At 57.9% G+C, this 57122-nt stretch overlaps 2 protein-coding genes across 2 annotated transcripts; one reads left to right on the plus strand and one right to left on the minus strand.

The window, feature by feature from the left end:
- Positions 1–357: 357 nt before the first annotated feature.
- Positions 358–28265, plus strand: ADGRD2 (adhesion G protein-coupled receptor D2). Its single transcript, XM_075170992.1, has 25 exons — positions 358–405; positions 492–555; positions 1282–1512; positions 2255–2908; positions 3534–3632; positions 4121–4206; positions 4607–4888; positions 6203–6314; positions 6674–6808; positions 7119–7239; positions 8058–8163; positions 8431–8486; positions 9611–9737; positions 9862–9965; positions 10616–10718; positions 11340–11493; positions 12281–12414; positions 13065–13180; positions 14907–15027; positions 19962–20003; positions 20213–20266; positions 20587–20731; positions 21282–21340; positions 23755–23785; positions 27402–28265. Exons 1-25 carry the CDS (start codon positions 358–360, stop codon positions 27407–27409), a joined length of 3192 nt encoding a protein of 1063 aa, XP_075027093.1. The 3' UTR covers positions 27410–28265.
- Positions 28266–30354: 2089 nt separating this feature from the next.
- Positions 30355–52910, minus strand: NR5A1 (nuclear receptor subfamily 5 group A member 1). The gene is made up of 7 exons (XM_075170863.1): positions 52822–52910; positions 50283–50401; positions 49679–49820; positions 45251–45891; positions 36800–36919; positions 36054–36201; positions 30355–31469 (listed from the first exon to the last, which is right to left on the minus strand). Exons 2-7 carry the CDS (start codon positions 50382–50384, stop codon positions 31222–31224), a joined length of 1401 nt encoding a protein of 466 aa, XP_075026964.1. The 5' UTR covers positions 50385–50401; positions 52822–52910; the 3' UTR covers positions 30355–31221.
- Positions 52911–57122: the final 4212 nt, after the last annotated feature.

The following is a 57122-nucleotide window of genomic DNA, read 5'->3' on the forward strand; positions in this document are numbered from 1 at the left end:
CAATTTATAATGGCTTTTTTATTTAGTTAATGCAGATAAAGAGGCTCTGCTAACTTGCCTGTCTATTAATATCGCACATCTGTATATGTTTTATGATTAATCATTCTGTATCCTGGAAACAAATGTTAAACTGAGACCTTGAGTTCTTTAAGAAGAACTGAGAATTATTTTGATAGGATACTACCCAGGACAGGTATTTCAGAGAGAGTCATTTTCTCTTTTTTGATTCAAGACTTTCTGAGGAAAGCAGCCTTGCCTGAGAACTAGCTTTCTGCAGAATGCCTCTGTCTCTGCAATGCATTTCTAGTAATATTTTGTTTATTTTAGCAAAGGGTGAAAGCTTTCCAGCTGGTCAGCATGTTTAGGAGAGACTTGAGACCTGATTCTTGGTTCTTCAGCTTTCTGGTGAGTTTTACAGTAATTTTTATAATTTGATATTTGAGATAATATTAATGGTTTATATGAATGTTACCAAACATCCTCTCCAACAGGTCGGTAGTCTCTCCAGGAGCCTCTTTGCCTTTGCAGCCCTTGCCAAGAATCAGACTTCTAAAGGTTAGTGTTTTTATCAGCATTTCTGTATGTGTTTACAAGCAATATTCAGCACAGAGAAACCACACATAAAAAGGTGTTCAGTGGCAGAAACAAAGGTAAAGAAACTTTTTCTGATACCCTGTTTTGTGCCTGAAATTATATCTGCATAGCTAAGTATTTGCTTGACTAATTATGAAATTACTGTCTAAAATCAGGTAAGTACTGCTCAGCTGCTAGGCTTTGTGCCACTGTAACTGCAAACAAACCAGATTATTTTGTGCTTGCAAATAGCTTCTGCAAATGCAGAAGCTGGTAGGAGCTGGGAAGTGGGGATAAAATGAGAAAATTTGCTTGTACATAACTGCTTTGGACAAGCTACCCTGAGGGCAATCCCTGGGCGTACCACAGTGAGCTTTTTCTTTGGACAGAGCTCAGCATGGTTTTGCGTGTCCCCCAGAAGTGTGCCCAGCTCCAGCCCTAGGCCAGCGATTCAGTTTGTGAGCAGACTCACAGATGTCCCTCATTTTCGGTGCAATATAATCTGGACTTTCTGTCACACTGTGCCCACTGAACATCCCGAGGGCTGGATACGGAAACGAGCTCCTGCCTTCAGCTCTGCTGGGGTGCACCGGGCAGTATTTGTAAATGCTTGGAGATGCTGCAAGAGACTGACCCCGTAGTGTATGAGGCACGAAAGTGGCTTGGAGAGGCTTTCTGTTTCTCTACATTGTGTGTGTCTTTCTCCAGGTTTTACTCCTGTCACGATTGAGACCTCAAGACACATGTACGAATATGTGGCCACTGCTTTGGACTGGTGGCACGCGGACAGATACTGTGAACAACATTTTGCTCAGTTGCTTTTTGAACCCCAAGACAGTGAGCAAGCTTCCTTTAGCAAACTGCTGCAGTCCCACCACATCAGAGGTTCTGTCTGGCTAAATGAAAGGGATGGTATCCTGCACAAACCAAAATGGAGACGTGAGTATAAGTGGGCTTGGACTATTTGGAGACATGTTCATTGCTGGATCTTTTTCATTCTGGGAAATTAATCTGACTGGAAAAGTTGCCACTCGTTTTTTGTTGTCACTGCGGTAACACCTAGGACCTCTAGTCTCAAGCTGGAACGGGCAGCATGAACAACAGTGCCCCCAGCACATCGGCTGCTCACTGTCAAGATTCTTTAATGCTGGCAGGGGAGGGGGGTTGCAGAGGGGCTCCTCTGCTCTGGCCTCCTGTGCCACCTCGCTGTAAAGCAGGTCTGGCTTTGCGCAGCCTCGCCATTTGTGACCTGCAGGTCCTGCAGAGCAATGATGAGACAGGACCAGGAGAACGGGCATTCCCCAGCAGCAAGGCACGGCATGGCAGATGCCTCAAAGGTCTTATTTGACTATGCTCTTGGTTGCTATAGCATGGGATGCTTGGGAACACGCTGTTCCTTCCATATTCATTGTTTGCAGTCCTACTTGCTAGAAAACTAAGTTTCTGGAAATTATGCTTGCTGAAATGATGCAATCTCAGCTTGCCTGCCTTCCTGATCCCCTCCAGGCACAGGGGAAGCAGAAGCCTTGCTGCATGCTCACAGGATATCTTTGCCTGCAGGGTCCATGAGTTCTTAACTGAGTAGGAGGCAAATGAAAATGATGGTTTCATCCCAGTAGAAGATGAGCGGGCTTCTGGCCCATGCTTCTTCCTTTATGCTGGCTGAAATTTCTCCTTCTAGGGGACCACATTGTACCAGTCCTGGTATTCGGAGACAAAACAGACACAAAATACGTGAAGGTGCTCTCTGACTTCCCAGCACTGCCTGCTGTCACAGCCTGCGCCCACCTCCAGTGGGACACCAGGACCCAGGAGATTGCTACCATCTTCTCCTATGCTGTGCCGGCTTTTATTAACGAGTTCCAGCTCCGTGGCTTTGTCGATGAGGAAGGCTTTGTTCGATTTGCTCTCATAGTCCATGGGCACCATTCCCCATACCTGCCCGTGTTCCGTGCTGATGGACAGTGGCATCACTTCTGTGTGACCTGGCAGCAGGAAAACGGGACCTGGGCCATCTATGCCGATGGTAAAAGGAGGGCGTCTGCCAGCGGTTTGTGTGCTGTGGGGGTGTCTGCCCCCCAGGCCATCTATGGCCAGGGGACTTTCATAATTGGGCAGGATCAAGATTCCCTGGGGGGCACCTTCAGGGAGAAAGAGTCCTTCAGTGGGAACATCACTGACTTGCACATCTGGCAGAAAGTCCTCGGCGTGGAGCAGATTGAGAAAGTTCGGTCGTGCTGGGTGGTCGAGCAAGACCTGGTATTTGGGTGGAGCTCAAACGCTCTGGAGGTTGAAAGCACCGTTCAGGAGGTGACAGCACAGTTTCTTTGCCCAGGTAAGACTCCTTCCCCTCGCTGCTTCAGCTCCCTTCTGCAGTGGGGGGTCCGAGAGGCAAGTCCCATCCTTAGAGAGGGAATTTGGTGCAGTTTGTGGAATGGTGCTTCTCACATGCACGATGCACAAGCACGTTCAGAGCTGGGCTGGGCAGCTTCCAAATTGTACTTAAGGGCACAGTCATCACTAAACCCTTGGTCGTTGAAGACCCCTGCAGTGACCCTAGCAAAGACAGCTGCTCAGATGTCCTGGGCTAATTACAGGCTTTCTCTCCTACTGAGAGAAATGGCTTGCTTGTCAGTGGTGCTGGTTCCTGGGGTTTGCACACCCGGTGCTTCGGTGCTCTGCTGGGAGGAGGGATCTGTCTGTCAGCCAGCCTGGTGTGACATTACTAATAAATCGGGAACTCGGGACCTGGCACTGCCACCTCCTTTGAGTTCCTTCTGGAGGGTGTTTACCAGGCGCATCGGAAGCAGTTTCTGAGCCCAGTCCCTGCTCCTTAAGGAGCAGTTTGCAGCTTTTGTCTTCAACAGGGTTTGTGGGTTGCTTGAAGGGAACGTGGTACCTGCTTGGGGATGGCATGTCTCTGGGGAACGTGGGCCTTCTGTTTGTGTGTGTTTCCACAGGGCCTGTTGAGGAATGCCGAGTTTTTGAAGTTGGCAGCAGTGGATTCAGTTACGCGTCTTGTTTGCAGTCTTTGCCTTTTATCTGTTGCTACAGAAAGGGTACAGCATCTGTTATGTATTTATTCATTACTTCCACGGGATTCACTCCTGGAGGTCCTCTAGGATGATGGCCAGTGGTGGGGAGGCCTAGTGTCTGCTCTGAAGATACAGTGTGCAAAACCTGCTGTAGCTGTGTCTTTGCTCCACTTGCATGCACTCTGACAGGTTATTTTGCTGTTCTTCAGTTAAGCAGTGCTTGTGCACATTACATGACTTCTGGATGCGATGCTGTGGAGTGCCTCCCAACCCAGGCACCTCCAGACTCTTTGGCCAGGGGGACATGGGGAGGAGGCAGAAGAAATGTTAGACTGTCTCTCCAGGTGGAATCTTGTATTAGAAATAAAATACAGCTGTGAAGTTTCCTTATCCTGACTGATCTACAAACTTACCCAGCATCTGAGGACCACTCCCCAGGCTTTGAACACGGCATGTGTTAACCACGCTGCTAAGACACCACAGCAATGGTTACGCTTTTCTTTTATTCTCAGATGCATACTGGCAACTGAAAAAAGCTCAGCTGGAATCCAGCCGTTGGCTTATCGGCCGCGTGAACAAGCTTGCAGAGAGGACTGTGGTGAGTCCTGCAGCCCCAGCAGAGGCAGCTGACACCGGGAGCAGGCAGGAGCTGTGGGGGTGGACTTGCTGGCACCTGCTGGTGTTTGAGGCCACTTTGGCAGAAGTTATCCTGTGGCCTCTTCTGCGCTGCTGTCGGAGAGTGCGACCGATACAGCTGTAACTTGTGCTGTGATCAAACAAGCAGAGTGTTGCCTCAGGCTGACTCCTCTCACTGAGGTTGAGGGGCTGGACAAGAGAGTTCAAAATGTCAGGGCAGATCTCCTTCCCCTAAGATATGTCTGGTTGGCCGTGCAGGTGTCCTCACACCAGCGAGGGCATGCAGGACATTGCCAAGGCATAGCTGATGATCAGGCAGAATGAGGGCCCTGCACTGAACTAAAACATCTTTTCCGTGGCAGATTCCTGAGAACGTCTTCACAAGTGATGTCCAAGACATGAACCTCTCTGTTGCTCTTGGTTCTCTTGACGTTTTGGCAACAGTTCTGAGGGAAGGAGAGACACCCGTGCTGGAGTCGTCTGACCTCCTTGCAGTGCTTCAATTACTAAAGCAAGTCTCTGATGTGGAAGTCCAGGAGGGAGAGGAGCTGGAGATGTTGGAGCAGTTGGGCCAGTATTACGTGGAAGTGACTGAGTTAATCTTGGAAGAGCAGAATATTGAAACGTGGTCATCAGTCAGCCAGGTAATGGTGTCACCAGCAGTCTGGCCGCTGTGGGCCGCATTTGTTCATCTTGTGTGTGCAGCTCCTTGGCCTGCTCTATGACCACAGGCTGAGGACCTGTCCTTGCATTGTCACGTGTAGCTTTTCTGGCCGTATTCTGGAGCTTGTGAAAGTGCTGCAAGCATGGGCATGGAGCCTCTTTGCTAGCTCAGATAAAGGCCTTACTGTTGCCTCATTTGTTGGAGGTGCAAACAGGTTCTTCTGCAAACTAGTGCAGTCAAGTGGTGCCTTCCTTGCAAACCCCTCCAGTGGTTGTCTCAGCTCTCTTCAAGTTTCTCCACTTTGTCAGCCTGGATTTACAGGATTACACACAATTTGCAGATTCCCGGTGCTTTGTAGATTCCTTGCTCCCACATCCTGCTGTCTCTGGCAGGGCAATGCCCTTCACTTTATAGTTTGTTGTATTTTCCGTGGGTGGGCTGCCAAGGAGCTATCTGTCATCAGCCCCCACACTGTTCAAAACACCGTCAGGCTTTGTGCGAGGGATTTCCATCATCCCACCCCCATCAGGATTTTCTCTTTTGGCTTCTTCCCTTCTCACGCGGGTCTTTTGTGTCTGTTGTATGGCCTGCACTCCCCACCTGTCCCTGGGAAATGTGGGACAGCGTCTGGCCTGGCCAGCGTTCCAGGAACCAAGCCAGGGACCTCCAGGGACGAAAGGATGATGAATAGTTCAAGTTTACCTCATCACTTAGAGTTGCTTAGGTCTCCGTGGACACAATTACTCACAACTTCTCGATAGTGGCATAAAACCAGCTCTGGCCCAGTTTAGCTGGTGCAGCAGATGTATCTGCTGAGGGGAAGGGCTCTGAGTTTGTGTACTACAGGGGTGACACTTGTGCTGCCAGCACACACAGCACCTTGAGCAATGGGGCCACTCACCTGCTGCCCTTCCAGCAGTGGAGTCTATTTGTGGGTGAAACCTTTTCCAGGAAGAGAGAATGGTGGTTCTACGGCTTTGCAAAAATCAGGAGTCAGGTCTAAAGTATCAGTACTTTCTTTACAGAAGCTTATTTAGTTGTTTATTTCCATGCTGGTTTAATGGCTTTTTATAAAGACTAGCAAGTTTCCCTCATTGCCAGTCTTGTCTCCATTGCTGAAGGAACTGGGAACATCCTTTGTTGAAGAAATCAAAGAAAAGCAAAGCAAAAGCCTTGAGTCCCAACTTCGCTTTTTCTGCAAAGGACCAAGCATTTAAGAAAACTCTTGTGAGCTGTGGGAAGTGTGAGCTGGTGATGGAGGTGCTGATTTCCATTGCTCTCTCTGTGTTTGCAGGTTATCAGAGGGCCCATGGCTGTTGTTGAGCTCTGCGACAGAATGGTGTCACACTTAGCCCCACTGCTGACTACAGGGAGGACAAAGATCACGATCCAGCACGGGAATATCGGTGAGTGGCACTGGCAGAGCTCAGGGAGGGTCTCACTGGGACCCAGCCTAGTCATCCCATCTGGTTTCCAGTCCAAGTCCACTCCTGGTACCTCTCCTCCTCTGGCTCATCTCTTGCTAATCCTACTGCTTTCTCCCCATTTCCTTCGTGCGGAGGCATCACAGTGTGGGAGGCACCTCTCACACTGTGGATTGTAAGAGGATTGCAAGAAACCCATGGGCGCAGGGGACAAACTGAGCCCAGGTGCACATGGTTTGCACTGAAAGGGATCTGTCTGCTGCTGCTGTGAGTCTTGGTTGGGGTTATAATGTCCTTGTGGCTGAACCCTGGTTCAGTACCTGATTTTACCCCTGCCACAGGGATGGAGGTCAGGAAGCTGGAACTGAGCAGGCAGGAGCTGAGCGGTGAGGCGTACCTCGTCCAGAGCCCTGCGAAAGGCAGGCACGACCTCATTGAAGTTCCCGCAGAAGAAATGCAAAGACTGAAAGCCAGAGGTAGGTTATGATGCCTGTGCTTCCCTGGGTCTCCCCATGGCACTTCTGCAGCATCTTCCTTAATGGCAGGAACTCTTTACCCTGCACACATGCAGTCTGGAAAAGTGTGGGGAGGAGATGCCCTTGGTGAAAGGGAGATGAGCTGTGGGGGAGAGATTATCCATAGCTTCTCTACAGACACAGCTTGGAGCTGTGGGTGCCGTGGACCCCCGGTATCACATCCTCAGATTAGAGCAGCGGTGCTGAGGCACGGGCTGCTCAGAGCTGCCCTGTGTGCTTGCACCCGTCCTGCAATGCTCTATCCCTGCAGGTCTCCACAGGGTCACGGTGAAAAACATGTGGTTCGGCTACGGCTCCCTGCAGCGCTGCCTGTCCGGCGCTGGCAGCAGTGCGGTCTTCCAGGACGTGGCTGCCTCTGACGGAGGACAGAAGTGAGTGAAACAGAACCCCCCTGCACTCCAGGGCTGCCCCCTTAGCACCAGAGGAGAATTCATTTCCAAGTCCACGTTGAATCTCTCAGTGCCTCTGTTTTGGGGTCACCTCCACCCTGCTCCATCCCATCCCATTGTCCTTGTCCCGGCTTTCTCCAATACGCATGTGGTGACCGGACAACGGAAAGGGGCTCCGGAGTCACCCTTTGTGGGGGCAGAGGCCCTTGGCACGCCTCGGCCTGAGCTGTGCGGTGGGGCTGCCGGTGTGCCGTGATGCACCGCGGTGTCTCTTCGGCGTGCCTCTGCTTCCCCTGCGGTTATCTGCTCTGGGGGGATATCTGTCTGGGGTGGGCTAGGGACAGAGCCCGCGGGGCTGCTGCGGAGTCCCCTCCGGCTGGGGCAGGAGCTGCTGGGCCGGGCTGCCTCTGCGGAGCGCGGGGGGGCAGAGCCCCGCTGCTCTCCGGGGAGCTCTCTGAACACTAGGTGGGGATGGCAGCCCGCGCATCCCGGCGCACACACCGCTCCCTCACGGGACCTTTGCCTCCGCCGTTGCGCTGCTCGGCTGCCAGCCGCCCGGCATGCTCCAGTGCCTCCTCTGTGGGGTCGCCTCCTGCAGCTACGGGGGGAGTGGTGGTGTTTTCTGCTTGCCAGGTAATAGGAGGTGCTTTCTGCCCTGTGCCCAGGCTCTTTGCTGGTGGCACTGAAGCACTCCAGAAGTGGCTCCGGATCTCTCCAGCTGTCCTGTGTAACGGGAGATCCTGTTTTCTGAGCGCGTCTTGCGGTCCCTGTGCCTGTGAGCAGCGTGCTTTCCCTGGCAGGTACCTGAGCACCGTGGTGGGCACTGCTGTGATCTCCTCCGCTCTGCTCAGCGACTACCAGGAGATTGGCACCTCTGTACGCTACCGCCTGCAGCACCGCGTCCAGGTACCCTGTGGAGGGGCCGGGCTTCCCCGCCAGCGGCATCGCGCAGCCTGACCCGGCAGGCTGTGCCCAGCCTTGGCTCAAGGCCCCCAGAGCTCTTGGACTTAGGGGTGTCCCATGCCCAGGTCTCTCACCTTGACTCCTGTTTCCCTGGGGAGGTGTTTGTCCTGTGCTGACAGACCTTGTTGCAGCCTAGTGAGTGAAGTACATCGGGCTGCATACAGTACGTGCATGGCTGTGTAATCTCTTCTTCTCCCTCTCTGCCTGCAGGACCTGCCCCATAAGCTGGTGGGGCCCATCTGTGCCTTCTGGAACTTCAGCCTCAGGTGCCTTGTTTCAGTTTGGGTCCCCAGATTTATGAGCTTTTATTTCCACTGGAAAACTGAACATAACAATATAAATGTAATGGTAAGAGTAGGGATCTGTAATTCTTTGCCTGCTTTGTGTGCTGGCATCCTCTATCTGCTGGAGTAGAGCGCTCTCCTGGGAAGGCTTCCTTGGAAAAGTCACTCACAAGCAAGTGACCTTTAATGAGGTATATACAACTAAAATGGAAAGCCCTAGTTAATTATGATTGTTGCCTGCAACAAAGAAGGGTTGGGCGAAGATATATAGCCCAACAGACATGCAGGACTCCCAGCCTCATAAATACTGCTTGGCACTGAGATGTGTTTTTGCTGAATGTCACCACCGTAAGAGCATTGAGACTGTGATATATTATGGATTGGTAATTAAGTCATTCAAGTGCAAAAAAACTCCTTAGGGTCCCTGTTTTGTAACAGGCATGGATCAGTTTGGGGAAGGTGGGAAGAGGGTGTTTTTGGAAGCGGATGGTTGCTGCACAAACAGTTCCACTAACCCTGCTCTGAATTTGATCTTCCCTTGGCACTGAGGCAGGCTCAGAGGGGCAGTGCTGCCAGTGAGGACAGACCTGACCCGGTGCAGCCTTCGGCCCTGCCCAGGGAATTCAGATCCGGGGCAGGGAATTCTGCCCGGGCAGCGGAGAGCAGCTGGCTGGCTGGAGACAGGCTGGCGTGTCCTGAAAATCAAGAGTCTGTGGAACTGCAGCGGGTACACGGCAGGCCACGCTGATGCAGAGGATTAGACATGTCTGGTCCAGTGATGCTCTCGGTGAACCTGCTGTAAAAGGAGCGCTTCCCAGAGCCGTGCGATTACTGAGTTCTGTTTGAAGCGGTGATGGCTGAACTGTGCTTTTTAATACACACGTTGACACTAGATTTGTTTTCTTGTGCATGCCTGACGGATAAGGCAAATCTGCTGAGACTCAGGATGAGCCAAAGGGAAGTCCATATGGGGACCTGTCTCTGATATCCTTTTCTTCATTTCAACTCTGCTTCTTCTGAGAGAATGAAATTCCCTTAACACCTTGGCTTTCTGTTGAAGTGGGTGGTGATTTCTATGTGTTTTCTCTGTTTTTGCTGCATGTTAGCCCAGATGCTGGCGGGATGTGGTCCACAGCCGGCTGCTCCGTGGTAAGATCTCTCCCGGACTCCACTGCCTGTTTTTGCAACCACACCACGAATTTTGCTGTGCTGCTGCAGGTGTACGAGATGCAGGTAAGCGAGGAGCCTTTCTCTGCTGGTCTGTGGGGGGGGGGGTGCCAGACCTGCGAGCAGTCCGTGGTTAATTTGTGGGGTTTTTGTGTCTTCTGTTGTTTTGTGTCTTCTGTGGTTGGAGCAGAGGACCGCCAAGGAGGAGCTCACACTACAGACCTTGACTTTTATTGGATGTGGAGTTTCCTTCTGTGCCTTGATAGTTACCTTCATTTTATTTTTGGCAGTTGGGTAAGAAAAGTCCAGACACTTGTAGCCTTCTCTGTACTTTTTGTTTGCTGTTTTGCTTCAGAACAAGTATACAAACAAGGTGTTCTTCGTGAGGGAGGTATGCGGGGCGAGGCTGGGGAGCTGCACTGGTGGTCGGTAGCAGAGGGGAGGGAGGGGAGCGGTTGTCGTTGGCTAGGGAGGGGGTGCAGTGCTGGTTGTTTCTGTGGAGATGCTTATATGAGCTGTGCACACCCCTGAGTGCCCGTGGAAAGATTTTTATCAATGACATTGTTTACCATAAAAGCTGCTCTGCTAGAGTTAATTTTTATAAAATAAATGGAGCAAAGACTATTTCTTCAGTTGTAAACCTTTCTGTGTCACTTGGCAAGCAGAGAGATCTGCCTTGTGAGCACAGCAGTAGCTCCCTCCGCCTCCTCCTCGCTGCGTGTTCCTTGGAGCCAAGGAACAGGCAGGTCTGGGCAGCCATACCCAAGCGCGTCCCCAGCACCAAGTGCTTGCACACGAGGGCAGTCCCTTGCCTCTTTGGACTGTCATCTTTGCCGTGAGTAGCAGGTCACCCAGGCAGGTCTGCACAGCCCAGCAAGGACTAGTGAGAACACGTGCACCCTTCCATTTGACTGCAGCTGAGGGTTTCCTCTCTGCTTCCTCAGTGTCCCCAAGAGTGAACGAACAACTGTGCACAAGAACCTGATCTTTGCATTAGCTGCAGCAGAAGCTCTGCTCATGTTCAGTGAATTGGCCAAGACCAACCAGGTGAGCTCGCTAGAAAGTGTCCTGCTTGGCCAGCAGCGCCAGGCCTGCTCAAGCATTGTTGTCAGAACAAACAGAACAGAGATGTAATCCCTTTTATTAATGTTTCATTAATTACCTGTAACTTGCATCCAGGAAAGAGTTGTGTCTCTGTGTTTGGAGATACGTATATATACATTGTGCAATCTGTTGGGAAAATTAATCCCTTTCTTCTGACAGTTTGTTTCTGACAAAAAATCCTTCAGGAAATTTAAGTAGTTATAAAACAGCAGCATACAGTTCTGTCCCTTTCTGTGTCCTCTTGCACATCCCGGGGCTGGATCACGCAGCTCTGAGATGAGAGACCTGCAAGGAAAATCCAAGAACTGCAGGAAAAGACGCTATTAGTTCCTCTTTCTGTGGTTTGAGATGGTGACACAGATGAAATGAGTGTGAGCTGCAGCAATTGGACTATTCATGTGTTGCAATTTTAAAAACTATTCTTGGTGCTTGTGGATGTTTAAATACATTTCTGCACATTCTATAGCATAATTTGCAGGTTGCTCTCTTCCTCCTGACCACACACACTCAGAAGCTCCCAGAGGACTCCCTCCTGAAACGGCGCATGATTTCTCTTCTCTGCAGGTGGTGTGTTTCATGATCACTGCCTTCCTTCATCTCTTCTTCATGGCAGCCTTTTCATGGATGCTGGTAGAAGGGCTTCTCCTGTGGAGCAAAGTGGTAGCAGTCAACATGAGCGAAGACAGGAGGATGAAGTTCTACTATGTGACAGGCTGGGGTATCTACAGACTCCTTTGCGTTGGGCGCTCAGAAAAATGTGTCAATTTTTTGTCTAGTGAAAATTTCAATACGAGAGAATTCCCAAATGTTTGGTTTGATTCAGTGAGAAAGCTGGGTGCTACTGCTCTGCAGAGGCTTTCTTACCTTTATGTGTCAAATTGCCAGTCTTAGAATATAAGTTAAAAAGCATTTCTGTTATTTTTCTAAATCCAAGAGTTCAATACAAAAAAAATGGAGGAGGAAGTTTATGGTAAGTTCTTGTTCTTGGAGAGCATTGCTACTGTCTGATAGTAATTAAAATACAAATATGTTTCTGACTAAGCACTCTTTATTCTGAGTGAGCCCTTTAGAGACATAGAATTAATTTGAATAAGCTGAGTTTCCTATCAGAGAGGAGCCCCTTTAGGTCAATGCTCCTTGCAAGACACACACCTAGTTGGACATTGGGCAACGGGTTCAAATATTTTGGATTGTTTTATGTCTTTGATTGTCCATTTTGTTAAAAAAGCAATCTGAGGAGTAAATTGCTTTGATCAGGACTCAGGACGTGGAATGCTTTATACCTAGGAGAATGATGCTGACAGCATATAAATCTGGTCTTGTAGAGCCGGGACAGATTTCAGCTGCAGTAAATTGATGTTGCTCATGGGGTTTCAGAGGCTAAGCCGGCTCACGCTGGAGTCTGTCTGGTCATGGGGGTTTTGGAGCAATTGTCTAGAGCACAGCTGACCTGAATGGGTCATCTCTGCTTTTTCTGGGGTTTAATTTGTGCTTTTTTTTTGCAGGCCTTCCAGTCGTTATCGTGGGTGTGACCCTTGCAACTTCCTTTAACAAGTATGTGGCAGACAACCATTGCTGGCTGAACGTTCAGACCAACGTCATCTGGGCCTTTGTTGGGCCTGTTCTCTTCATCCTGGCCGTAAGTGCCAAAACCTGCCGGGAAGGTGTGATTCCTTCGTGTCTGGTTTTAGGAAAGCGTTGCAGAGTCAGGGGTGTCCGCGCTTCTCTAGCTAAGGTGCTTGCTCGCAGGGCTCATAGTGCCTGCTGCTTTTGTAGGAGAATTTTTGTTGTGCTCTATATATACTTTCACAACACAAATAAATCTCTTTAACCAAAGCAGCTTTTTGGTAGAAAAAAGTGCTTTAAGAAAATTTTGCTGACCAGTTCTTTTATTGCCTGTTAAATTAGGAATGTAGATAAATGTGTAGGTTGACTGTGACACTGCCTTAACTAAAGGTCTGATTTTAATATGGGAACATCTACGTCCTTGAAGCAGTATCAGTATCGTCATACACAACATAGTAGCAGAAAAAGGTGCAATGTTTAAGGGGTCCAGAGTAGACACTTAACAGGGAAGACGTTCTGTGGGAGAAGTTTTGAGATAAGTTTCATAGATTTCAGACTTGTGTGGATAGCTTCCTGAAGTATTTTATTCACTGCTTTCTCAGGAGCGATACGTTTCTCCCCAAGTTCTGACACTTAGTTATTGAGTTCCCAGCAGAAAAGAGTCACCCCGCTGGAGCTGAGATTACAGAAGGTTACCTACAGAAGACGGCTCTTCTCTGACAGGTGAACACCTTCGTGCTGTTCCGGGTGGTGATGGTGACTGTGTCCAGTGCTCGCAGGAGGTCAAAGATGCTGACGCCCAACAGCAGCCTGGAGAACCAGATTGGCACACAGATATGGTGAGCAGGGAAGGGGCTGGTTTTCCCCGCCGTGGCTGCTCTGAGTGTGAAGTGGTGGAGTTACTGTTAAGCTGAGAGTCTTTGCCTTGGCGAAGTGAAAGACCGTGAGCTGGGGGAGTCAGGGCAGAAAGGATTTTCTCCTCCCTTTTCTCCTCCCCAAGGTAGTCTGTCTGCTCTAGTGTCTATGCCACTGAGAAGCCCAGCCACCACTTTCAGCCTGGGGAACCCAGTGCTGGACTCCGTCTGCACTCGCACTCCGAAATCTCAACACTTTGGGACGGGAGGCTCTGGGCAGTGCCTGCTGAAATCAAAGCTACCCTGGGTCCGTTGGCATCACCAGGAGCAGCACTCTGGGTCTGGGAATGGCTGCGGTCTCCGTCGTCTGCAGTGGTGTTAGTGTGTGTGGGAACGCGGGTGACGCTGCCGAACCCGCTGCGAGCTGTCTGCCCCTTCGCTGTCATTAGCCCGCCGTGCTGCTGCGCAGCTTGCTGGCAGGCGTGCAGACGTCCTGTAAAACCTCACCGTAGGGAGGTGAGGTGGGAGCTTGGGGTGTTTCAGGGAACCCAGGGCCGCAATTGGGTGCTCAATTTCCATGCGATTTTATAGAGCTCTGAGCCGCAGTAGCAGCTCCTCTCCGCTTCGCAGAACATTGCAGTGTGAAGGGGTCGTAACTGAATTTGTCTCAGACCTGTCCCATCCTCAGCACTTGTGTGTGCCCCTCAGCAGTGTGCCAGCTGTAGAGAGTGCAGGGGTTTGGCTATTTGCCATTACAAAAAGCATTTCCTATATGAGTTTGGGACTTGGTGGATTGAAAGTAACTCTGGTGGGGATTACATACACGGGGAAAGAGGCGGTGTGGACTTCTGTAATCAGTCAATATAGAGAGACCTCTAAAAAACTGCTGCTTGAGTCATTACTTTATCATCCTCTGTGAATCTTTATTGTTGTTAGCTGGCGCCGGATACCCCTGCTAGACACGCATTGTTCCCCTGTATCATAAATAGATTTTCCCAAATTTACAGAAGCACAAAGATAGGGCATTGCTGGAGGGCAGGGTGACATCCATATGCTAATAAAACAAATACAAAAGCCCTCCTTGTAGCAGCAACTGGGGGGAGAATAGCTGTTTTCTCATGGCTAATGACGTCAAAGAGCTCCCTTCTTGCTAACTCTCAGTGATAAATAAAGAGCAGAGCTGGCACGCTGGGGGCCGGGAGGTGAAATGTTTGGTTTTTCCCTTCTGAACTAATTTTGTTTGCAAAGGAATTTGTTCCATAGCTACCATCTTGGGTGCCTCTTGGCGGACACATCATCTGAAAGGCACTTGCTGCGGGAGGAGAGCTGTCTCCAGCATGGAGACAAGGAAAATTTCTTCTAAACTGCGAGATTGGACGATTGGACTCGATGATCTTAGAGGTCTTTTCCAACCTTAATGATTCTATGATTCTAAGATACAGGCCAGGGTGCTCCTAAACCCGTGGAGCTCTTTCAGGGCAGATCCACTCAGTGCTCTGTAACCTCGTGCAGATGCCCCAGGCAGATCATGGCGAGACCCTGGGCAGGGTTTGCAGAGCCCGGAAGGACATTTGGCAGGCTGGGGCTCTTTGCCAGGTGTGGGGCACGACAGAGACCCCGTGGAGAGCTGGTGGCTGGGAGGTGGGTGCCAGTGCACAACGTTTTAGCTTTGAAATGTGCCCAGGTAACCCTGAGCTCTTCTTCCTGACAGGGCCACAGCCAAGCCCGTCCTGGTGCTGCTGCCCGTGCTGGGGCTGACCTGGGTGTGTGGGGTCCTTGTCCACCTCAGCATCGTTTGGGCCTATGTCTTCATCGTGCTGAACTCCCTCCAGGTGAGTCCTGTACCAGGTGGATCCTCACATCGCAGCCGAGCAGGTATCTGCGGTTTCTTGTGCTTCAGTGCACTCTACCTGCCCTAATAGCTGGGGACATCTTTCAGCTCTGAAGCCCAGCTCGGCTTTCCCAAGCTGCTGTGCTATTTGTCTGTCATGCTCCCAAGATACGAAATACGGCTCTGGAGGCCTTATTCATCTAATGGCCCTTCAGCACCAGTCTCTGGGGTGTCCTACTGGTGCCACAGCTTTCCAGTTCAAGTCGCGTTTCTCACGTTAGATTTTCTAACATTAGCATGGTTTCAAAATGACACTTACAAACTGACATGCTTGTAGGGAACTTCATTGGAGTTTTGATTTGGTCATTTAATGGATAATTAAAATGGTAACTGTCCAGTTCAATGGGGCAGACATCCTGCCTGCTATTTGCATCAGTGAAATGCGCCTCATTCCTACAGGGTAGGGATGGGCTGTGCCAGCATCGCTGTTAGAATCGGGCTGTTCATGGAGAGTGACACAAAGGTCCTGTCCAGCCATAGTGTGTTTGATGGCTGCTTAGGTGGTGTGTGTTCTAGGATGAGTGTTTTCCATCTGGTTCATGTTCAGACATACTTAGAGGTTGTGGGCCAAGAACCGTGCAGGCAGAACCACCTTCCCTTTGCCTGGAGGTCAGCTTTATTCAGGGAGACAAGCGAAGCCATGGGATGCTCGCAGTGCCCAGTGAGAGCTGCGCTGCAATGTGATGGGATGCAGGAGTGTTAGGTGGAACAGACTGCAGTGTGGGCTGGTGATCAGAGCCTTGCACGGGGAGGCTGGAAGCGTGTGCGCTGTTCCTAGCTCTGACTTCCGAGACCTTGGGTGAGTCAGGTCACCTCCTTCAGCCTCTTCAATCCTCTTTAGGTAGCATCATCTGGCTACATTTTTAAGGCTATTTGCTTGTCTTCCAGGGCCATGGCTGTGACTACCATACTTCAGAGTCATGCTGTTAATATGTTTGTATTAATAGGAATCTCTATAGGGCAGAAAGTAAAGCAATACTTAATATTTGCTTCTAAGTTTACGGATTTCATCAGAAGAGTTTAAAGCTTTAACCAGCCTGTATGTGGTTAAGAGAGCAAAGCAAATTGTATTAGTCATAGCAGCCAGGAGCTCTCAGTTCTGCGATGAGCGAGGACTGTTCCCAGGACCTCAGGATATCTGAAACTCAGGGACACACGGTGACAAAAAGTCCCAGAACATGTGCTTGCCACCTGCAATTCAAAGCATCAGCCCCCTTGTTGGCAGAAGCTTTCCAAACCTCTAGAGAAAGCAGCTGTAGATGGAGCTAGAGAAGCACTGAACACCCCTGCTCCGGACATGTGCAGGAGAGAATGTCCCAAGGCGGACAGTGGAGCTCTCTGCAGGGAGCCAGCCAGGGGAACAGGCAGGGGCTCAGTCCAGCCCCTGGGGCTAAGACTGTGCCAGCAGAAGTAGCGCCTGGGGGTACCCACGCAGTCAGTCCTGTCCCTTTGCCCTGGGTACTCACAGCTACGTTTTTCAGAGTCCCTTGCCCAGTGCTGGAGGACAAATCCTACTCCAGGGGATCCAAGTCAAGAGAGCAACTGGATACTACCCTCCAAGCCATTGGGATCCACAGAGTTCTCCACCCGTCTCCCTTTTTTTGAATGCAAGAGAAAATGGCCCCCACTGTAGCTTTCACGTATGGAGCAGCAGAGTCGGCAGTGCTTCCCTCTGGCATACTTGGCCAGCACTGGCCCAGCTCTCCAAGGGTGAAATGCAGGCGTTATCACCACGTGCACAAGATGGTTGGTTGCTCCAGGGATGTTCTGCCTGTGGCTGGCGCTGGTCCAGCAGCCGGGTTGCTGCTCACGCACATCCGTCAGCTCTCAGATGGGATGTTCCGAGGCCAGACAAGGACCGCCTCTCCATATCTCCGCTATTAAGGATACCAAAAGGCTGGCAGGAGGCCTGTCCTAAGTGTAATTAAATACAGCACCAGTTCTCCTTGCCTCCTCATGCCATGCTTAAGTTATTGAGCAGAAGAGGATTCCAGGCTCAGTGCTGTGCTGAGGTGAACAGAGCTGAGAACAGCACCAGCGTCTTTTCATTCACAGGAAAAAAAAACATTTCTCAGCTTGGGTGAACTCCATCAACATCAGCAGAGAGGCAGAACAGAGCACAGCGTCCCAGCACCATCCTGGCAGTCTTCCTCTGCCTTGCTTCAGTGTTTGTGCTGTAGAAACATGAGCACGTATATCACACCAGAGGGGTCCTGCTGAGGATCTCGGGCTTGGATAACCTTCAGGAGAGCTGCTTCCCAGTAGCACTCAGGGCTGCTCTTTCCTCTGCAACCCGGCACTGGCAAGGGAAATCCTGTGACAAGTTCCCTGGTTCGGTGGCTGCTAATTCCCCTTGGCTGTGGCCTGACAATGTCAGTGCCCAGGCTACATCCCCCTGGGCTCAGTCAGCCTTTGATTCATCACTGGTGCCAGCAGAGAGGCTGTGGGACGCTGGCTGTCGTAACGTGAGTGCTGGGCATATGGTTTTTTTCCTGAAATGAGTAAGTGTGTCCCCTGGGTGATACATCTCCTGAGACTCTCTCTCACAAGCCATGACACCTACCTTGGGTGAGGTAGGAGCTGAGGCGTTTGCTGGATCAGGATTTGTTTTCTTCCCTTGCTTTCTAAGTTATTGCTGCTTTTGTTTTTCTTCTTTCTCCTAAAGCTCAGTAGGAGCCGTGGCTGTTGTGTGGACAGACAGCCGAGGGTCTGTCCGTGGATATGCTGCGCTTGTTCGCCTTCTGTCCCTTGATTACCAAGGTCAGGTCAATTTGCGGATTACCCCAGAAGAGAAATTGTGGTGCTGGTGAGAAGCTGTGGAGTTGAGAGAAAACAAGGTTAAACCCATCCCATTTCAGCCCCTTTGCTGGCTGTCTTATGGATCGCCTTGGAATTTCCTTTAAGGCCAGCGTGCTTCTTCATGCACTAGTGTTGTGCAGGAAAGTTTTGCTGCTGTGGTTGTTTGTTTGTTTGACTGCTTGCTGTTTATCTGCGGAAACCAAAGCCTGTCTTCAAGGTTACTCTGTGCGTTGACACCAAACATGACAACTCCTTCTCCAGCCAGGCAGCACAGGAATTCAGCCGAGTGACTGAAAAGCAACACGGAGCGGTGCTGTGCTGGAGGTGGCTGCGGTGGCTGCCCCGCAGGTTGGCGAGCAGGCGGCAGCGCCTTCCCTCCAGCCCACGACTTCGGAGGTAGCAGCACCAACACCCTGCCAAGCGCCGAACGCTGGGTTTGGAGGCGCCCGCTGTTAAGAAACAGCGTAGGTAAAAACCTGCTGGCTTCATTTGAAGTTGTAGAGCTGGAAGGACGGTCCCGAGGCTGGCTCAGGCAGGGACTCACAGAGCCACTCACCCGTCTCTGGTGAGAGGGGGGCAGGAGACGGCGTTGCTCCCAGGTGGGGCGTGCGGAGCACAGCAGGACAGACGGACACCAGGCAGGAGCACCCATCCCACTCTGCGGGTCCCGGCACGTGCCGCGCTCTTGCCTGTGGCCGCCCGGCGCCTGCCCTGCCACGAGCAGGGAGCTGCAGGGGCCGGGGCATTGCAGGCCCGGCCGGGAGAAGATGGCGCGCAGGCAGGAGCGCGGGCAGGAGCCGGCACCGCCCGAGCAGCAGCTCCGCTTCCGCCCGCCGCTGCAGCTGGGCCTCCTCTCCTTCCTTGCTCTCCTCCCCGCCAGCCTCGCCGCTCCCCCCTCTCCCCGCGCTCATCCAGAATGATTATTTCAAGGAAGACCTGCCTTGGCAGCCGGACCAGAAATCTGGTCTGGGGGAGTGACCAGCATTGCTGGCTGAAGGACAGGTCATGGCATGGCGCCAGGGTACTGCTACCATTACGCCTGCCAAGAGCTCGCAGATGAAGAGCAAGGCTCATTGAAGACAAGATGGATTACTTTTCTTGCTGCAGCTGATTTATCTAGCTGCGATAACAAACACCCCACAGATATAACATAAATCTGGTGGGCCAGATAGGGCTGCCTTAAGGCCAAAATCGTTGGTCTGGAGCTGTAATTAGCCCCAGGCTGTGGCCTCCAGGCGATGCTCGCTCCGGCCCTGCCCCGGGCACTTTCCCGGAGCACATCCCGCACCGGCCCCGGGCACGTAGCTGCGTTTGGGTGTGGCAGAGCGTGTCATTGCTTGCTGGTCCTCGGTGTGTGCACACAACAGCGGCGGTTCGGCGGGTAGGGAGAGGGTGGCCGAGACTGTGCTGCCAGAGCCCCGGCGTGCCGGCAGGACGGAGAAGGCTCTGTCCAGATTGGCGCTGAGCAAAGCCTCTGGATCCGTAGCCCACTGAATGTGGGTCACAGGGTCCTGTTCACACTGTGGTCTGTCGCTGCGTGGGACAGGGAACTGTCCCCAGCATCACGCTGCATCATGCTGTGGGAGGCCAGCGAAAGCCCCCCGTCCCCGGGGTCTGCACTTGGCGGGAAGGGAGGTCTGCTTCCCAGATTTCAGTTCCCCTCACAATTAACTCCTGGTGGTTTCTGCTTCTGAGATCTGAAGGAGGTGTTTCCTGGGGGATTTTGCATGCATGAGGGAATGGGAGTGTGGGAGAGCTCGGGCTCGGGGAGCCGAGTGCTCAGTGAGAGATGCCCGCTCCCCCCAAATGAAATGGGGGGAGAGGAGAAGGAGGAGGGACTGGGGCAGGGACCGTCTCTCCTTTGGACTCTCTGTGAAGAGCCTGGTCTCAAGTGGGATTTTAAGAAGGGTCCTTCCTGCCCAGCTGTCCCTGGCTGTGCCGTGCCCATCGTCTGTGCCTCTTCCCCTTAGCCTGGTCCTCACCCATTCTAGTGCTCATCAAACTCATTTCCTCCCATGCAAAGTAGCACAGATCAGCTGCACATCTCTAACCCTTCCTGTGCTCTCTCCTTTTCAGGGCCTGTACATATTCCTGGTCTATGCAATCTATAACAGCGAGGTAAGAGGTGCCCCTGGCTGGGGCTCAGTCACTCTTCAGAGCGACAGTTTGTTAGCAGCTGAGGGGGTAGCTGGGATTGTAGTAGGTGCGACAGGCAGCCCCGACTGTGCTTCTGGGACAGCGGTTGCTTTTTCTCCATGACTTGCTGGAGGATCTCTTGGTCTGCTAGAGCTGCTGTGGCTCTCTCTAATGCCCTTGCTCTGCTCCAGGTGAGGAATGCCATCCAGAGGATGAAGGACAAGAAGAAAGCACTCTCGTTCACAGTAAGTTGCAATGAAGCCCCGCTACCCCGCTTCGTTCATCAGCACCCACCAGAGCAGGGCCCTAGATGTACGTTTGGCCTGCTTTGGGGAGATGATGTCAGAAAAAAGTCTTTTTTTTTAAATTTTTGTCTCCCTTCTTTGCAGTCCTGTTGGACAATGCAGACCCAAAGATAATCTACCCTGATTAGGCAGCAGCCTGCTGTACCAGGGTGGGATGGGGCCGCAGTGTAGGTGAAATCGATCTTTAAAGTTGGACCTGGATCTAGCAGTTTTCACTGTTGCAGTTTTCACTGTCCTGTATCTCTTCCCTGTCATTACAGAACTGCTCTCATCCCATCCACTACTTATCCAGTCCAAGAAACACGACCTCCTGGGAGACAGGGAAACCGAGTCCTTCTGCAGCTGAGAGTGCCTTGTCGAGCCCTGTGCAGAAAGACCCACCAGTGAAGAACATCACCAACAAAGGTAAAGAGGGGTGTCGTTGCTATTGGCCCAGGCTGTGTGATGAGACCTCAGTAAAATTGTTACTCCCAAGGCTCGAATTTTAGTGCACGTTCACTCACATTTGCACCCTGTGCCTATGTGAGCACTAGGGGTCTGGTGCTGCCAGTGCAGCACGGGATGAAGGATTCCCAGGGAAGGCAGGGATCGTGTGCGCGTGGATCTCAGAGGGATCAGGTTCACGCCTGCAGGCTGGCTGGGAGTGGGCAGGGGGTCTCATCACTGTGTTATGCAGCATTGCATTCTCTTGAGGCAAGAATCCATATTTGTGTCTTAAAATGAATTTTCTGGAGAAGGCTGGGCAAAGGTGGCAGTAGGAAATAGGGTTTTTAGCTTTGGTGAAAAAAGGTGCTGCATGCTCCAACCAGTTTGTGGGTGCAATTATGAAGGTAACCTGTTTGGTCCCTTTGCTTCAGTGGGAGGTACTTGGGCTACATAAAGCACTGAGTTCTTGGTAAAGCGTGAATATTTCTGCTCTCTAGTCTCCAAACTCATTGTGTTGCTTCACCCCTAGGAAATTTTGGAGCCAAAATTCCCATGGGGATTTCATCAATTATGTCACCTGAGAGACCGGTATGTAATGTCTTCTGTTATTCTTCCACATTCATCCATCCACAGAGCGCAGTAGTTACGTAGGAATGGTGTCTAACGGTTCCAGCGAGGGGCTGGGACTCAGGACACTGGAAGCGTTACCAGCTCTGGCACAAATTCAATGTTTTATGTTGAGCAAGTCCCAGAAGCTGCCTGACTCATCCACGCTGTGTGCAGACTGAGGGTAACGCCGATCCCCTCTGTCCCAGGGTGTTACAGAAGTTGCTGAGTGTTGGTGAGGGACCAGGCAGCGTGCTAGCACAGCGTGCTGCTCTCCTCCCGAGGGCCAGGAGGTTTTGATACACATCCTGAAGCCTTTGGTTTTTTAAATTACGTACTCGTTATTAGCAGTGTATTGATTTAAGTCATTTAAATCATCTGAGATGCGTGTTTTCGTGCCCATAGTGGCCACTCCGGGTAGTCAAGCCAGATGCAATGGAGTTTGCTGTCTTCTGCAGGAGCGCAAGGTGGAGAGCAAGGCGGGCTGGCAGGCAGGAGCTCCTGGCCAGTGGCCTGCCTTGGCTGTGCTGTGAGGGCAGGGCTTGCCTCAGGAGGCGATTGCCTGAGCTGGGGCTGGCGGCAGAGGGCAACAGGGAGAGCGCCTGTTCTGGGGGCAGAGGGCAGGAGGCCCCAGAACGGCCGATTGCCAAGGTGAGAGCTCACGCCTGAGCCGATGGGGAACGGCCCCGCTGCGGGGCCGGGAGGGTGATTGTAGCGGGGGCATACATGAACAGGAGCCAGTGAATTGGATTCAGTGAAGCACCAAGCGGAGGACGGTACGGATCAAGGCAGGAGACTTCCCCAGGGACAGCGGGGCTCCCCGCGTCCGTCCAGGGAGGGCGGGCTGGGTTGTGCTGCCGACAGGAGTGTGATGTAGAGCTCAGCAAGGTATGGGCTCAAGCAGGGAACAACTTAAATTTGACTCCTCTGATACCGCTTCCATCTCCCACTATTGAAATGATCATCAGTCCTCGTGCACTTGACACACAAGTGCTGTAATTTCCTCGGAATAAAATCCAACACTACTTTCATATGAGTCTCTCACTGAAGGATCTCTCTCTCCCTCTCTAATATTTATCCTTTGAAAACCTGTGTCACATAGACAGCTCTTATTTATCCAATAGATAATACTTCTATAGCTGGCATATCGTTTTGAAGCCACTCAATAAAATCCATATTTTCATCTCTCATGATTTATATTGTGGTTAATGCCATTCCTCCCTCGTGCTGAACGCCGACCGGGATTCATTTGCAGGTGATGCTTTTCTCAGCCAGCCAGGTGCTGGCCGTGTAAACTGGGACCAGGGCTAAGCTTCTGGCACCAGATACGAGACGTGGGCCAAAGGGATTAGCCCAGGGGCCCGAGTTTCCTAAGGCAGGGAGCGTTAGGAGGCAGCAGTTCTCCTAAATGCCAAGGCCGTGGCATTTCCTAGCAGGCAAAGGCAGAAAGCGCTTTCATCCGTGTGAGGGTCACCGAGGATTTCGCAGTATCTTTGCTGCTGAAACATTGCATTTTTCATGTACTTGTTTCCTTCCTAACTAACATGGATGCAGCAGCCTTCAAAAGGTGAGGCTGCTGCCGGTGCCTGCCTGGGAGAGGGGGCACGGCCCCCTGCCCGTGCAGATCGGTGCTGCGGCAGCGCGGCCCTCGGTGCTCCGTCGGTGTGAGCCCCGCGGTGCTGAGCCGGCCAGGGCTGCGGGGAGTTTCCATCCGAGCCCCGTCTTCACCGCAGAGGTGGTCGGTGCGGCTGTGCCCCGGGTGCTGCTACCCTCTGCTGGATGGGTGCTGCTTTCTGTGTTCTGTAAGTCAGTGCTGTTTTTCCTGCTCCCTGGCTAAATGAGTCACGGACTCGCTGGAGGAGCGGTGGGTGAATTAAGAATGTCACTGGCAGCTGCACAATAGTTTGGATGAAGAGAAGACGCTACTTAAAAACGTTTGAAAACACTTAAAATGACAAAACACTGAGCGAGTGAAGATACAAACACAGACAAGATGTTCTTTGTGTTTCAGCTTTTTTAAATGTTGTTTGGTGATATTTATTGCTGTTGGACTGGGAGCAGGAATTTCACACCTCACAGAGCATTAACCATCACTTAAGCACAGGCTGCAGACTTGTGCGTGCTCTTTCCACCACAGCACGGGGAGAAAGTTCTCTCTCCTCTTCTCCTGGATTTTCCTGTGGTCTCCAGCGCGGTGTCCACCCCGCTGGGTCACCTCGGGGCTGGGTGAGCGGAGCGGGGCGGGGCGGCAGCTCACCCCGCAGGCACTGGGGTGGCTCAGTGGGAGGGAGAGTGTGGTGCAGCAGCGGGGTGCTGGGGAGCCCTGCCGGGGGGTTGCCAGCAATGAAGCAATCAGACCTGTACCTTCTGCTAACAAATGTTCTCCCCTCTTTCAGGCTGTAGAGCTGACAGCGTTCAAATCCTCAGGTAACATTTGCCTACATAATTTTCTTTAATTTTTGTTACTGCTGATACTGGTTTCTGAGGTTGCATGGTGGAGTGCTGCCTGGAGGGCAGGTGATTTTTGCTCAGGCTTTACGAAGCATTTTATTTCCAAACTGCTCTGGTGGGTGCAGTCCTGGCCAGGCTGTTGGGAGATCCGTGTCCCGTGAACAGATGAGGGGCGGGGGTATGAAGCCCCAGCAGCTCTGCCGGTGCTGCCTGCGCTGTCTCTCCCCGGCAGCAGTGGTGGCTCAGCCGAGGGTCCCCATCTCACAGCATCTGCCTGGTTTCTCCCTGCGTCTCTGCACCTTCCTTGCTGCCTCTCCGTGTCTGCAGCCTGCTGCACACCAGCTCCCTGGGCCCCTGCATGACAGCGAAGCTGCAGGTCGCAGGCCTTGGCAGGCAGCAGAGGTGCAGTGGGTACCTGCAGCTCCCTGATGCGGAGCGCTCTGCCTGTGCACCCCAGCACGGCCGGTCCTTGAGGCACAGCAGGTCCAGCTCACCTTGCTGCTTGGCAAGACCTGGGCTGCTTTCAGGGGTGGCAACAGCTCTTTGCTGGGGTATTTTAAACCAGCAGCTGCTGCAGAAAGCGCTGGCGGGTGTTAGAAGTGACTTGCTCCCAAAGAAGGGCAGCCAGGGAAGGTGGGGTGTTCAGACGGGGCTGGATTTATGAGCTTAAAAGCAGCCATTTAGCTGCTTCTGTTTAAGGTTGTAGAAAGGCCAATGTCACCATGGAGGTGGGTAGAATTAAAACCAGAAATCCCTCCTAAGCCCCAGACCTCTGCTCAACTGCAGTGCTGGGGGGAGGCTGGCCAGCCGCAGCTCCCGGCTCCCGCCCCGACTTCGCTGCCTGGCTTTGGGCAAGTCACCAGCTCCTCCGGGTACTGGTGTAGCACATTTAGTTGTTTTTTTTTTTTACCAACCACTGCTGAGTACTCCCAGCACGCTCAGTGCAGTCTCTGGATGGGGTCACTCAAGCAGACAGTGCAGTGAAGAAGCACTGGGGATGGATTGTTATTATTTTTTCTGCATTGTTACATTTTCTTTTGTCAAAGGAAGCAGTGCATTAGCAGGTTTCTGATTTTGCTCCACATTAAGCGTCTAAGCAGAGCATGCTTAGACTATTTTCGAGACGATGCCACCCAGAAGCATTGCAGCTTTCCTCCCCACAGTGGACACATGAGCAAGGCAGAAACGGTGGCATCCAGGAGTAAATGTGCTGCGGCATTTCAGGCGTAGGAGTGGGGTCTCAGAGACAGCAAGACCTACACCCAGCATGTGCATTTGTGCTCTGTCCCCCACACTCTCACCCTCACCTGCTCCTGCATATTTTAATCTAGCCACATGTGGCTAATTAAACTCCAGCTGTGCAAAGAGGTGGGTTGTTTAGTTTGGTTTTGTTTTCTCAGGTAAGCCCTCAGTGTATTTTTAAAAGCCTGGGTCTGCCCAGAGGATGGTGGGGATGGCGGGCTGGGCTCCCTGCCTGCCCCCTCGCGCGCCGGCTGATGCACAACGGCCGTGGAAGCAGCCAGTGGGTGCAGGGCAGCGCTGTGCAAGGCCACCCTCTCCGCTAGCACCGAGAGTGGCTCCTCGAGCGCCCCGGGGCGAGGGAGCCCTTGGTTGGGCAGTCCTTCAGCCTGGGGTGAACGAGAAGATCTCCTTGAACCAGAAGAGCACTCCTCTGCACACTTGTGTACATGCAAGCCGGAGTGCGGCACAGTGCTGGTGCCGGCTACGCTGTGCTGCTCCGAGGCGCCATGCTTAAAGCAAGTGCTTCCAGCCATTAAAAAGAAAAAAAAAGGCAGTAATGCCCAGCTGTAGCAATACCTGGAAGAGCCCAGGGCAGCCCGGAGTTGCACAGGCTCCCGTCTTCACAGCTTGTTCAACAGAGCAAAATGCTGTGTAGCTCTTGGCAATAACAGCTGCCAGGGGAAGCAAACCATAAACCTGTGTGCTTGATGATGAACGAGAGACAAATCATTTCAGCAGACACTGCTTCCCCTCTTCTATTTGTTTTCTCCAAAATAGTTTATTGAAAAGAGTCGTATTTTGCCCCAGGTATCTTTATTTGAAAATTTCCAGCCAGCTCTAATGAAACTTACGGTGGTACCAGCAGCAGGCTTGCCGGAGGTCATGCACAGACCCGGGAGGAGCCCACCTGCCCCGCAGTCCAGCGGGGAGAGCCGCTGGGCAGGAGGAGCGCTGGGCCCTGGGCACTGGTGGGACACTCGGGGCTTAAGTGACTTGCTCGCAGTCTCCTAGGAAAGCTGTGCTGGATCTGGGCTGGGATCCGCCTCTGCTCTGCTCCAGCGCCTCAGCTGTGCTCCTGTGAGAGCTGTGGGCATCGCGCTGCTCCAAGTGCCAGAGGCAGCCGGTGGGTCCATGGGGGGAGGTGGGGATGGGCTCCCAGCGGTGCGTTGACACGTGTGAGGATGAGGGTGGATAAAATGCAGGTAAACGCCAGGCCAGTTTCAGAACCACAGAAATGAGGAGTTTTGCAGCATGGCTGTGGCCAGGAGGCAGGCGCAGTCTGTGCTCTGCCCTGTGGATCCCTCCCCGCCTCCCCACCCCCAATTTTAGGGCTCCCCCCACAAGGACTCAATTCACTCGGAGAGGCCACACGTTTCCGCAGTAATGAGCTCCAGCCCAGCTGTACAAAGCTGCGTGCTGCAGCGAGCGCGCTGCCCGGATTCATTACACCCTTTATGTAAGCAGGGGATGGCCGGGGGGGTTCACATATTTGCACAAACAATAAGTACCGTCTTCCTTGTCTTGGCAAACAAGAGCTCCAAGAGGCCTCCACATCCTCCATCTCTTCAAGTGATGGCTGCTTTGTTTCCCCACGATAATTTCATTATTCTGTTTGAATACATTTGTATGTTGCTAAGCCACACATAGCAACATGGATCTTGTCTCCACGGCCCAGCCTTTCTGTGATCAATATTGAGTAATTCTGCAACTCTCACCATACTGTGTTAAATAAGATTGGTGTTAAAATAATAAGCGAATTATGAATCTTTGGGATTCAAAGCCAGTAAAGCACCTGAGTGTCGTGGGCACTCAGAAAAGTGCAGACCCCCCCATGCCAACCCTGCCAGGCTGCCCTGCCATGGGATCGCTGCTGCTGTCCATGCCACGGTCCTTCCCGACAAGCAGAGGTACCTTATGCCCTGACAGAAGGTGCAGCCATGTGACATCAGTGCTCTCTGCCACGGTAGCGCTGGTATTTTCATTAAATCCCATTAAAACCTCATTCTTCAGCACTCAGAGCTTGGCGCTGTGCACGGTGGGCTAATTACTGAGGGGGAAGAAGAGGTTTCTCCTTACAGCCCCGGCCCCGTGCATGGAGGCTGCTTTGGCTCCCTGCCATAAGGACCATATTTCAGAGACCCCTAAAGGGGCAGGGGGGGCATGGGATGGAGAGCCGCACCAGCGAAAGGCAGGGCTGGCCATGCTCCATCCTTCGTGCTCCGTCCTATGGCAGGTTTGGGCTGTGCTTTCTCTCAGCACACTGTGGGACCCCCACCAGTGCACCCACCGCCCCGGACCTTGCCCTCCCCTCCCTGCCGGCGCTGCTGAGACCATCTCTCTTTTGCTTTAGGTTTCTGAGAAGTTTCTGGGTGACGGGCCCACAACACTGAGGCTCTCCAGCAGCGGGGAGGACGGCAGGTCAGAGGAGCTGGCTTCCATGTGGAGGGCTGTCCCAGCCCAGGCAGAGTTGTTAGCCCCGTGCTTCTTCCTAGCAGCATGTGCAGACAAAACCAAGGCAGGACTGGGGTAGCGTGGGGTCTCATGGGGCTTCATCTGCTGCTGAAGACTGCCCTGCTCCTCTCCAACAGGCAGGTACTCGTGACTCCTGCCCAGCCTGCGTGCCGGCCCGGGGGTCCCCGCGGCTCGTGTAGCCTCTGCCGGGGCAGCCAAGCCTGGCCTGGTGCAGCGCTGCCGCCAGCCGCCCCGCGGCACTGCCGGCCGCACGTGGTTGTGTGTGTTTGTTGTTGCTGCCAGTAGAGCTTGTTTAGGTTGGGGGACCTGGAGCGGCGGCGTGGGAGAAAGCTCAGCTTTGCCCGTGGCAGCCGTGCCCAGGCGGTGCGCCCGCGCTCCCGTGCCGGCGGGGACGGCTGCCTTCCCTGGCCCTGCTGCCGGCCCGGCACACCGCTCTGCCGGGGCAGGGCTGGCGACGGGCCTCATAGGAAGCACATGCAGTAAGGAAGACAGCGGCTGGCTTCATGTCTTTTCTAAAGCAGCTGACTTCAATAGCATCTTCTGCTGTTTAGGACAAAAATCCTCTCCCTGCTCCTCCCGGGGCTCCCACCAGCCGGCGTGGCCCCTCGCCAGCTGGGGTTATGTTTTCTCTCCCTCTGTTCTTTGCGTCCGACTCGTTCTCCTGTTACCTCCCTAGTGTTTAGAGCACATAAAACGTGTTGGGGTTTTTGCTGATTATGATGACAGTAAATGCTGATTTTAAAGGCAACCTTCTCTCCTTGTTGCAATGTATCCGTGGGAATGGGCTCGTGTTCAGGCGCGGCAGCGTGCGGTGGCTTTACAAGGCTGAGGGCGGTTTGGCCGCGGCAGAGGGGACCGGGGCACTGTGCTCTCCCGTGTGCTGTGTCCCGTGTTGCGCTGTGTTCCCTGCTCTCAGCACAGCGTGTGCTGGCCAGCGTTTAAGTGCTGTTGGGAACTGCAGCCCTGTGCTGGTCAGAAGAGCGAGATGTGAGTGCAGACCATCGCCCGGTTATCAGAGACAGCCAAGCAGCGTCTCCAGCTGCTGGGATCGGGGAGAGCCAGGGCACGGGGCGCTTCCCAGCACTGAAATGCTTACAGACAAGTCATCAAAGCTGTTGCAGAGCTCTGTGCTTTGCTGTGGTTTTGCTCCCTGCCGCAGTGCACAGCACGCCGGGGGCTCTCGGCCACAGTGACCAAGGGCTACATGAAAAATCCCGTGTCTAAGCTAATTGCCCATAAATGTTGTCGTTCGTGAGCTCACTTGCAAAACACACTCAGAGTCGCTATGGCAATTCCCAGCAGCACTTTGAACCAGATCCTGAGTCACCAATGCCTTGAATCACATCACAGCAGTGACCCCCCTCCCGCAGCCGTAGTGTCCCGGTCCCACTGAAGGCAGGCGGTGGTCCGGGAGAGACACCCGTGGGCACCGGGGGCTTGCCAGGCCCAGCACTGCTCTGCTGCGGGGACACCAGGCAGGGCATCCACCTGCCCGTGGGGAGCCAGGAGAAGGGGGTGCCACCAACAAGGAGGGTTAGAAAGACAGTCAAAAAAGACAAAGGCTGCCTTTTTAAATGAACTGCAAAATTTATTACAGTGGTTTGCTCCTGACAAGGAAGTTGGTAACCTCCTGCCTGGGAAGGAAGGGTGGGGAGCAGGGAAGGGGAGGAATGAGAGGGAGAAAAGGATGTGAGAGACAGAGAGAGAGAGACACTTAAGGACACTTTTCATTTTCTGAAAATAAAACATCTTTTACCTCCCAAACCATTTGCTCCAGTTCTTTAAGTTCACAAAAAGAAGAAGGTGAAACCAAACCACAGACGTCAGGAGGAAAATGCACAAACATGTTGAAAAGCAGAGACAAACATGCTCTTCTGCATCTAACAAGCTTCCATAAACCGCGCGGCTCCGGGCGCAGCATCTGCAGCTCCTCAAGGCACCGGTTCTGCGCAGAGCCGCGGCGGATGACAGCCCCCTCCAAACGAGGAGCAAACACCCGCCGTGGAAAACAAACCTGAACCAACCCCAGCCGCGCTGGAGGAGCCCCAGCGGAGGCGGGGGAGCCCGGCCGTGGCGGGGGGGCCATGCTGGGCTGCCCGGCGGCAGCAGCGGGGTGGAAGGAGAGGATAGCATGGCCGAGACCGAGAGAAAGCAGCAGCGAGAGTCCAGCACGTCCCAGCTCGGGGGGCTGCAGCCCCCAGTGCTGCCCAGTCGTGTCTGTGGGCCCCTGTCCCGCGGTGGGAGAGGAACTGACAGCTCTTTGCTTGTGGCTTTGGCACAGCATTTGATGTCACCTGGGGACACGGCAGAATGCAACAGGGGGTCTGTGGGCTTGGCTTGGCCCGGCATGAAGCACAGGACACTTCTTACTACTCCTTACCCACACGCTTGGGCAGGTAAATGCAGGAGGGGGCTGCAAAGCCCCCCAGCTGCCCCGAGCCCCTGGGCACGAGCTGGCATGGGAGCAGCTCTGGGCTCTTTGTAGCCTGGACCTGCTGCTGCCACAGCTCCTGCCCGGCTGCTCTGCCAGCATCTCCTGCAGGCAGGAAGGGGACAGGGTCCGTCCCTGGCCCCAGCCTGCCCCTTGGCTGTTCTCCAGGCACTGCCTGGACATGGCTGATGGCTGGAGTGAGGCAGGACCTGTGCTGCGTGGGGACACCGTCCCGGGGCCACCCTGTCCTTCGGGAACCAGCTCGGTTGGTGGTGCCGATGCCGCTTGGGCACCGTGACCTGCAAAGCTTTCCAGCCGCAGGGACGTTTTGCTGGCACCGAGGGCACAGCAGCAGGGCCACGGGCCCTAAGTGTCCCGAGGACAGTCCCCTGCTCCCAGTACCAAATCTCTTAGAGCCTCTGCAGCAAAGCTTTGACATCCCAGAGACGTGCTGACCGCAGACGCCCGTGGGCTATGGCCACTGCGGCTGCCACAGGCTGCAAAGCCACGGCTGGTGCCTCCAGCACCAGCAAGCACTGAGAAAACAAATCTCAGCCGAGGGCTCAGCACTGCCCATCCCCGCCTGCCCTTGCTTGGCCGGGGCAGCGGCAGGACGCAGAGCAGGCAGCAATGCTGCGGCGAGCCAGGAGCGGGGACCCCGGCACGTGCACCTTGGGGTCCCGGCACAGCTGTGTGGGGCTGACATCTCCAGCCCCAGCCCCGGCGTTCTGCTTGGCTCCTGTGGAAATCCTCTGCCTCCGTGCTGGTCGTTGGGACACCCCGACTGCCGCGAGACCACAACTTGGGGGGGTTCACCTCACCTCTCCCCTGCCCTGTGCACGAGGGGCCCTGAGACATGGGGCAGGGTTAGGGGAAGGATGGCAGCGGTGGAGAAATGGCTGGTAGGAGCAGCAGGAGAGGAGCATAAATAGGAGAAAAGCCGGGACAGGCTTTACCCTTCCTTCGCGCCGCAGAGCTGGGTCGGGCAGGCCACAGGTCGAGCACTGGGTGCGCAGAGGAGCTGGGGGGCCGCACTGCCGATGGGGCAGTCCGGCAGCCGAGCCCACAGCCCCGCAGCCATCAACCGTCCTTACTGTGTATTAAAATAAACCATCTGGGACTTTTCCAATAGTACAGGTTAAATAGCATCACTGAGAAAGGCGGGGTGGAGAGGCGGCACCGACCTGCCAGCCCCGGCCACGCGTCCTGCCCCTGCCGTGCCGCTGGCAGTGCCGGGGCTCCGCCGGGTCCGTGCTCACGGCCGCGCTCAAGTCCGCTTGGCGTGCAGCATCTCGATGAGGAGGTTGTTGCAGGGCACCTCCCCGCTCAGGTGCTTGTGGTAGAGATACTCCTCCGCCTGCATGCTCAGCGCCCGGACCTCTGCCAGCCGCAGCAGCAGCTGGCGAAACTTGTCTGTGGAGTGGGGGTAGTGGCAGACGGTGTACTCCAGCAGCGCCGCATTGGCCTTCTCCTGAGCATCCTTAGCCAGCGTGTGGTTCTCCAGGTACTTCACGTCTGCAAAGGGGGGATGGGACGGTGAAACGGTGCCAAATCCACATGTCTGCCCCATCCGTACCGCGCTGCGCCAGGAGGTAGCTGTGCTCCCGCATCAACACTCCTCGTGCACGAGAACGCAGCGCAGGAGGGGTCCTGCGCCCCATCCCTGCCTGGCCATGGGCTTCCCACTCCTGCCCTCCCTCCCGGGTCTCCCCCGGTGCTGAAGACGGACACCCAAAACCCCGTCAGCAGCGGGAGAGCCCGCACCCCCCTGCCCTCGCCACCCAGAAAGCCGCAAAGCCGAAATTTGTTACCGGCTGCACCCACACACAGGGAGCCGTTGCCATCAGCCCCCTTTAATTCCTGAAGGTCGAGGAAGCGGCTGAATTAATTCCCCCATAAACCTCATCTTTCCAATGTGGCAACAGGGCTCACCAGCCTGGAAACCCTAATCCTCGGCGCCTCGCCAGGGTCGCAGCAGCTCCCCTGTAATCCCGCTGCCAGCTCTGCTGCCTGCAGGGTGGGAAGCAGCGCAGCAGGCAGCGGCACCAAGGTGCAGGCAGGGTCTGGCAGCCAAGAGGCCATCGCAGCCCCGATGGCAGCACTGCAGAGCCGGGGCATGCACAGGTTGTCCCTGGGGGCGACCGGTCTGTAACTGCGACCGCAGCCACGGCAGGAGGGTGACGGCAGGGACAGCCCAGGCTGGTGGCTCGGGGTTTCTCCAGGCTTTTGGGGCAGCCTGAGCTGGGGTCTGCCCTCCAAGGACACTGCCTTCGTACTCAGGCTGCCATGAGTGCTCTGTGAACGAAGGACTGGTTTTCGAACTGTGCAACACGTTGTTGAACCGGCCCCGCACGCAGATTTCAGTGGCTTTAGGGAAACGGTGCTGTGCGCCGCCCCAACAGCCAGCTACAGCTACACACAGCGATGGTATCTCGGCGCCTGCCCGCGGGCAACCTTGCTGCAAACCCTGGCACCGAGTCCATTTGGGGTGAGTGGATTTAATAGATTTACTGTACGGCACGCAGGCACCCAGCAGCGCTGCGCTCGGGTAACGGCGCTGCCGGCTCTGCTGCTCACGTCCAGCAGCCGCTGACGCACGGCCAAATTCGGGTCTGTGCTGGCAGCCCGGACACATCCTGCCTGCGGGCTGGGAACAGGGAAACCTGGGCACGGGTTCTGGCCAAGGCAGTTGGGTGTTTGGGGTTTATTTCTGGCTTTCACCCCAAAAAAGCAGGGAATCAAACATGGCTTTGACCCAGATGGGTCCCTGCTGTAGCCGAAGGGCTGAGCAGCTGTCGGGAGGGCAAAGTGTGGTGCTGGTGGTGGAGGGGGCTGAGCAGGAGGGAGCGGACGAGACCCTGACTGCTGGGTGCGGGTGTCCATGCCCCCCCAACCTGGCCCCACAGGGCTCCCTTGGGGGGGCCACTGCTCCAGCCCAGCAAAGCTGGGAGCCCCCGGCCCATGCTGGGGCAGAGCCCGGGGAGCGGAGGAGCAGTCGGGGGGGCTGCGGGGCCCCTGGGGAGACACGGCCTCCGGCCATGCCCACGGCCAGGCTGCGCAGCCAGGCCGGGTGCTGCGTGGCGCAAGCAAAACACGCCGCAGGTCATGCCAAGATGCATTTTATCAGATCACCCTTCCCTTTTCACTCCTGTGGCACATTTGCTCCTATTGTGGCCGTCTCCCTTCCACCCAGGTTGTTGTTATGAAATCTCTTTATCTGCATAAGGTTATTGTGCATGTCATTAAAAAAAAGAAGTTATATTGATAAATGTCAAATCTATCCCCTGAGTTGGCTCAACAATAGCAAGTTCTACTCGATGAACTCACCTGGTTCTCTGAAAGACCCTATTCACTGTTTAATTGAATATTTGAATAATCTTTTCATTCCTGCAAGGAATAAAGAATGTTGTCCAAATAACATTGACTCACTTCATTTAGAGACACTGCAGCAGTTGCAAAGACTGTCCTGTGACAAAGCCTCCCATCACACATACAGATATGCCTGGGATTATTTCTATGCCCTCAAGTGTTCTTCCTATTCACAGCTCCTTTTGTTTGGGCGAAGCTGCTGATAAATTGCAAACGCTTAAGGGAATGTGGGCTATAAAAGCCTCTCTTCCTCCCCTCCCCAAGAGTAGCTGCTTCATGAATGTAAGTCATGAAATCGAATGATAGGTCAATCCATTAAGGCTCTATTAAGCCCTTCTGTAGAACAAAGCTAACCTGTGCGTCCTCATAAATATTGCTATTTTGAGAAGCCCTAATTTTAATTAAATCTCTTTACCTGCTCAGGAGAGAAATCTATTTAGAACTCAAATGGCAGCTCTTGTGAGCGGGGCTTGGCTTTGATTGTGCTGTGGCAGAGTGGTAAATGTGGAAATTCTCTTGTTAAAGGCAATTACATCCTGCACATAATACACAATCCCATCCTCTACAGCTGAGCCTGCGAAGGGCAAATTACTCCAAGTGAGCTCTGCAATATGGAGAGAAAAAGTTGGATTTGGGGTAAAATGATGTATGGGAAAATACAGCTATTTGATTCCATGCCCTCCCTGAAAGCTGCTGCTCCGGGGCAGCAGAACCGCAGCCGCAATCGGCACAGCAGCCGTGGCCGCCGGTGCTCCTGCGCTCCGGGAAGACACTGCTCCTGCTCGTCATGCCGTGCCGTGCCGTGCCGTGCCGGGGAGCGGCGGGGGGACGCGGGGCAGCGTGGGGTGACTGGCCCTCCCGGTGCTGAGCCTGCAGGGCAGCAGCTGGGGAAGGTCCCAGCTCGGGGCATGAGCCCCACCGGCTCCTTTATTTCCCAGCCCGGGCACTGTTTGTGCCACACCTTATCACTGTTTGAACAGCAAATTATCGTATCTAATTTCTCTGGATTTCAAAACAGCTCTAGAGGAAAAGAAAGCCGCAGGAGGAGATGCCGCAGGTGCAGGACGGGATGGCAGCGCGGCTCCCGTGCCCCGAGACACCCTCCCTGCCCGGGCCCCCGGGCGGCCGTGGCTGCCGGACCTGCCTGCTAACGGGGACACGTCCACAGCAACCCCGAGTCAAACCGGTGGGTCCTTCAGACCGTGCTGGCCCTGACCCCAGCCCCTTGGATGGGGGAGCGGATTCCCGCTGCCTGCAGCGCGCCAGTGCTCCCACTTAACCCATTAACCCAGCCTGGCGCTGCTCCGGGAGGAGGCTGGCTCCGCAGCGACGGTGACATACAGTGATGCAAGCTGTGTCAAGCGCCGAAGTACCAAAATACACAGCGGTGCCCGTTCGGCGCAGAGTGCAGCTCACGGCCTGCTGACTTGGCGAAGGGGCACGGAGCTGCTGGCGGGAGCCCCCCGGGCTGGGACCCACGGTGCACAAGTGCAGACCGGGGCCTTGGGACAGGGACGGGGAAGGGGTCGGGGATGGGTTGGGATGGGGACGGGGGCGGGGATGGGGATGGAGACAGGGCTGCCCCGAGCTGGGCTTGCCATCCCAGCTCAGCACCAGCACCCGGGCACTGCGGGGACCCAAGCACAAGTTCCCCTGGGGAAATGCTGGTTCCTGCCCATGCAATTAGCAGTGGCCATGGAGGCGTGGGAGGTGAAGCAGCCGTGGTGGCAGAGGTGCGAGCCAGGAGCGCGGCAGCCAGCTGAGCCCCTCGCAGGCCCCGCTGCCGTCCTTGCGCCGGGAGGTGAGATCTCCCGCTGGGACGGGGCTGAGGGGAAGGTGTCAGCACCAGTAATGAAGGTGGCCGGGTGTCCTGGGGTCCCCGTGGTGCTCAGCATTGCCCTTGGCTGTGCCGCCCCGCCGAGGGCTGAGATCGCTCCAGTGGGACTCCGATGGGTGTCCCTGCCTCGGGGCAATGCCCATGGGAAAAGGAGACGCATCCCTGGCTGCGGTGGATGAGGATATGCTCCCTGTGGGGATGGCAGCGTGGCCAGGGTGGGAGCGAGGCAGGATCAGGGCAGGATCAGGGCAGGAGCAGGGCAGGATCAGGGCAGGAGCAGAGCAGGAGCAGGGCAGGAGTGGCCAGAGCTGCTGCGCAGCCCCAGGGGCGTTGCGGGCTCTGGTGTATTTTGTCTAGGTGAGGCAGGACCGTGTGAACCCGCCGCCTCGGCCCGACCGCAGGCTCCGGGGCTGAGCCTAATCAGGAGCCGCGCGCAGCCCCTGCCCCGCCGCGGCGGCACAGGCCCTCTGACGCAAATCCCGGGAGATAGGGCTGTCCCCGGCCGCCGCCTCTGTCAACACGCCTGTTTTGCCATGGCTGTATCAGCCGGTTGTTTCCCTGCCTGGTGCGACGGGCGAGTGACCAAAACAGGCTCCGCTCGGCCAACGGGTTGGCAACGTCCCCCGTGGCTGGGGGCAGAGCCTGGCCCCGCAGCGGGAGACGTTTCGGACCCTCAGGCAGGGCAGGGGAGCCAGCAGGTCCCAGCCCTCGCTCCTGGTTCCTCACTAAAAGCCCCTTCGTCGCCCGTCAGCGCAGCAGCCGGCACGGCCGGACCCTGCGCTGCGCGTGCTCCCTCCAGCCGCGCTCCCACCCCCCGAGACCCCGCGGCAGCACAGCCGTGACCCCCGAGCGCGGCCGCCCCTCATCCCGGTGCCCCCCGCGGCGGCACTCACCGAGGCTGAAGAGGATGAGGAACTTGAGGCAGACGAACTCCTGCCGGTCCACCTGGAGCGAGTGCAAGTGCAGGACGAGCTCCTGCGCCCGCAGCACCAGCGTGTTCAGGATGGAGCCGGCCTGGGCCGCGACGGTCGACATGTCCACCTGCGGGGATGGGGACGGCATCAGCAGCAGTGGCCCCAGCCCCCCCAAACCTGCTGCAGGGCACCCTGCGTAGGGCAGGAGCTGGGCACCAGCCCACCGCGCTGACCGAGAATTAGGGGCACCAAAGCGAAGGTTGATGGGTGAAACAGGAACGCCGTTTCTCCAGCGCCGCTTAAAACAGAGGGGCCCTTTGCAGAACGCTGGCATCGCAGGTGCCCGTGTCTTCAAAAACCACCCCAGGGAGGGAAGGCGCCCCTTCTCACACCCCGTCTCTGCAAGTGCAGGTGTGGCCGTTGATCTTTCCATGAGAAACACTTTTCTCCAGAAGCAGGAGCTGGATGGCAGGTCAGGACAGGAGGGGACAGGACGGGACGGGACGGGATGGGATGGGATGGGATGGGATGGGACGGGACAGGACCTTCTGCACAAGCAGTCCCGTAGCACAGCAAAACCAACCTGTCCGCCCTGCACTGGCTCAGCTGCACTCAGCCAGAAGTAAGACAAAAGTCACCCTGCACCCCGCCTCCAGCCCCGCCGCCTGGCCCCCACCACCCCAACCTGCAGACCCCCGCTGCGGTCTCTGTGGTCCGGCACTCACCTCCTGGCCGGTGACGAGCAGCACGCTGTGCTCCTTGCCGTGCTGCAGCTGCCGGTAGACATGGTCAAACACCAGCAGCTCGCTCCAGCAGTTCTGCAGCAGCTTCATCTGGTCGCCCACCTGAAACACAGCCAGAGCAGCGCCGCTGACAGCCATCGCGCCGGGGCTCGGCCGGCCACGCGCGGCCATGGAGGCGGCCCGGGCTGCGTCTGCATGGCTGGTTCCCGGCTGGCAGGAGGGGGTCGGGCTGCCCCGGTTCCTGCACCACCCCTCCAGCCCCCAGCTCTGCATGTTGAGGGTCAGCTCCACACTCCAGCCCTGCGGCAGCGACGGCTCAAACTCACACCATCAGCCGCTGCAGCACGTTGCCGCATTAGCATCGGACCTGGGCAGGACCGCACCCATCTGTGTCTCACCCTGAGCACAACAGAAAGGGGTTTTCTACCAAACTGGCATCAGTGTCAAAAAATAACCTATTTTCACTGCTCAAGCACCCAGAAGTAGAGCAGCGAGTCCAGTCATCGGTGCCATAACACGAAGCAGAGAGTGGATGGGGCCTTCTGCACCAGGATGAGCAATGCCCTGGCACAGATACGGCATCAATATAATGTGTTAGAGACATGACAAACCTCTGCCTTCCCCTAAGGCCCCAGGTGACCTGATCTATGGAGGCTTGTCCGGCCCCAGGTCTGCTTTGTGTACACATTTGCTTGCTGGCCCATTGCGGGAGCACGCAGGGAGTGCAGGGGCATCACCCGCCTCCCTCGGGAATCCAGCTCCTCCAGGTGGGACAGGACTTTGTCCTCCAGGACTTTGTCCCTGACCCTCACAGCCTGGCAAAAGCCCTGTTTTTTTTAAGAACCCGAAACCCTCCTCACCCCCCCGCCTGCAGAGCTCTTCCCAAAGTCTCACACACACATTTGTACATGGAAATTGCAGCCTGACTGTGAACAAGCTCCTAGCAAGGAGATGCTGCATCTGATTAATGAAACATTAATTGCAAAGCCCTGGTCTGCCTCTCGGTTCCCGTGTCTGTCTGTGCTGGCGTGTAACTGGGCTGGACGTTGCACCCCACTTCATCTCACTGCTGGCGTCCCGTGCATCACCTCCAGCCCTCCCTCCACGGTGGGTGGGAGGAGAGGACGGCAAGACTGACGCCCACAGCACTGGTAGCATCTATAGCAAGGATTGCAACCACCAGCGCCCTGCGGCCGGGTTACACCTGCGGGCTCACGCCCTGTGCACGTCTTGCACTGCGCTCACACAGCACCGACCCCATGCCCAGCAGATGTCCCGGGGGAGGCCAGCCCGGCAGCGGGGTCCCCTCGGGTGGGCAGGGAGAGCTGGAGCTGCACTCCCGGCAGGGGGGACTCCGGGCTGGAGGAGAGGAGATGGGCCGGGCGGCTGCGCAGAGCCAGCTTTGAAGCAGCTCTGTGTGTTTCAGTGGCACTTGCCGGCTCTTATCAGCGCCGGTTTTCCCCCACTAGGCACAACCTCCCCGAACCACACACAAATCTTTAACAAAATGACCGCTGGCCACGTCCTGGCACCAGGCGGGAGGGAACGCGTGGCTGCTGCACAAAGGCCCTGTGTCTCCGGGCAGCCCCTCCAGATACTTTAAAATGAAAGAAGACAATGCCCATCCTCGCCTCCCTGCCCGGGATGGCAGGTTTCAGGGAGGGGAACAGAGCTGCCGCAGCGCAGCACGGCCGTGGGGGTGCCACCGGCTATGGGGCATCGCTGCGCGCCGCAGCTGCCGGGTCAGCCGCTGCCCATGCATCAACACACGCGTGATCATGCGCACATTCGCACCTGTGCTGTGTGTACTTGCAGGCACAGGTATAAGCATGCACAGCTACGCTTTCAAAGAAATGCCTGCAAGCGCCCCTGGTAAAAAGCTCAACACAGGACACAAACTGCAAGGACCTCCAAAGGTCTCGCGGGAAAGCCGGTGGGCTGCAGGCAGCGCCAGCGACGGGCAGGATGAGCTGCTGAAGCCAACGGCTACCTTTGGCAGAATGGAGAGCCATGCCAGGCCCCCATGCCTGGATGCGGCGGTGCTGCCGTCCCGGCCCAGGGAGCAGGCAGGAGGCACGCCGCTCGGCCGCTTCCCCACCGCCCCGCCGAGAACCACCATGGATCACTGGCTTTGTCCCCTCGTTGCTGCTCTCCACAGGACCCAACTCCTTTCTGCAAAGAGCTGAATCCCCGCTCTGCCCAGACCCCCCTCTCCTGCAAGGCTGGTGTAGGGAAAGGGCTGGGGGGTTTCAGTAATACTTCCCTGCAGAGCAAATTCAGCGCCAGCAGAAGAGCTCTGCAGTGCCATTGTGCTCGCTGCCTTTAATAGAAGGAAGACAGATGCAGTATCACAGGACTGGATAATACCCTCGTTTTGCTGAAGAGGCTGCAATAAACCAGTAGTGGGAGATTGCAAAAGGAATAGAAGTCAGATGAGAAAGAGCTTTATGGTCTCGGAGCCCAGCACTCCCCGCGAGCCGCCTGGATTTGTTTCTCAAGCGCGGTGGGTGGGCAGAGCTGGACGCGCAGCAGCGCGGGGAGGGAGGTGCGGCACAGAAGGCAGCAACGGCGGCCGGGGCTGCAGTGCCCACTCCTGCCCGACGTGTGAAACCTGCCTGCAGTGAGGTGCAATGGATGCAATGGGGCTGCCAAGGCCGGGCTCACCGCCACGTTGCCCGAGCCGGCGAAGGAGCCATGGTACATGGCCCAGCCGTACAGACCGTGAGGTTTCTGTTCAACTGCTGAACAAAGAACTGGGGAAAAGCTCATTCTGCATCAAAACAAAATGGAGATTTTCTGCATTCCTGATGACCTCCGCCCCAAGGCGAGTGGCTGGCTGCAACCGCGGCCAGCCCTCGCAGGGAGCTGGGCTCCCGGCGCGGCAGCACGCTGCCAGCCCAGCCGCACGCTCCCGGCCAGTGCCGAGCTCCTCCGCTCCAGCTGAGTCGTGGCGTTGTTTTGGAAGCTCCTTCCTGTGCCTCATTCCTGAGCGGGACGAGCTCCGGAAGGGACAGACTGAAGGTTTTGCTCCGAAAATGGTTTAAAAAAATTCAGCTTTTCCAAAAGGAAGCATTTCAATAATTGTGAAATCTTCTTCCTTTAAAAATGACTAATCAGCTTCTCCCAAAGTCCACAGGCAGGTTCAGCTCCCTCGGCAGAGCAGCTCCCCGCACCCCATCAGCGGCACATTTTGCCCTGTGCGCCTGCTGCACAGCCGTTCCCCTGCCGGCACGCTCCGGTGTGCCGTGGCCTTTCCCGGCAGCATCGCTGCGTGCTGGAGCCATGTGGCCATGGCATGGGGGGATGTGGTTGGGAGCGTGACTGGGGGTGCTGGCGGCCAGGCAGGGCTCAGGGGGGTCTCCAGGGATCTCGGCCCTGCCCGTGCCCCAGCACCAAAGTAGGTGTCCCCATGCCCCAGGGCGGCAGCGGGCATCCCCGCATGGTCCCGCTCCGGCCGTGCGGCTCTGCTGCAAGGGGCTCCTGGCTGGAGATCACCTCCCCTGTGCCCAGCGCCAGCCTGGCCTCCCAGGAGGAGAGGGCTGCTAATGGACGGCCACTCAGAGTCAATCAATCCTCCCGGCGAGGCGGCACGCACGCACTCTCGCCTTTAAAAGTTAAGCAAAGGATCTTCCTCTTTTAATGTCAAGGCTTTTCAACAGAGTGCTTTATCAAGGACCTGATGCAAGCTGTCTTTAAGAGGCGATTTTTCTTTTTTTTTAAAGCAAGCATTTAACCCATTCACAAAACGCGGCAGCGAAACGCTCCCCATGCAGGGCGAGCACTCCCCTGCCGCCCGGCCACCGACAGTGCCTTGCTGCTGAAGGCCTGTGACGCACAGAAAAATCCACTTCCCTGTGACAAATGGGCTCGGACCAAGGGCCGGAGGGGCGGCAGGGTGTGCGGAGGCACGGACGGTGCTGCCCGGGCACAGGGCTGCAGGACCCGCAGGCAGATGCGCCACATGAGAGTCTTAAACCTTCTGCGGCCTCCCTGAGGATTCGTAGGCACGAGGGGAGGAAGCCCTTGGGAGTGTTGGGGCTCCCCAAAATGTGCCCAGGCAACCCCAGCGCCTCAGCATCCCAGAGCCAGACCCCCACAGGGACAGCGCAGCCCCGCTGCGCTCGCTGCTGCCTGCATGGCTGGTCCAGGGCATCCCCCACCTCGTCGGCCGCCCTCGGACGTCTCTGCAGCGTTATGAAGCAGTGACCCACCAGCAACCCCACTTTGCTCAGAAGCCCTGAGCGGGTCCCAGGACACCGACCCCCAGCCTCTCCCCACACAGCTTCAGCACACCACAGGATGCCCCCGACCTGCCTTCACCCCCGGGGATGCTCTTCTCCCAGATCACTGGTGCAGGATTTGGCCCAGCAGCTCCCACGCAGGTGCACAGCACATGCCAGTGCCCCAAGCCGCGGCCCGGACAATTACTGGGTGCAAGCAGGACCCGTCACCTTGGCTACCGAGAAGTGCGAAAGTGGATTACCATCCGCCGGCCACTCACAATCGAAACCCCACACAAGTCTAAGGTGTTAATGGTCAGCGCAGGTCCCCATCCCCCTGCCCAGATACCACTGCAATGGGCATCTTAAAGCAAAAAACCACCAAGACCAGTGTGGCAGGACCAGGATCTCATCTCCCTGCTGGCAGAGCACGCTGTGGTGGCCCAGGCTACTGCTTTTTGCTGGTGCTCGCAGGCAGCCGGCTGCAAGGCTCCGCGTGTGCACCCCGGGAGCGAGGGCAGGGCTGTGCCAGCTGGGACGCCAGCAGGCAGGGCAAGCCGTCACATTTCCCCCAGTGCATAGGATGCTAAACATTGCTGCAGCATCCACGACCAGAAGGAGATTTTAAATCTGCCAAAAACGCTCTGGCTGTTGGCCAGGAGATGGGGGTCAAGATGACCCACGCATGCTAAAGGCAGAGAAGCAACTGACTACAAATAGGTTTCGTCGTGGCTTCTCCAGCGAGAAGCGAGGGAGAGCAGCCCAGCCGACAGACCCAGCGACGCGCAGGAACCCCTTGGCCCGTGGGAACGGCGCTGCCCTCAGCGTCCCCCCTACCGCTGGAGCTTCCCCGTGGGTGGGAGGGTGGTTTGCCCCAGCCCCACAGTGAGGAGGGGCTGAGGAGGGGACCGGCACCAACCCACCTCCCCGCGGCCGTGCTGTGCCCCTCCACCGCCGCACGCCCAGCCCAGCCCAGCCCAGCCTTCAGGCTGAAACCGCGGCAATTTGTTTAACATTCCTGGCTGCTCATCCCAATCTAAAGGTCACTGCACCCCTGTGTGCACGATATTTATATGTACATATGGCAGTAACACCTATATAAACCAGGCTGTGCAAGATACATGTATATAAACCAAACCAAAACCAGACACAAAGTGAGTGTGCAAGTGTGCATGTGTATGCACATTTCTCTGTCTGTCTCTCTCCATATATATATAAAAAAATTACATCTGAAAGGACAAAGTTGCCCGAGACTCACGACCCAACAAAATATATTTCACCCCCAGCCCATATTTTTCTTCCTGAAGAGATGCTGCAAATCTTCCCTCAGTCCTGACACATCTCATCTAGACTCAGTTAAAGTTCGTATTTATGGGCGTCAGCGCTGACCTCTTCCACCTCCGCCCGCGCGGCCTCGCGCCGCGGCTGCCTGGCCGGCCCTCGATAAACAAGCGGGCCCCCAAATCCCCCTCTGCCGCACGGCATTATTAGTCTTGCCTCCGAAGGCCAGCGCAGTCCGTAATTCTCCGCCTGGTGACACGAGATGAACGCCGCGACATCAGTCTCCCCGGCGGATTGGCATGGGGACCCTCGTTTGTCAGTGGCAGACTGACAGAATTACTGGCCCTTAAATGAAACGATATATCTGGGAAGTTAAATCTGTTTTCAATCTGACTGCCCCGCGCCTGCGGGCGGACGTGGCGTGCGAGCCAATGTCAAGAGGCCATTAGCCCATCTCCCCCCTCCTTCCCCAGGCGCAGCGGCAGAGCTGGGGAGGCTCTCCCCAAGGGCCCCTACCCGGCCACCCTGCCAGGAGGAGATGGCAAAGCACCCGGTCTGCCACTGCCCTTCACTGGCCTGCTAGTGTGGGAATGGGAGTGGGAATGGGAATGGGAATGGGAACGAGACCTGCCAGGTCCAGCGGGGACCTGCTCCCGCTCTCCCTGGGCAGGGAGCAAAGGCTCGTCCTGGCCAGGCGTGAGCCAGCGGGTCCCCGTGCCCCCGAGGGTTTGCTCCCTCCTCTCCAGGCTCCCTGCGAGGCCCGGGGGAGAAGCCAGCTGTCTGCAAAACAGCCCTGCAGCAGGAGCACGTGGGTGCTGGGAGCGTTCAGGCAGGGGACACTCTCTATGAGGGCATCTGCCCGCGCCCCCTCCTCACCCGCCTGACCCCCTCCCCGCTTGGCATCAGCCCAGCGTGATGCCCTGGAGCAATGGCCCAGCACGATGCCCTTCCAGCCTGATCCCTGCACTGGCCTCGGCCAACAGCCCTTCCCCAGCTGGGGATGGAGACCATCGCCTTCACACAGACGTTCGCAGGGGATAGAGAGGGCTGCTGGCATCCCCTGCTCCGAGGAGCCCTGAGCACCCAGCAGGGACTCCCTGCATGACGGCCATTGATCTCCGAGATCGCGATTTTACTTCGTGCTTGCGGACTTTAGGGTAAAGCCATAAACTCTGCACGAGCAGAGTTCATTTACCGCCCCAGCAGCTGTTTGCTTTTATGTGCCGGCAGGAGCAGGAATGGGGTTTCAGGAGCTGCAGACCTACTCCTGATTCCCAACGGCTTCTCTCCGCGTGCCCAAGGGGAAGCTACCGCCCCGCACTAGGGAGGACACGCCGTGCCGGGTGGGCAGTGGGCAGTCCCGGCACCGTCCCCAGGGAGGACACACACAGGGGGGCTCGGGCACCACAGCCCCGTGCCGGGGCTCAGAGGGAGCTGACGCCAGCAACAACCACGCTTTCTCACGCTCCCTCTGGAGTCAGGGCGGGATGTGGCGTCCTACGGTCCCCGGACCTACGAGACGCTGGAATCTGCCCTGCGCTCGCCACATGGACGAAGGAAAAAGGCACGAGCCCCCGGGGTGGCAGTGGTGGTCGGCGATGCCCAGCCGAGCTCCCTTCCCTGGGGCACCATGTCCCACCATGGCGGGGGACGCCGCAGGATGCCGGTGGCCCAGCACAGGTGAGGCCTCTGGCGCTGCCGTCCCCCCCGGAGCCCCGCGGGAGGAGGAGCGCCCGCCGACGCGGATTCACATGGAAACAGCCTATTTTGGTGGCGCAGTCAGGCTGACAATGGAGTTACAAGGCTACGCGGCAATGCAGCCGGGAGCTGAATTTACACTGTTTACAATATCTCCTGCAAAACAACAACCACCCTGTTCCCAAAATCCAGGCTGGACACTGATATGATTGAAACGAGCCCGACCCACCCCCACAATGCTGTTTCCTGACACTGTTTTGGCAGCCAGGGGCTATTTTGAGCCACACTCGGCCCCATGGCACCCTGCGGGGTGGGCACGGGGAAGAGCCTGGTCCTGTCCCGGAGCACGGTCCCCATGGCACCGCGGGAGGAAGGTGATTTTGGCCAGAGCTGGCTAGCACAGCCTCACGCTCAGAGGACGGGAAGGCACCCAGGTCTCCCAGTTGCCTCGGGACGTGGCTCTCTGGGTTTTGGCCATGTTGCAAAATTTTCTCTCCCATTTTTGCACCGGTTTGGGATCTTAGGTCAGCCCAGGACACAAACAGAAAACGTCCGAAAGCTTGGCAAGGTTTGCAGGATGGCAGAGGCTGCCCCACCCCTGCTAATCCACCCCAATAAGTATTTGGGGGGATTTGCCAGATGGGAGGGCACGGCAGGATGGGGGTCAGCACCACGTCCCCCAGCCAGGCACACTCGCGGGCTGCCGGCAGCAGAAGTGGCTCCGGAGGAGGCTTGGAGGTGTCCCTGGCCCCGGCCAGCCCTGCCCCGGCTGCCTGGTGCTAATAGACACCCACCTGACAGCATCGATTTTCCTCCTAAAGGCGGAGGAGAGAATTGTCTCAACTATAATTCCTCAATGTTACATTTTTCAATTATATCTTGAGCTTGACACCGCAGTCACTCTGCCGGCGATTGCCTCCACACCTGCCCCCGCCGTGATGAATCTGAAATCATTAGCCCCGCGGCAACAGCGGGAATCGCTCCGGCATGGCAGCCAGGCCCCGGTGCCTCCAGCCCTGCCGCGCGCAGAGCCGGGAGCGGGCCAGGGGCACACCAGCACATCTGCAGCGCTGGTGGCCCCGGGCTCGTGCCGACGGGTGTTGCCCCGTCCTCATGCCATTTCAGCCCCAGTCCTGCCCATGGCAGCATCCCATCCTCACGGCATTTCAGCCCCAATCCTACCTGCCTCCCGCCACCCAGCCAGCACAGCATCCCCCCTTGCCCAGGCTCCTACCTCCAGCTCCTTGAAGAAGATGCAGCTCCGGGCCCACTCCACGATGGATAGGAGGGTCTGGTCGGCCATCTTGCACATGAGGCCGAAGGTGCTGAGCTTCTCGTGCCGGCCTTTGCCTTGCTCTTGCTGCAGGCAGGCCAGTATCCGCGCCTTCACCTGCGCCTCGTCGGGCTCCAGCTGCAGCAGCTTCAGGATGACCTCGGGGATGTCGGGGGGGGAGCTGCTGGGGTAGGTCTCTGGGTACACGTAGGTGGGCACGGACTCGTGCGCGTTTGTGTAGTGGTCCGGGTACTCGGACTTGATGGTACGGTTGGGGAAGGAGGGGTAGTGGTAGCCGGCGAGCGGCGTGTGGCTGGGCACAGTCATTCCCAGCGACGGTGTCCCGTAGGGGCTGCGCTCGTAGTCGACGGGCGTCAGGGCTGCGGGGTTGGGTGGCAAGGTCTTGGACATGGCGTGGATGCTGTGGATGGTGGAGGACAGACTGTAGTCATTCTGCACCGGGGACATGATCTGAGGCACGGTCTCCAGCTTGAAGCCATTGGCACGGATCAGAGCTTTCTTCTGCTGCTTTAAGGCACGGTCCCGCTTGTACATGGGTCCAAACTTGTTCCTCCCTCCACGCATCCGGTCGGCACGCACAGCTGGGGGGCAGAGAGAGGGCAGAGGTTGTGGTGAACCCGCGTGGAGGGAGACCAGCGCTTCTATGCGGCATGGAGAAAATGATGGGGGGGATCTGGTGGCCAAATGGGGCTGGGGGGCACCGGGGAGACCTTCCCAGAAAGCCGCTGGCAGGACTGTGCCTCTCCCAGCCCAGCCGCGCAGCTCAGGGACGTGGCACGGCAGACGGGTGCCTGGCCCTGGCTCTTGCCTTGCTGGTGTCACCCTCAGAGCTTCTGGGAATTGCAGGAAAGGAAGAGACAGTCGGCTTTAACTACAAAATGGGCTGGGGGATAGTGCAGCTTGCATCCCTCGTGGGTTGGGGGTACAGCCCGTGAAGCCCAGGCAGATGAGGGGGCTTACACCCACTTTCATTTTTACGACCCCTGACTCTGGACCAGCCCTGGGATTTCCTTGTTTCTGCAGAGTGTGAGACCCCACAGTCCTCTCGGACCCTGGTTCGCCTGCATCCAGGCTGCACAGGCTCCTTTTCTGCAAATCTCCGCCCCTTTCACAGGCAGCACGTCTGGCAGCCCCTGCACACTGCACCCCGCAGCAGGGCTGCGCGGGCTTTCGGGCAGGAGGCTGCCCGTCCCTGCTGGGTATCAGCTACGGCCGAGGGGCTCTGCTGGAGCGTCCCACTGGCGGAGTCACTCTGACGGCCCCATCGCCATCTCCTGCCTGTAGCAAAGCAGATGTTCCCTCTAAACCCCAGAAGAAACCCAAGAATGTGTCAGCACACGAGGCAGCAGGTGCTTCTCTGCAGCAGGAGCTCGTCCCTCTGCACCGCCCTGCTGCGCTCCCAGGGGCTGCTGCCCCGGCCCACCCTTGGAAGAGCCTCAGCTCGCTGGAAGCTGGGAGCTGGACGGCGGTGCAGAGGAATGGAGGAGAGCGCGCCAGCGAGCACAGCCAGCAGACTTAGCATCAAAGGGGAAAAACCCTCTGCTAGTTTGCATCCCCGCTGACAGCAGGCGGGTCTTGCTTTTGTGCCTCAGCTGTTACCTCTGCCTCTCTTTCGCCTACTTATCCTGCGGCGGCTGGAAGCGCGGCCAGCCCCCCCAGAGAGCCAGGGCACCTCCCAAACTCTCCCCAGGCAGGCTGGAAACGCGAGAGCATCGGCCGGGAGCAGCAGCATTTCCAGGGCAAGCAGGAATGTGCTCCCAGGGGAGCTGCCCCATGCTTCCTCCCTCATTCTTTATTTAGGAAAACAGCATCTCGCTGGGAGCAGGGCGGCCAGAGGCATCCTCTGAGGTGGGGGATGCTGCCTCCCCTCCTGAAAGCCTGCCCACACACCTCTGGGCAACAGACAGCTGCCCGGGGCAGTTCCTAACTCCAGGGGTACAAGGGAGATGGCCGCAGTCAGCATGTGTGCGTATCCCTGCCGGATCCCCCACGGGCAGATGCCCTCACGCAGCCCGAGCTGGCACCGGCAGGTCTGGCGTCCCCGGCTGCACGCCCTGGCGGTGCCAGAGCACACCGAAAGCCCAAATCTCCCACCCACACAAAGTAATGTGTTTCCACTGCTGCTTGAGGCTGGGCCCAGCGATGCCCAAGGATTGCACCCCAAGCAGACCCCCATGACCCTGGGCAAGGGTGCACAGGTAGGGACCCCCCCCTGGTGCTGCCTGCACCCCCCCCACAGCTAGAGGTACTCACAGCCCGGTCTCACAAACCCTCCGCAGGCGACCGCTAGTACACCTCCTTCCCTCTCCCAGCAAGAACACAAAGGGAGAAGAGGCCTTTTAATTCCCTCCTGCTTGCTTTTCCTGCCGTTTGTGCCTCACTTGGGATTGGGAACAACTTGCCATTTGCCGTGTCCCAGCTGGCTGCCGGGAAGCAACCAATGCACCCCGACCTCCGGGGCAAGGGGGCTCAAGCGGAGCTGCTCAGGAAGCGCCTGCACCCCCGGCATCCCCCCGACAAAACCGTCTGCAGGTGGCCCCCGAGCCATGCACCCAGGGTGCGGCCAGCCAGCACGGCGGTGGGCACGGGCACCCAGCGCACCCAGCAGCTCCCCTTCCCGCTCCCTCTGCCTCGCCTGCCCTCGCCCGCCCTCGCCCGCCCTCGCCCCTGCGCAGAGCCCCGGGTGGTGTGAGCTGCCCGCCGAGGTCTGCCTCCCCTCACCCACCTCTCCCTGCCCGGGCAGGGGCATGGGGGTGCCCGGGGGGTGCCCGGGGGTGCCTGGGGGTGTGGGCAGGCTTGGGCCAGGGCTGTGCTGCTCTCCCCAGCCAGGCTTCCCTGTAGCATCCCTTCAGGCACTTGGAGGGGGGCCTGTGTCAACGCTCTGTCCCCAAAATCAATCATCTCAGGCTTGCTTTTGTCCTGCGGAGCTGGAGGCTCACCTTCAGAGCGTCACCTCAGATTCCCTGCTCAAAAATACTAGGAACTGAGGAAAGGTGGGCTCCGGTTTTTACCACAAAAGAGACAGTCCCACGGGAATATCACCCTCCGCTGGGTTATCCCCCTGCCAGGACTGCGCTAAGGAGCTAACGGCAGGAAAATAAACAAAAAATCCCAGGCGCTGCTCTCATGGGCTATGGGACCAAGTGAGCTCCAAAACCTGCTGAAAATGGCTAAACTGAGACTGCGCCTGCCCCCCCCCAGCCACTCCAAGTGCTGCCCCTGCCTGCCGGCCCCTGGAGCCCCCAGCCCCTGCCCAGTGCCCAAACTCTGCTGTAGCACCGGTCAAAACTGCCAGAGCACACATGGATTGATCCGCGGCACCAGTAACTCCAGTCCAGGGAGGAGAGCGAAAGTGGGATCTGTTTGGAGACTCCTGCTGGGAGTTTGCAGGGGCTGATTTTGCAGCTCGATGTTGTGTCTTACTCCTGCGCCTCTGCTCGCAGGCTCTCATCCCGCTCCTGGAAGCGAGCGGCCGCTGTGCAAGTACATGCAGTACTTTCTGATTAACCCGCACTCTGCCCTGAGCTCCTGGGCGGGTGAAGCCCTGTGCAGCGAGCCCGGCCGGGTGAGGGGTCTCAGCCCTGCCGGCGCATCTGGCCGCTTTCAACCGCTGCAAAATGTAAACGATTTCAGGGGAGAAGAGGTGGGGGGGCAGCTGACTCGGGGCGGGGGGCTCCTTTCCGCATCTGCTTTTGCTTTGCAGTCGCTTGCCAGCGATCTGTCCCCCTGAATGTATTTTGTTGGCCCGTACTAAGCGTTGCAGAAACCAGAACACTCGACTTGGGGATGTTGGGGCTCGACTCTGACGTCTCAATTGGGATCGACTTCTCTGACATAAATGAGGTGGCTGCCGTGGGGGATGTAATTGCACTCCTCAAGAGTCAGACGAGAAATCTGTTCTACTAAATGTCACCAAGAGGAAAAATATAATTTGCGGTGGGTCTGCAGCAGTTTTATTGCGAGCCCCATCATTTTTAACGTTTTCCTTAAGTCTCAGCTTCTGGAATTATGTGCTTAAGGAAAACAATAATTTCTACGCTATTTCCCAACCGTTCTGCCAGCAAAGAAAATCCTGGAAAGTTGAAGCGGCAGTAGCCAAAACCCCCGGGGAAACAAAACAAAAACAAAAAAAGAAAAAGCAGGAGGCGACGCGAAAAAACGAATTTTTTTTCAACTTGGGAGGGAAAAACGGAATCGAAGCGGCCGCCGGAATTACCGGCCCGGGGACGCGGCGGGGGCGGGCGGCGGCGGCCGGGGACAGGGCGACCGCCACCGGGGGGACCGCGCAGCCCCGCGGCCGCCCCCGCCCCCGGCCCCGTCCGCGCCCGCGGAGCCCGGCCGTGCCCGCGGGAGCCGGCCGTGCCCTACCTTCCAGGCGCATCCCCACGGTGAGGCACTTCTGGAAGCGGCAGTAGGGGCAGCGCTTGCGCTGGGTCTTGTCGATCTTGCAGTTCTGGCTCTCGGTGCAGGTGTAGTGCTTGTTGTTCTGCACCGTCCGCTTGAAGAAGCCCTGCGGCGGCGGGCGGCGGCGATGCGGCGGGCACCGGCACCGGCATCCCGGCACCGGCATCGCGGCAGCAGCCCCCCGACCCCGTGCCCCGCTTCCGACGGAGGCTCCCGCCGCCCCCGCCGCCCCCCGCCGCGGTCGGGGCTCCCGTCGCGGCCGCTCTCCCGTCCCGCCGCCGAGCGCGAATCCGACGCTAACGAAAACGGGCGAGTAGCGGCCCGCGGCTGGCCCCGCTGCCCCGGCCCCTGCAGAGCCCCCTCCCCGCTCCCCGCACAGCCCCGGCCCCCTCTCCCCCGTGCAGCGGTCCCCGCGCAGCCCCGCTCCCCGCACAGCGCCGGCTACAGCTGCCGCACAGCCCCGCTCCCAGCGCAGCCCCAGCCGCCTTTCCCCGGTCCCCGCAGGCGCCGGCCCCCGCAGAGCCCCGGCCCCGTTTCCCCGGCCCCGCACGCCCCGGCCGGCTCCTACCTTGCAGCTCTCACAGGTGAGCAGCCCGTAGTGGTACCCGGAGACCTTGTCCCCGCAGACCGGACAGAGCTCGTCCAGGTCCTCATCATAGGAATAGTCCATCCCCTCCAGCGGCCCTGCTGCGGGACAAGCCAGCGGGTGAGCGGGACAGGGACGGGGACGGGGACGGGGACGGGGACGGCGGCCCCCAGCCCCGGCGCTGGGTGCGGAGCAGGAGCGCGGCGCGGCAGAGACCGAGCGGCAGGTGCCGGAGCCAGAGCCCTTTATAGCGCCTGGAAGAGCATCTCCATGTTGGTGCGGGCGAGCGGCCAGCCCCCCGGGGGCTGGGGAACCTCCTCTGGGGAGAGCGGGAGGCTCACGGCGCCGGGGACACGGGGTGGGGGCGGAGGGACGGCAGGCCCCGGCGGGCGGCGGGCAGCGGGCACGGCACCCCGGCCCGGCAGCGCCCGGCAGCAGCCCCGGGCCAAGCGCGGGGGGCAGAAAGGGAGCCGTGGGGCTCGGGGCAGGAGCAGCCCCCGAGGGCAGCGCTGCGGACGGCAGCTCCCCACCGCTGCTCCTGGGCTGGGGGAAGCTGCCCGGCCAGGCCTTGGCAGCACCAGGCTCCATCCCTGGGGACCCCAGGGGCAGGACGGACACGGGGTGCCTCTCTGCAGGAAGGGGGTCGAGACCTTCCCTGCTCCCCCCGGGGCTGGAGGGGCTGCCCCGAGCCATCTGTGGGGAGCAACGAGCCCCCCACCTCCCCAGACATCCAGCCTGCAAGCGGCAGGACCAACGTGGGAGCAAGAAGGTCTGGGGACTGCAGCACAATTAAACATGTCTGAGCAACGGAACACCCTGCAGCCGGGCCCACTCAGCGCAGAGCCCCCGGACCCCCGGGCCCTGCCAGGTCCAGCCCCGTTACCCTGCACCAGGCAGTCCTGCCAGCCGGCCGGCTGCGGGGAGGGGCTCACAGAGCCCGGGGAAAGCTGCGTGAGGAGCACTGGGGTGTGCGGCACCTCCTGACACCTCCTCTGGGACCAGTACTAATGAGGTGATGGTTCGGACCTAGCACCGGCCACCTCGCGGGGAGCAGCCACTGCCAACGGTGTCCTGGTGTGCCTGTCAGACAGTGGTTGTTCACCACCAGTATTTAATTCATTGCTTCACATTCAGGGATTCTTAATGAAATGCTCCGTGACACCAGCAGACCGGCACAGGAGCACCCATGCTCCCGGCACATCCCGCTCCTCGGGACACTCCCAGGCCGGCTGGCCACGCACCGCAGCCCAGGCACACGGCCATGGGGAGCTCGAGGCTTCGGCTCTGAGCTGGGAGCTGCAGCTCAACCCGTCCCGTCAGGGCCGACCCGCTCGCTCAGGAGACCCTTCGTGGCTGGTGCAGAGGCGCAGCCTGTCCCAGCACGGGCAGGAGCCTGCTGCCTGCACAGCTCCCAGGCAGGGAGCTCTGATTCAAGGCATTTTGACACGCAAGGGAGCTGCAGGGAGGGCAGTGGTAGGGCGGCCCCAAGGCCGTGGGCGCCTGGAGCTCCTGCATGGCTGGGGGCTGTGCTGCGGGCAGCGCCCTGCGAAGGGGAGCTGTGGCCACTTGGCCCCACGCAGCTCATCCTGCACAGCTTGGCCCGCACAGCTTGCCCCGCACGGCCAATCCCACACAGTTCATCCCACACAGTTCATCCCGCACAGCTCATCCTGCACATCTCATCCTGCACAGCTGATCCCACCCGGCTCACCCCGCCCGGCTCGCCCCACACGCCTGCCGCTGCCCAGGGCTGCGGCGGGTAGGAAGCGGCGCTGGCAGGGAGAGCGGCAAACAGGAAACGGGCTCGGTGGAGCATCGCTCCAGAGCCATCAGGAATCGAGCCCAGGCTAAGAATAGCAGCAGAGCAGCCCCCGGCGTGGGTCAGCGGCCGTTTGGCTGGGAAGGAGCACTCCCACCACCGGCGGAGCCCCTCGGCCACGGCCCCCGCGCTCGCTGCGAGCTCCCGGGGGAGCTGCCGAGCAGCCGTGGAGCAGGACCTGCCATCCGGGAAGAGGAGCCCAGGCGGGGCCATGGGTTGGGAGAAGAGTCGAGCAAACACCGCAAGCAACAAAAGCAACACAGAGCCGAGGGCTGCGGCGCCCGCCAGCGCGGGATGGGGAAGGGACACGGGCTTAGCCAGCTCCAGGGTGCGGGGGCTGCCTGCGCTCCCATGGGTAACACGCAGCGCTGGGGTGACCGGGGACCCCCAGCCACCACTGGCTGGGCTCCCAGAGCCCCTCGGCAGCCGGATCTGTCATTACTGGGCAGCAGCATGGCCGAGGGGCCAAGGCTTCAGCGAGGCCTCGCTCTGCTGCCCACGGTGAGCGCAGCCTCCATCCCCACGCCTGCTGTTGGGGATGGGACGGGAAGCAGAGGCCCACGCGCAGCTCCCGCTTCCTCGCCAAGCCCTGCCGTGTCCTCAGCTCCGGCCTCGGCCGCTGCCGTGCCTGGGAATGGCGGCAGTGGGTGGGAGACGGGCAGTACGGGGGGACCGCGGCTCTCCCCACAGCCACATACTCACCACGAGGCGGCTGCACGCCCCACTGCGCGTGGGGCCGGCACGGCAGGAGATCCTCGCTTGCGCCGCCAGCCGGGAGCTGCCGCCCGAGGAGTGTCCGTGGGGTGCTGGGCACCGCTGCCCCGTCTGCAGAAGGCTGGGGGATTTATGGGACCCGTGTCCGACGGGAAGGTGTCGGGGCTCTGGCTGTGCACACACCGCCCCAGGCAGGACACCAGCCAATCTCCTCCCCGCGGGGGCCAGGCTCAGCCGGGATGGACCCACTTCGGTGCCTTATTGGCTTCTGCGGCCACGTGACCGCGCTGAAAAACATAATAATTAAGCTACAAAATGCTGCCCATAAACTAGCATTAGAAAGTGACAGCAGAGATAAGTGGGACCCCCGCGGCAGATAACGCGCCAGGGGAAAGAGACCCCGCGGGGAGGCGGGGGGCACCGGCGGGCAGCAGCAAGCGCGCCAGCACCCACAGCCACACTGATTTACGGCCCGGGCAGGAGGGAGGGGGCCGCGGGCAGGACGCCTCCGGGAGGAGCGCGAGCCCATTGCACCCACCCAGCGCCGGGACCTGCTGCCAGGGCCGCTCCAGCCCCGAGGGGTCTTCTCCGCAGGGGAGGGTGGGAGAGGGCTCCTGTGCCCAGGGTCCCCGCGAGGTCGCAGCGCCTGTGGCCAGCAGCTCCGCACGTGCTGAAACAACACCGGAGGAAAGGGGGTGCCCCTGGGCCAGGGTCGTGGCGGGGCAGCCAGGCCCCTGGCAGTGGAGGTGTGTTTGCTGTGGGGTTCTCCCACCCTCCATTGTGGGGTACAATCCTGACCCATGGGCACCGCGCTGGCCGCAGGGCTCGGATTTCCAATCGCCCTGCGAAAACACGAGGGCAGGAAGGCCAGGCGCTGGGGCGAGAGGCCACAGGCGACACCTCCCCTCCCGCCGGAGCAGGGACTTGCTCCCGCCGCCGGCCCCAGGCTCCGGCCATCCATCACCACGGCGTCTCCCTGCGTGTTTGTGCACAGGGCCTCGCTCTTTGCCTTGCCCCACAGCGAGGACAGCCCCGGGGATGGGCTGGCTGCCACGGCCCCGAGCCCCTGCGGTGGTGCTGGCACCCAGGGCGGCGGGGCAGGACCCACAATCCCGGGCTCCGGGGTCGGGGAAGGGCTCATCCCCCCCAGCATGGGCCAGGGTGCAGCCCTGACAGTGACAGGCCCCGGGACACACCCACTCCGGGTCGGGGGGAGCAGGGACCCCCCGGTGCCGCGGCCGCGGGGAGAGGAGTGGGAGCGGCGAGCTGCGCAGCCTTGCTTGTTTTTTCCTCGCTCTGCAGCTGAAAAGAGGAGAAAAACTAATGAAAACAGAGCCCTGGAAGAAGCTCCAGGCCCAGAGCGGCTTCCGCCCTGATCCCCAGCAATTATCAGCCGCATGCCAGATGTTCCGACGCGATGCCAATGTCAGAGAAAATAAATCTGTGGCAGGTTCAAGGTCCCTGCCGGCCCGGCACGCAGCGGCTCGCAGCTCAGCACCGCGCGAGGCGGGGACGGAGCTGCGGGGCGGCTGCGGCCGCTTCCTCCCGCCGGGCATTGTTCCCCCGGGAAGCCCCGGCCTCGCGCCGGCCGCTTGCTATTTTTGCAGCAAGGTGCTTGCAGGGGTAAATACGTCCTCGCCGGCCTTGGGCACTTTCCTTTGCACGGGCCCTTGCCAAGGCCGCGGCCCAGCTTCTGCAGCAGGCGCGCGGCCCCGGGTCAGGGCCGGTGCATGGGCCGCGGTGCAGCCCGGCAGGTCCCGGCCGGCGGTGGCAGGAGGGCGGATTCGGGAAGGCGCGCTCCGCGGCCGGGCAGAGCTGGCTCCTGGCAGGGCGGGTGCGTGGGGCTCCGGCACCGGGAACGCCCAGGCCCCTCTGCAGCATGACCGCCAGCTGGGTGCCAGCACCGGCGCCGGGGCCCTTTGCAGCGGCAGCACCGACCTCTTGCCCGTGCTGCCGCTCCCTTCCCTGCCCCGTGCTGGCTTGCGCTGCGGCGTGGGACCAGCGGTGCCCGCGGGGACCCTGGATACCCCCAGCAGTGCGTGCCCACGCAGGCAGGAGCAGCCAGCGCACACAGAGCCCGTGCTGAAGGCTGCGCGCAGCCCCAGGGGTCCCTGGGGACAGGGAGGAGGTGCAGACTGGGGTGGCGTTTCGGTGGCCACAGCAGCCAGGAGGGAGGGACGGGGTGGCCCTGGGCTTCCAGCCGCACGGGTCCCCAGGTTCGTGCTGGGGAAGGGACGGCTGCTGTACGGGGCTGGGGATGGGCCCCAAAGCCGCTGCCCTGCCCCAGCGTTGTCATAGCCAAGGGACTGGCACAGCCTCTGCTTCGTGCTCCCGACGGGCCCAAGCACCGGCACGTCCATCACCAAAGCCCCGGCTTTTGGTCCAGCAACTGCCCTGCCCCAACTCCTCCCGGCCGGGCCGTGGGGCCGGCACAGCCGCGGTGCAGCCAGAGCCCGTGGAGCCGCACCACCCGCCGCAGGCCGCGGCCGTGCTTTGGCTCCTTGCTGGTGCGTAGCCTTGATGCTCAGCAAAGCATATCTCCTTCTCGGATTTTATCTCCATCCACTCAGCTTATCGGCGGCGGGGCAGCCCTCCTGCCTGCGCCACGTTCCCGGAGCGTGCCTGCAGCAGGTGTGGTCAGCACTACTGTTTGCCAGATCTCGCTGCCTGCACCGCCGGCTGCCCGCAGTCCCTGACACCGGGGCCCGTGCCGATAATGCGCACGCGGCGAGGACTTTGGCGATAGTGTTCCCGATGACATTACCTTGTCCCCCGCATTCTTCCGATGCCACGCACGCCTTTGCTCGGGGGTGCGGGCAGGCCGGGCGCATGGCGGCGTGTGCAGATGGTGTGCAGGCAGCGCCGGGAAGCGCTGGTGGTCTCCTCCCGGGGGGACTCATTGACATATCAGTCACATAGTTCTGCATAATTGGGACTTGGATGCAGCCTCTCTTTATGTTTCCTCTTGGCAGTTGCCAACAACATGAAGCACTCCTGGGTCAAAATGACAGCCTTTTGTTTACTATTCCTGCTTATGTGCCTCATTTTCTTCAAGGATAAAAGCTCTTTATAGGAATCTTTATTGTGATGAGGTTAGCAGAGAGAAAGATTTCTCTCCAGCTTTCTCTCTTTCACAGCTGATTAGTGCGGTCGGCCCGCGGGGACAGCGACATGGAGCTTGAATCCAGCGCCCACCTCGGGGTCCACCTGGCCACGAGCCGCGTCTGCTTCAGCGCTGTCCTACCCCGCCGACCCCGCCACCGCGCAGCCCCGTGCAGGGTGCCCAGGCCGCCCCGCGGCACCGCGGCACCGCTCCCGTCCAGCTTGCGGGGGCTGCGGGGAGGGGATGCCACCAGCCCGAGCAAAGGTACCAAGAAACTCAACGGCCCCTGGGAGCTCAGGCAGGAGCTTACCAGGAGCACACCCCTCTCGAGCGCGCCGTTACCTTCCTGGCCGTTGTGGCCCATCCTTCATCTGACCTTCGCAGTGATGATCAACCCCGTCAGAAATGCCGAGAGCAATTCTTACACCTGCACTTGGCAAACCAAGACGTGAGACTCGTGATGGTCCAGTAAAAGAAGACCCACCAGTCTACTGCACGCCATGGACTGGTTTCCAGGTTTGAACTCCAGAGGGACAGAGCCTGGGCAAGAGATGAGGAGAGATGTGAGAGCAATTGGTGACAAAATGGGGAGAAGTTCAGAGAAGAGATGTGGCCGGTGATGGACATCAGTGGAAGTCCTTCCCCTGCCCATGCCCTGCCCTGGACACCCCACAGGACCATCCCAGCAGATCCTTCACACCACCACCGCAGGCGCGGTGACCCAGCCTCACCTCGCAGCCCTGGCCTGGCCGGTGGCCATGGGGTGACACTCCTGGGAACAGCAACACTTTTCAAGAGGAAAGCAGCTTATCCTTGAAAGTTACTTTGCGAAGGTCAAGAGTGGGACTGTGACAGAGCAGCCTGACAAACGCATCTCCCAAAGTCCTTGGGCCTGGTAATGTATGTCCCATGCAATGTTGACACTAGTGATCCACCAAAGATCAGGTTAACAAGTTTGACGTTAGTGACAGCGTGATTTGTTCAGCGCTGGCTCTGAATTCATAGAGCGGCTGGCCTTCGGTGATAAACTATTGCACTACGCGCACGAGGCTGTGGCAGTTGTCACCAGCCGGAGCACCGAGATGAAAAGGAAGCAGAGCTCTAATCAAAATACAGTGGTCAGTAGAGGTTGAGCTGAAAATTAAAATGTGCTGGTACTTTTCCCACTCCGGCCTTGCTTTCCAGG

This window comes from Calonectris borealis, chromosome 21, assembly GCF_964195595.1.
Source record: "Calonectris borealis chromosome 21, bCalBor7.hap1.2, whole genome shotgun sequence".
NCBI lineage: Eukaryota > Metazoa > Chordata > Aves > Procellariiformes > Procellariidae > Calonectris > Calonectris borealis.

What these genes read in the sequence shown, in the direction of transcription:
- ADGRD2 (XM_075170992.1), top strand. Translation starts at nt 358, where the DNA reads ATGTTTAGGAGAGACTTGAGACCTGATTCTTGGTTCTTCAGCTTTCTG. An exon ending in GAAGAACATCACCAACAAAG is followed by an intron (nt 20,732 to 21,281) that starts GTAAAGAGGGGT and finishes CTTCACCCCTAG; the next exon opens with GAAATTTTGGAGCCAAAATT. An exon ending in TTATGTCACCTGAGAGACCG is followed by an intron (nt 21,341 to 23,754) that starts GTATGTAATGTC and finishes CCCCTCTTTCAG; the next exon opens with GCTGTAGAGCTGACAGCGTT.
- NR5A1 (XM_075170863.1), bottom strand. Translation starts at nt 50,384, where the DNA reads ATGGACTATTCCTATGATGAGGACCTGGACGAGCTCTGTCCGGTCTGC. An exon ending in TCACCTGTGAGAGCTGCAAG is followed by an intron (nt 49,821 to 50,282) that starts GTAGGAGCCGGC and finishes CCGCCGCCGCAG; the next exon opens with GGCTTCTTCAAGCGGACGGT. An exon ending in CGTGGGGATGCGCCTGGAAG is followed by an intron (nt 45,892 to 49,678) that starts GTAGGGCACGGC and finishes TCTGCCCCCCAG; the next exon opens with CTGTGCGTGCCGACCGGATG.